Source organism: Rhinolophus hipposideros, assembly GCF_964194185.1.
Source record: "Rhinolophus hipposideros genome assembly, chromosome: 21".
Lineage (NCBI taxonomy): Eukaryota > Metazoa > Chordata > Mammalia > Chiroptera > Rhinolophidae > Rhinolophus > Rhinolophus hipposideros.
The window spans coordinates 38,218,927-38,289,828 of record NC_138067.1 but is presented as its reverse complement, the minus strand read 5'-3'; the positions used below and the strand labels follow the sequence as shown (position 1 = coordinate 38,289,828).

The window sequence follows — 70,902 nt, the reverse complement described above, 5'->3', positions numbered from 1 at the left end:
GCGGTTTTTGCAATTATTTTTAACCTTTGAAACCGCAATTACTTTTTTTTTAATTACTTTTGCACCAACCTAATAGTAAAAGGTTTCTCTTTGCCTTAAGCAAGCCCTGTCCATTGTTTCTATGCATCTCAGTTAACACACCTTTGAAATAAACATAACCACCCTTAAGAGAACACATGATCTTAACTATTCTATAATCGAATCCCTGCCTTGCTTTCTCCCACCTTCATGTAATCTTCCTTACATTCCCTCCTTAATTTCAAATGTATAAAAGAAGCTGCAAAACTGTTATTCTCTGGAGCATTTGAGATCTTGCTCCCCAGGATATGTTGTCAGTTTGGCTCAAATAAACTGTTATAAAAATTCCCTACAGGCTTGGTCATTTCTTACGTCAACAGTGCATATCCTATACCAGGCACAGCTATACTTGAACTCATTTATCTTTACTATGACCTTATGAGGTAGGTATTACTATTATCCCCATTCTACAGATGAGGAAACTGAGACCTCAAGAAGCCACTTCCAAATAGGCAGAACTGAGAATGAACCCCATGAGCCTTAAACTTGAACATGTGTACGAATTGCCTTGTGTGGATTTTTTTGTGTGTGTGCACCGTTCCCGGAAGTACTGCAATACCGGGTCGATGCGCGGAGTGGACGGAGCAAGCTCCTATTCCATCTCCCAGCTCCAAAAATCTATTTAATATATTGTCCTCGGATAGAGGACGTATCAGATATTAAACTGATAAGAACAGATACTACACTTGATCTTAGCCAAAAGGCAGAGAAGCGATGGGGGTGGGGTGGGATCTTGTTAAAATGCAGATTTCTGATTCAGTAGGTCGCAGATGAGATTCTGTATTTCTAACAGTCTCCCAAGGTGACGCCAATCATCTGTTATGCATGACACTTTGAGAAACACGAGTTTGAGCCATTCATTATATGTAACTGCCTCTTGGTCCAGAGCAGAGGTTCTCAAAGTGTGGGCCTTAGACCAGAAGCACCTGCTTCACCGGGGAACTTGTTAGAAATGCAAATTCTTTCAGCTGCCGAATCAGAAATTCTGGGCCGGGGCCAGCAATTCTGTTTCAGCAGGACCTCCAGCTGATTCTGATGTACACTAAAGTTTGAGAAGCACTGACAGAGTGTAATGAGACCAATCAAATCTCTGGGCCCACAGCCCAGACTTTGTTATCTTTAGGGTTCCCCTGGTGATTGTAAAGCAAGCAAAGACTGTCAGCCACTGGGTTGGCCAGAGGGACAATCCCAGTTTATGTAAGTAAAGCAAATATAACACCTGAGTTTGGAATTTGCCGCAGGCCTTGAGTAGGACTGGGGAAATCCACGTGGGTGGTGGCCAGGAGATGACAGGTGGGAGGCTGAATTTGAAAGAGAAACAGAAAGGAAGCGAGAGCAGGGAGCCTGGAATTCTGGAAAGAGACCCCTGGACTGGCAAATTCTTAGAACCCATGGATTAGTGGGAGACAAGGAAGTTGTCCTGAGTCACCCCCATTTTCCTGGTGAGGGGCACAAAATAAGGGGGCAGATGTTTTTGAAGAAATTGGGGCTTGGTGGAGGCCTTTCTTGGAATCTTAGGGGACACATGTAGTGTTTTGGGGGATGCCAGAACAAAGATGAGGATCTTGGATGAGTTGTCTCAAACACACCGCATAATAAATAGTGATGACAGTGGTACATGAAATGTGCTAAGTGCTTTATACCCGTGATTATGTAGAGCCCACATGATGACCCTATGAGGTAAGCATTGCTCTCCTCTTCCTGTTGGTGAAATTGAGGCTTTGTTGTACCCATCAAGTTATCCTTGATCTCTCTCTCTCTCTCTTTCTTTCTCCCTGTCTCTGACTCTGTCTCTCTCTCTCTCTCTGTCTTGCTCACACACCTACCCCATACTATTTTCAATTCATCAGCAAATTCACTCACTTCTCACTCTTTCCACACCCCCATCCTGGACCTATCTATGATCACCTCCTGCTTGGAAGACCACAACAGCCTCCACCCTGGTCACCCCTGTGGGGACAGAGCCCCAGAGAGCAGTTTCCAGGCTCTCGGCCTCACGTGGAGAGGTGCTGGCTCGGGAAGTAGCTGGCCATCAGCTGTAACCAGTGAGCCATTGGGCACTAATATAACTGCCATGGCTACGCTAGCAGAAAAATGGGGGTCGCAAGAAGATGGTGGCTGGCAAGAGCGGATTGCAGTTAGGACGGCGGGTTGTGGACAGTGTGGCTCCTGCTTCCTGTGTCTCCAACCCAGCTACCAGCAAGAATATAGTGGTGTGACTCCCCTACCTATGGCTCCGTGGGTGTTCCTTTTTGGCCTCACCATATCCTGAGTTCTTATGTGGGGAGCGGGAGCAGAGACCCCGCAGGCCGCCCTGCACGACACCCCCCTGCCCAGTCTGTTTCCCACGTACAGTCAGAGATTATGGCCGTCCTCTATTCAAATCCCTCTCTTGGTTCCCATTTCACTCAGAGTAAAATCCAACCTCCCTGCCGTGCCTTTCACAGCCCTTTGAGGTCTGGCCCCTCCAAGCATTCTAACCCCATGTCCCTCCTCACTCCCCCTCCTCTAACACATGACCTCATTGCTGCCTCTTGAACAAGCCCTTCCTGCCTGTATCTATCAGGGCTCTTAGTTGCACACAACAGAATCCACACTGGCTGGTTTGAGCAGTAAAGACATCCAATTAAAGCCATTTGGAAGCTCATAGATTATCAGAGAGGACAGAGAGACAGATTATAAAGCTAATAACCTGGAATAATCCCCAACCACACCACAAAGGCCTCTCTGGGGGAGAAACCCTGTACTGGCTGCTTAGAATCTCTGATGGTCAGGACCAGACTCCAGGAACCTCCTTCATATCCTCCCGCAAAGAACCTGGGGCTTCTGTTGCAGAGGACACCAGCTGACTGCTCTCCATTTTTGTGGCCATCTCCTCTTGTAGCTCACTTATTTATTTATTTTTTTAACAACAAAATCCAACATTTGTTGAGCCCTTATTATCTCCCAGCTACTGTTATTCACTTCATTTAATTCTCACAATCTCTCCATGAAGTAGGTATTATTTTTATCCCAATTTTATAGATGAGAAGACTGAGGATCGGCAAGGTGAATCAATCTACTGAAGGTCAAACGGTTTGTAAGTGGGAAAGCCAGGCTTCATACTCAAATGTGTCTTGTGTATTTTATATTCCTTATTCCTACTTAACATTATGTTATATATTTTGGGATAACAACTTTATTGAGATATAATTCACATACCATATAATTCACCCATTGAGAGTGTACAATTCAATTGGATTTTAATATAATCACAGAGTTGTGAAGCCACCACCACAGTCAATTGTAGGATATTTTTATTACCCGCAAAAGAAATCCTGTATAGTTTACCAGTCACCCCTCATTTCCTCCCACCCACCTCCCAGAAACCAGCCTAAGGCAATCGCTAATTTACTTTCTATCTCGATGGATTTACTTATTCTACATATTTCATACAAATTGAATCATCCAGTATGTGGTCTTTTGTGCTTAGCTTCTTTCCCTTCGTATGTTTCAAGGTTCATCCATGTTGTAGCATGGATGTACTTCACTCCTTTTTATGGCTGATAATCTTCCATTGTAATGGATGGCCCACATTTTGTTTATCCATTCATCAGTTGGTGGACTTTAAGGTTGTTTCCACTCATTGGCTATTATGAATAATGTTGCGATGAACATTTGTGTACAAGTTTTTATGTGGATATTTGTTTTTATTTCTCTTGGCTATTGTGGCTCGCTTTTCACCTCAGGGTAATATGGATGAATCTGATTGCTGGAGCCCAGAAGGAATCTTATGGGACCAGAGGATGTCAACTCCTTGAGGTCAGAGACTGATTCCCTGGGCATTCCGACCTCATTCTTTCCCCTCCCCAGCTTCCCTTGGGACCTACAAGACATGGGGCTTCAATAAATGGTTAAGGAATTTAATTGTCTCTTCTCTGTATGTTTTCCTCAGGTCACTTCCTCTATCTCTGTCTGCCTGTTTCAGTTATCTACTGATTCTGACAAATGACCCCAAAGCTTGGTAGATAAAAACAACAGTGATTTCTTATTTCTCAAGATTCTGAGTTGAATGGGTGGTTCTTCTCCTGGTTTTTCCTGTGCTCACTCAGGAGGCTGTAGTCAGCTGGTTTGCTGGATGGGTGCTTGGGGCAGCTGAGATGCTTGTATGGGTGGTTCTCTGTTTTTTCTGGTGGTCTTTCATCATTCAGTAGTCTCTGCTGGGCTTCCATGTATCGTGGTGAGAGCATTTCCAAGAGCCCAGGCACCAATACACAAGCACTAACCAAGCTTCTGCATTAATGTCCCATTGGCCAAAGCCAGTCACATGGCCAAGTCACAGTCAGTGTGGGAGAAGACCACACTGGGGCTTCTGGGAAAAGAGGTCGATCAGGGCCACCCAGGTAAGCCCACCACAATGCCCCTGGGTTCCCTCTTGTGTGTGAGGCAATGTAGTGTGCTGTAACAGAATGGGCTCAGGTGCCAGATGGTCTGGTTCATAGCCTAGCTCCACCATTTGTTAGCTGTGTGACTTGGACCAAGTGATTCAACTGCTCTGTGCTTCAGTGTCCTCACCTGTAAAATGGGTCGATATTCATCTATTTCAGAGGGTTGTTGTGAGGATTAGGTAAGTTAATGCATGCAACATACTTAGATCAATGCCTGGCATGTTGATAGCACTCAATAAACGGCCATTATCATCACTTTCCCCTACCACCTCTGGCTGGTTTGTCGGTGTTCCTGAGCGCTCTCCTGTCAGTTGTAAATGATATTTGACTATTAGAACAGAGACCACCTACAAGAGAGAGGTTTACTTCTTTCCCATGTAAGACAAATTCAGAGTTAGCACTTGTATTTCAGCCCCACGGGGTCACCAGGGAGCCAGGTTCCTTTTAGGCCTCTGCTCTGCCAATCACGGCACATGGATTCTATTCTCAAGATTCGCTGTGGCTGCTGAAGCCCATGCCATATTTAAAGCAGAAATTACATGGAAGAAGTCAAGGACATAAAGACACCTGCCAGATGCCCATTTCCTTTGAGAAACTTTCCTTTCCTGGAAGCCCTACCCGTTCACTTGAGGGTTTTGTTTTGTTTTGTTTCGTTTTGTTTTAATCTTAGCTATCCTAGCTACAAGAGAGACTGGTAAATATCTTTTAGCTGAGTGCATTGCCATCTGCAGTTAGGTCAGGGTTCTGTTACTAAAGAAGTGGAGAATGCATATAGGCCTATGCCACTAGCAGTCTTTATCACATACCAGTAGATGGATGGTGAGGGTTATGGTCAGGTTGAGGAGCATTTTCCACTAGAATGTCAGTTTTATGAGAACAAGGACTTTTGTGTTTTCTTCACCACCGCTTACTTACCCAGTGCCTGGAACAATGCCAGCACGCACTAGGCACTCACTAACTGTTGAATGAATTACTGAATGTACTTCTGGCTAATACTCCAAGGAACAGAAAAAAAAACATAATTTTCGGAACATGGTACAAGTTTTAAAATAAACGCTTGTTGATTTGCCCCCGATGTTTCATTTTGAAAATTTTCACTCTTACGAAAAAGTTATAATAGTAGTACAATGCATAGTCAAGTGCCCTTCACCTAGATTCACCACCAGTGTTAACATTTTGCCTCCTTCTCTTTCTCCCACTTCAAGGTAAGTTGCAGACATTACAATACCTCACACCTGAACATTTCCCCTGAATCTCCTCAAAACAAGGATATTCTCCTACATAAATCACAACACACCAAAAATTTAACATTATAGTAACACTATCAACACTGTATTGTCTAATATGCACTCCATGTTCAAATTTATCTAGTTATACCAATAATAGCTTTGTTCTTTAAAAAAAAAATAATAAAAAAAAAAAAAATATATATATATATATATATATATATATATATATATATATATATGTACATATATTTCCCCACAGCCTGAGTCTATGTGTCTATCTCTGTTCTCTTTTTTATTCCTATTGTCTTTTCCCTTTCCTGGTTTAGAATTCCTTGGAAAGACTGGCCAAAAGCCCCTATATCCTAGCATTTGGAGAAATCATTAAGCTCAAGTGGGCTGTGAAGCTTCAGGACCACAGATAGGTTTTGATGAGGATGATGATGGTAGATAACATATATAGAGCACTGATAATGTATCAAGAATTATTCTAAGTAATGCATATGTATGAAATAACTGCATTGTTTAGTAACCTTGTGAACCAGGTGCTATTTTTGTCCTCATCTCAGAGGAAAGTGAGTTAGAGAGGTAAGATGATTTGATCAAAGTCACATACCAAGTAAGTGGCAGCTCTGGGACCTGAACCAGTGAACTCACCCCGGGTTATCTATCTGACCCCTCTTGACTTTAACAAAGAGACTTTGCAAAGAGAAAGACTTTAGCTATCTTTTTTTTTTTAATTAATTAATTTATTTATTAGTTTCAGGTGTACAAAACAAGGTAATACTTAGACGTTCATCATTTATATCCCTCATACTGTGAACCCCCCTCCCAAGACTTTAGCTATCTTGCAAGAAGACGAATATTTATATTTGTCAGGGTTCATTTATAGGAGAATTAAACCATTCTAATTATTCTAAACAGAAAGGGGTTTAATAGTAAGAATCAGGCATTTACTCTGATGATTAATTTTATGTATCAACTTGGTTGGGCCACGGTGCCCAGATATTTGATCAAGCATTACTCTAGATGTCTCAGTGATGGTGGTTTTGGATGAGATTAACATTTAAATCAATGGGACTTTGAATAAAACAGATTGCTCTTCATGATGTGTGTGGGCCTCATTCAATCAGTTGAAGGCTTGAAAAGAACAAAAGACTGACCTCCGCGGAACAAAAGGAAATTCTGCCTTCAGACAGTCTTTGGACTTGAACTGCTTATGTCTTCCCAGAGTACCCAGCTTTCCAGTCCACTCTGCAGATTTTGGACTTGCCAGTGTTCATAATCATCATGTGAGACAATTCCTTTAAAGCTCTATCTATCTATCTGTCTATCTATCTATCTGTCTGTCTGTCTGTCTGTCTATCTATCTATCTCTATCTATCTTCGTAGCTTCATATCTTGATATCTACAGATCTCCTATTGGTTCTGTTTCTCTGCATAACCCTGACAATGCGCTGATAAAGTCACTGAAAGGTTCAGAGGAGAAAGCTGTTAGTTTGGCCTCCAGAAATGACTCTCAATCAGTGCTGCAGAATTCACCCACCAGGGGAGCTGCTCCTTCTGCCATAACCAGGAGGGGCGAATTCTGAAGACTCTTGTGGGATTGTTGAATTCAGGAGCAAATTGGGCGGACTGATTATTCTTCTGTAGTCTCAGCCCCAGGCTCATTTGTCTCTATTCTGCTCTGTGATTAGATGGCTGAAAACCTACAAAGTCCATTTTCCTAGACGCCTTTGCCATCTTCTGATGAAGTCCTGCCAATGAGAGGAGAAGAAGAGAGCAGGAACTTTCTTCTAGCTTCTAGCTCAGGTTGGCATCCTTCCAGCAGCAGTGTGTCACAGCTGGAAGTCACAGGAAACAGACTCTGAGATGAAGATTAGTATGTAGGCCTTTTATCAGGGAGGGCTCTTGGGATCGATACTCGGTGAAGGGAGGGGAATGAAGCAGGATTGTTTTCCCATAAGATTGAAAACAAAGCAAAGATGTCCACTTTCACCACTTCTATTCAACATTGTACTGAAGCTTGTAGTCAGTGCAGCAAGACAAGAAAAAGATACAAAAGGCATACATATTAAAAAGGAAGAAATAAGGCCTGCCTGGTTCCCAAGGGATGGTGGGCTGTGCCCCCTGCAACTAAGATTGAACAGGCACCTTGAGCTGAGCTGTGGCTGAGCTCCCGGATGGCTCAGTTGGTTGGAGCGCATCCTCTCAACCACAAGGTTGCCAGTTCGACTCCCACAAGGGATGGTGGGCTGCGCCCCCTGCAACTAGAAAATGGCAACTGGACCTGGAGCTGAGCTGTGCCCTTCACAACTAAGACTGAAAGGACAACAACTTGAAGCTGAACGGCACCCTCCACAACTAAGATTGAAAGGACAACAACTTGACTTGGAAAAAAGGCCTGCAAGTACACACTGTTCCCCAATAAAGTCCTGTTCACCTTCCCCTTTAAAAAAAATACATAACTTTCAAAAAAAAAAAGGAAGAAATAAAATATCTTTATTCACAGACAACATGATTGTCTACACTGAAAATCCTGAGCGATCTACAAAAACAGCTATCACAATGAATACATTTAATAAAGTCACAGGAAACAAGATCAATATTAAAAACCAATTGTATTTCTATAAGCTACCAATTAAACATTGAAAATTTATAAGTCCTACTTACAATAGCATCAAAATATGAAATATTTGGGAATAAATCTAACAAAATGTGTGTAAGATGTGTATGCTGAAAGCTAAGAAATAATAGCAAGAAATAAAAAAAGATCTAAAAATGGAGAGATACACATTTTTATGGATTGTAAGATGCAAAATTGTTAAGATATAAATTCTTACTGAATTGATCTAAGATTCAATGAAATCCTAATCAAAATCATAGGATGCTCTTTTGAATGGAAGAAACTGACAGATACCTAAATTTATATAGAAAGCAAAGAAAACAATTTTGAAAAAGAAAAAATTGGAAGATCTACACCATCTGATTTCTAGACTTCTGATAAAGCCAGAGATATTGAGAAAATAGTGTAGTATTGGTGAAAGACAGATATATAAATCAATGGAACGGAATAGAGTCTAGAACTGACTCACACATACATGGTCAATTGATTTTTACAAAAGGTGCGAAGGTAATTCAATGGAAAACAAAAGGTGCTGAAATAATTGAGCACCATGTACCAACAAACAAACCAAACTCCTCATGGCATACTTCACACCATCTACAAAAATTAACTCAAAATGAATCATGGTCTTAAATGTACATTTTAAAACTACGGAGCCTCTAGGAGAAAATCCTTGTGATCCAGGGTTAAGCAGAAATTTCTTAGGACACAAAAATACTATAGAAAAAGTGAACATCAGAATTTAAAACTTCTCTTAACAGACACTGTTAAGAAAATAAGACAAACCACAGACTAGGAAAAAATATTTGCAAAACATATATCTGATAAGGGACTTGAATCCAGAATATATAACGAACTCTAACAACTCGATAAAAAGTGTGATAGAATGTTTCTGCCCAAATGTCGATGTCCTAATTCCTGAAGAGGCTGAGGTAAGTTTGAACAAAACTAGGTTGACTGGAAGATGAAGCAAGGCCTGTGAATACAAAGACAGATGTGAGGGACAGAATCACATCACATGGCAAAAAAATTTTTGAGGGTATAATTAAGGCTCTGAGAATAAAATGGGGAGATTGTCCTGAGTTAAGTTCATGGGCCCAATCTAATCACACAAGCCCTTAAAAGCAGAGGACTTTCTATGGCTGGAGTCAGAGAGCTGTGAAAGAGGGAGAAGTTAGAGAGATTCAACGTGTGAGAGGGGTTCCACCCAGCGTTACAGGAAGGGGCCACATGGTAAGTGTGAGAAGGAATGTGGGCAGCTTCTAGGAGTAAAGACCCATTCCTTCCATATCTTGTCTAATGTAGATAATATTGCAAAGAATATAGGGATGCATGTATCTTTTCGAATTAGTGTTTTTCATTTCTTCAGATAAATACCAAGAAGTGGGATTGCTGAGTCATACAGTAGGCTATCGATAGACGAATGGATAAAGAAGAGGTGATACATATATTCAATGGAATACTACTCAGCCATAAAATAGAATGAAATCTTGCCATTTTCAACAACACGGCTGGCCCTAGAGGATATTATGCTAAGTGAAATAAGTCAGACGGAGAAAGACGGATACCTATATGATTTCACTTACAAGTGGAATCTAAAAAGCAAAATTAATGAATAAGCAAAACAAAACAGAAATAAACGCAGATACAGAGAACAAATTGATGGTTGCCAGATGGGAGGGGGGTTGGGACGGGGAGGGGAAAGGAGAGAGGGATTAAGAAGTACATACTGCCCATTATAAAAATACTCATGGAGATGTACAGTACAGCATAGGGAATATAGTCAATATTGCAGTAACTATATATAGTGCCAGATGGGTGCTAGACTTACCAGGGTGATCACTTCATAAAATGTATGAATGTCTAATCACTATATTGTACATATAAAAGTAATACAATATTGTATGTCAACTACAATTTTAAAATAAATTTTAAAAGATTCCAAACCATCCCTGTTGGACACCCAGCAAGAAACACGAATTTAGCCAACAATGTGGTGAGTTTAGAAACAGACTCTTCTTGGAGCTCCAGTAAGGAAGCCAATCCTCACAACACCCTAATCTGGGCTTTGTGAGACCCATTAGAACCCAGTCATATTTCTGATCTACAGAAATTGTAAACTAATAAATTCATGTTGTTTTAAACTGCTCAATTTATGGTAATTTATTATGGCAGCAAGAGAAAACTTATAAAATAAGAGAAAAAAGTCCACAGGTGGGCATTCACTCTGCCTGATGACCTCCATTTATGTCACTGTCAACTTGCAGAATAAGGATTGGCCCAGTCTGAGTCGTTTCTGGGACCAGGGTGGGCCAACCTGGAACATTCCTTTGCGGTCTGATCTGACTTCTGTCCCAATCATTCTCCCTTTTCCAGAATGTCCGATACATGGAGTCATACAGGATGTGGCCTTTTTCTGTCTTATTTCAGGAGAGGGTTAATAAGCAAGGAAGAGCAGGAGAGAATTACAAAGTAGCATGAGGAACTTTAGGGGCAATTAAATAATGTTTATTATCCTGATTGTGACAATGGTTTCACAGATGTATTCTTGTGTCAAAATTGATCAAATTGTAAACTTAAATATGTGCAGTTTATATATGTCAATTATACCTCAGTAAAGCTGTATGCATAAAATAGACACGGTTAAGACATGAAAAGACAAGCCATAGATGGGGAAAAAATATTTGCAAAACAGTGATTTGATAAAGCCTTATTTTTCCAGAATATGTTTTTAAAAACTTGCAACTCAACAAGACAAAAAACCAACAATGAACAAAAATTTTGAGCTGACACTTCACCAAAGAAGATACATAGATTACAAACAACAATATGAAGCCATGCTCATCATCAGTCAGGAGGGACATGCAAATTAAAATCAAAAGATACCATTACTTGCCCAGTTGAATGGTTATCATTAGAAAGATTGGAAATAAATGCTTTTTACTTTGAAGGCAACTGGACTGGGAACTCTGGGAGGGCAGAACCCAGGCTGTCTTTGTCATCACAGTGTCCCATTGCCACCCAGTTCAGGGCTTAGCACAGCGTAGGTACTCAGTAGATATTTATGGAATAAATGGATGAAATAATTTCAGAGGACATTTCTTGATGACAACCGGGGTCCCAGGCAGTTGGACCCGCTCTCCTGGGGAATACCCTGAGATAATGTCCCACCTCGGGGGTAATGGCCTCACAATAGTTGTTGGTTAATTCCTTCCTTCATTCATCATGTATTTCTGACACATACAGAGTCCAGGCCTTGGTCCTTGATGCTGGAATCCAATGGGACTCATTGTCTCGGCCCTCTCAGGGCTTAGAATTCACATGAACAAAGAGCCCATACACTCTGTAAGTGTCCTGGGCAAAGTCTGTAGGAAGAAAGGTAAACATGACTTACTGATGAGGCCCTGAAGGCTTCTCAGAGGAAGGGATGACCTAATTAGATCTTAAGGGATAAAGAGGGGTATCTGAAGCTCTGTGGAGACAAGAGGGGTCTGCCTCATCATCACTGTATCTTTAAGTGACCAGTGCAGGGACAAATGCAAACTTGTAAATATTTACATAAAAGAACTATGTTATTTTGACACGAAGCCCTTCTATTTCTGCACAGAAAACATACCTGTGTCCAGTCACCAGTATGCTTCGCCTGCAGGTAACTGGAAACCCGGTCTCACCTGGGATCTAGCATTAAGGAAAATGAATTTTGTCATAATTAAGGAGTCTTAAATGTAGGTGGCTCTGGAGGGAGGATAGAGCATTTTAGAGGGACAAAGAAGTATGGAGAGCTTAGATGGTTCCTATCACTCAAGTCTGCTAGTCTTAGAGGGTTTGCTTGTTCTCAGACCCTCATGGTTCCAAGATGGCTGCCGTAAGTCCAGGCATCAGATAGAGACACGGTGACATCCAGGGTAAGAAGGGGATCTCAGTCATCATCAAGAAGTATCCTCTGAAAATAGTTTGTCTATTCATTCAATAAACATCTACTGAATACCTGCTCTGTGCTAAGTCCTGAACGGGGTGGCAATGGGACACCGTGAGGACCAAGAGAGCCCAGGTCCTGCCATCACAGAGTTCCCAGTCTGGTTGCTCTCAAACTCCAGCACTTGCTCTTTTCAATCTTTTTAATTACAGCCATTCAACTGGATGAGTAATGGCGTCTTCTATTAACAAGCAGGAAACTTGTCTTGAATATGATGGGTTGGTGCTCAGCATCCATTTCAGCTTCACTTTTATCTGCCTTCATGCCTGCAGGGGCTGCAAAGCTAAAAGCTACATTTCTCGGTCTACCCTGCAGCTAGGGTCTGCCCTGCAGCTAGGGTCTGCCTTACATTTGGCAGCCTCTCACAAGATTTGCCTGGTGGATGTGGGGTCGAGGCCATGCTTCTGGCTCCATCACGGCGGAAGGGTCCACTTTTCTGTGGTGATCTGTCTGATCATAGCAGTTTCCTGACGGCAGTTGCCCCACAATGGCATCCAAGTCCTGATTGTGCTGCCTTTCTGATCATGGCGGTGGAAGCCAAGTCCTAACTAAGTAGCCAAGATCCTGCTCCTAGAAAGGAAGTGGGCCTTTAAAAAGCTCAGGTGTATGGTTTGGCTCTTGAAGTTGTGCCCGAATGGCCAGCACAGAGTCTATTTCTTCAACCTTCCTGACTCTTCTGTAAACCACTCAACACGCTTTAATGAATCCCTTTCTGCAAAAATTAACTAGGCTAGGTCCTGGTCTCTGTAATGAACTGTGTAAATTTGCTATAGCTACTATGACAAATTACCACAAACTCTGTGGCATAAAACAACAGAAATTTATCCTCTCACAGTCATGGAGGCCAGAAGTCTGCAATCGGTATCACTGGGCCAGAATCAGTGTCAGCAGGGCCACCGTCCAGAAGCTCTAGGGGAGCCGCTGCCTCCTGCCTCTTCCGGCTTCTGGTGGCTGTCGGCACTCCGCAGCTTGTGGCTGCAAACCTCCAATCCCTGCCTCCTCCTCTTCTGGGTATATAATCTCCCTCTGTGTCTCTCTTATATGGACACTTTGCCATAGCATTTAGAGCCCACCCTGATAATCCAGGAGAATCTCACCTCAAAATCCTTAATTTAATCACACCTACAAATACTTTTGTTTTGCAAATAAATTCACATTTACAGGTTCCAGGGATAAAGACATAGATATTTTTTGGAGAGCCATTTTTCAGCCTGCCACATAAAAGGACACAAAACTTCTCTTAGAGTACCCCCTCTCCCCAAGCCCGTGTCCCCTCGTCATTGGCCAGCGTGAGATCCCTGTGAAACATGTCCTCTTTTTCCCTTTGCGTTGCTCCACATCGGGGAATTGGGACTGTGTCCTTTGGGACTCCTTGCCTTCTATCTTCCACCTAGGTATAGCCAATGAGAGGTGTTAGCAGACAATTGGAGGGGGAAGACAGCAGTTGGGTATTGTCAAAGTAAAAAACGTCCAAACCTGTAGAGAACTTTTATGAGTTTGTTTGAGTCATCCTGACAACATTTGCCAGGGAGCAAGATCTCAAATGCTCCAGAAAATAACAGTTTTGCAGCTTCTTTTATGCATTTGAGATTAAGGCGGGAACATAAAGAAGATTACAGGAAGGTGAGAGAAAGCAAGGCAGGCATCGGATTACAGGATAGTTTAAAAGATTATGTGCTTTCTTAAGGGAGATTATGCCTTCCGGGGTATTACTTCTAACATCTTACTCAAAGGTGTGTTAACCTAGATGCACAAGAACAATGGACAGGGCTTGCTTCAAAACCTCCCACTGAAGAAGTTACATGCCTGGGGTGTGACTACCCCCCATGACATGCCTAGTTAGGAATTTTTCAGATCACCCTGTGAGATTACTTTTTATTGAACCCCGTTTTTCCCCAACCACTGTATTTACTGTCTACTTCCCTGCTGGACTGTAGGCTGGCAGCAGTGGTGTTCCAGACTCTGCCAGGGGACTGATAACCATTTCCTCCTGTGTCCCTTCCAGTTTAGGAATGGCAATAGCTTCTGGCTGTTAGCTGGGCCTGGGCTGCTTCCTTTTGCTGGTGTCCTATAACCATTTCCCACATCTGTACATTGCTACCTAAGTAAGTCCCTGGCCCCATTGGACAGTGACATTGGTCTCCTGCAGGAATCCTCGCTGATGCAATCACAGTCGTACCCACATTCCTCTCTAGCAGGAGGAAGGGGAACCCCAGGATTGGTTTAGGTCAATCAAGATTCACCAAAAATGACATGGGGCAGGGCCTCTGCCAAAAAGAATGGCCTGATAAATTTTTGTTTGGCTGGCAACGGCTGTTTCTCCTTCATCTATTTTACAGACAGGGCCCTAGGATAAAGCGTCCTCTCTTATTCAACAGTTCACACATTAGAGCTTTCTAAAATCATAATAAAGTGATTTAATATTGAGTTCTATTTTGTGCCAGGGACTGTGCCTTAGCACTTGACCTGATTTAACACATCTAATTTGCACAACCATCCATTGAGCAAGGATATTGTAACTATTTTGCTGACTAGAAACTAAAAGTTTAAGTAACTTGCTGCAGGTCACACAGTAATTAAGTGAGCAGAAGTTGCGATTCTAAGAGTTCTCTGACCTCAGAGCTCACATTTTTTAACCACAAAATCATATTGTCTCCTTTGCTGTACTTTAGATAGTTCTACCTATTGGGTGAGATGTTATTGTTTTGCATATGTTGTTTCTAACCCACAAATATATGAATACATATCACTCTTATCTCTGCCTCATTTGAGGTCGAACTCACAATCAGCTCACACCTTGACTCCCTCCCCCACTCTTGGGCACTCTAGTCAACTCTCTGCTTATGAGGCCTGAACTTTTAGAAACAGAGATTGGAGCAGTTGCTCCCTTGCTTAAAACCCTGCAAGGACTCCTCCCTCTGTCTTCTCCAGGAAAATCAAAATGCTTTAAAGATCTCACAGGCACTGTGGGACGGCCCCTGTCTAACCTAGCTCCCGGCCATCCCTCTGTGAGCTCGGGATGCAGCACGTTGGTCTTCTTTCCATTCCTCAGACTTCAATGTCTGGCTCCCTCTCCAGTCTGAAGCTCCCTGAGAACAGGGCCTATGGCTCTGTATCCCAAATACCTGGGCAATAACAAGCAAGCAGGTAATACCACCCATGTAAGATGGATGGATGGATGGATGGATGGATGGATGGATGGATGGATGGATGAATAAGTGAAACTTTCCAAGAGAGGTATCACTAAGTTATTTTCAGGTGAAGAAAATGGAAGGCCAGAAAAGGCAAGTATATTACTAAAAGTCACTTGGCAGATAAATGTTCCATTTGAGTATCAAATTAAGGTCTGAGTTCAAAGTCGGGCCTCCTCTAATCCATACAAAATGATTGTTCTTGCTACTAAGTGTGGCACTGTCACGTGGGGTGGCATGAGGGATCTCTAGTCTCGCTCCCCACATAAGAACACAGGATATAGTGAGGCCAAAAAGGAACACCAACAGAGCCATAGATAGGGGAGTCATACCACTATAGTCTCACTGGTGGTTGGTTTGGAGACACAGGAGGCAGGAGCCACACGATCTGCAGCCTGCTGTCCGCTTCTCTGCCAACCCTACTGATTAGCTGCAATCTGCCATGCTAACTGCAATCCGCGTTTCCTAGCTCAGCCACCATCTTCTTGCTAGCCCCCATTTTTTTCTGCTAGCGTAGCCACAGCAGTTATATTAGTGGCCAATGGCTCACTGGTTACAGCTGACGGCCAACTAGCCACAGCTGATGGCCATCCAATCACAGTTGATGGCCATCTACTACCTGAGCCAGCACCTTTCCATGTGAGGCCGAGAGCCTGGAAACTGCACTCCTGGCTCTGTCCCCACAGGCACCATTTAATAAATAAAAATAAATTAACACCAGGGAAAACAACACCACAGGTGCACTAGTGGTACAAGCACAAGGGACACATAAATAACAGAATCCCAAAGTATCACAATACAGTCATGGGCTGCATGATGTTTTGGTCAACAACACGCTGCATATAGAACGGTGGTCCCATAAGAATATAATGGAGCAGGAACATACCTATCGCTAGCGACACTGTCGCTGTTGTGACCTCCATGTGTGTAAACACCCCCACTGCGCTGCCAATCATGTGGAAGTATAGCACATTACAATTATATACTGTGCATAATCCTTGAAAATAAATGACTCTGTTACTGGTTTCTATATTCACTATACTATACTTTTAATCATTATTTTAGAGCGTACTCTTTCAGTCTCTCACACGTCTCATTTTTACACTGTCTCTTGATTGTATCATTTTCTCTTGTGCTCGATTTAATATCGTGTTATTTTATGAATTGAGTGTAGCCTAAGTATACAGTGTTATAAAGTCTATAACTGTATTTAGCAATGTCCTAGACCTTCACGTTCATTATTGACTCACCCTGCAGCCTCCATTTATAGTACGTGCCCTATACAGGTGTACCATTTTTCCGTTTATACTGTATTTTATGGTACCTTTTCTATGTTTAGATACACAAATACCTACTATTGTGTTATAATTGCCTACAGTATTCAGTATAGTAACGTGCTGTACAGGCTTGTCACCTAGGAGCAACAGGCTAGACCATACAGCCTAGGTAAGTAGTAGGCTAGACCACCTAGGTATGTGTGAGTTGACTGTGACATTCCCACAATGATAGAATCACCTAACAACACATTTCTCAGAACATATCACTATGGTTAAGGGGTGCAGGGTTGGAACTAGGAACTTTAACATCTATGATCCCAAATATCGCAGGAATGAGACCTGCTCAGGTGGGGAGATCCCAGAGTCAGAGATTCATAGAATCCTAAAGGAGGCGTTTGGAGTTCAAACCAGAGTCCAGCCCTGTGTAGGTCAGGGGAACCCAGACAATGCTGTAAATAAGACTGGTCCATTGTACATGGGGGTCAGAACCAAAGTGGACACAGGGATTAGACCTCTTCCAGACCAATTATATGGAAGATCTAATCTACACAAACATACACCCAGTCCCACAGCGCAGAGGGTCATTTCCTCATTGTTTATTTGCTCATTTTTTACAGGAAGTAGAAAAATAAACATTTCAATGGTCTGAATTTGAGAATTCACACATAAATAGAAAAACATAAATACATAAATAGTAATTGGGTGGCAATAAGTTAAGAAAAATACATAAATAATATCTGAAGTGCTGGGACACATTCCAGGTGTGTCTCAATGTCAGACACACAGGTCTCCACTGGCGACACATTTCAGGTCCAGGGTGAGGAGGCGGAAGAGGTTGAATGTGACAGAGGCTTCAAGGCAGACAAGAGACTCCTGTGGAGAGGAAGGGATGGGTCAGTGGTTGTCCTAGGCCTGGGCTCTGAAATGTCCCCAGACACTGGGCACTTCCATTCACTCACCATCTCCTCGGCCTTATGAATTCTGTGTAGCCACTGGCAGAGGAGGCCCTTGGCCCTGGGGCCTGTTGTGGCCTGAGCGGGGACCTGTGGGGAGAGGAAGCTGTGTGAGGCAGGGCCTGGGGAAGAGGGGGACATACGGGTGGTCAGAGCCCACAGACATGGCCTGGGTGCCGCGAGCACTCACACAGGCCTGGAGCTTGGAGTGCATGTAGCGCAGCGTGCGGAGAGGCTGGTCCAGGGTGTCCCCCAGGGTCGAGTTAGCCACCGTCCCCAACACCTTCAGCGTCAGGGCCAGCTCAGCCTCCAAGGCCACGGGGCGCTCCCACACCTGAAGAGGGGAGACAGAAGACAGGTGAGAGTTGGACATGAGAGCAAACAGGTAAAGAGGAACAGGTGAGGACGATAGACAAAGGGACAGGTGAAGGTGAAAGTCAGGGCACAGATGAGAGGGTACAGCCTATGTGGGCGGGAGAGGGAACGAGGTCAGGAGGACGGGAGGGGAGGGCAGAGACAGGGACAAGTGAGAAGGAGAAGGTGAGGGGGCCACCTAAGAAGCCAGAAGGGGGCCAGGTGAGGCAGGGCTGGGCCTGACTCTCCCAACTCACCTGCAGCCGCCTCAGGTCCCGGGCCTTGGGGAACGGGTGGGAGCTGCAGCTCCAGTTCTTCAGCAAGAGTGACTCTTCCTGGAGAGCAAGGGCAGAGGTCAGCCTACAGCCTGAGGGCTGGAGGTGAGAGCACTGCAGGGGGACTAGAGGATGGCTAACAACAGAAGGAGGGGAGGTTAACTTTGACAAAAATGGGAGAGGCACCTCCACTGCAAAGGCACATGGTCAGCCCACTGCAGGCAGAGCAGGACCTAGCCCACTGTGGGAAGGCTGGAGCTTAGACCAGGGGAAGGAAGGGTGCTGGTCCAGCTTCAGTGGAGCTTGCGTGGTAACCCACAGCAAGTGGGGCAGTGGGGAGACTCACCAAGGCGTCCTTGGCCCTCTTGAAGTCCTTCAGCTCTTGTGGAAACAGAGACTTGAACTGGGACATGTGGCAGCCCCTTGCACCTGGGAGGGTCCTGAGGGGCGTGGGGACAGGAACTGCCCCTGTGCTGGTCAGCACCGTGGTCAGCAGCATGAGCACCAGCCTGCAACCTGTGGCCATGTCTGTGTTATGGAAAGAGAGACAGATGAGGGGAGGGAGGGTGTGAGGGGCTGAGGATGGGGGCTGTGGGGAGTCAAGGATCACGAATGATAACGTGGGGCTCACCCAGCTTCATCCTGGTCTCAGGTCTCTGGTCTCTGTCAGCAGATGGGGATCCAAGTGTCCACTGAAAGGCTGTCACCTGGGTCTGTCACTCAGTCTTGTTTGGTGTCTGATTCAGTCTCCTCTTCTGGGTCTCAGCTCACTGCTCTGTCTGTCTTGAAGTTGCAGTAGGAATTGTGTTGTAATTCCTACCTGAGCTCCATGCTGCAGCTTTTAGCCTGTAGTGGGGGCAATTCCAGGCTGACGTGGGAAAACTGAAAACACACCGGCCACCAGGGGAGGCGCAAGACTGGGGAAGCCCGTGCAGGGCAGGGCCATGAGCCAGGTGAGCAGCCAGAGCGAAAGAGAAACTGAAGCGGATTCTTCTTCTCTAACAGGAGTTCCAGCATGAGTCCTCAGGAGAGGGGCAGCTTCCACCACGCAAAGAGGGGTCACGGCACCCTGATGGGGCTAGAGCCAGCACTGGGTGGGAAAGGGACAGAGGGACTTGCCTTTCTGCAGGATGTCCCATTGGGGGAAGGCACCCCTGGGGTGTGGCCACGAAGAACCTGGAACTTCCAAGAGGGAGGCTATTCAGGGGAGGGGAGAAGACCCAGGGAGAAGGCTGCTGGGGGCAGGAGAGCAAAGCAGCCAAGAATTAAGAGAGGAGACCAGCGCTTCCTCCCCTTCCCCACTCAGTACTGAGAGAGAAAGGTGGGAGAGAAGGGGAGCTTGACTAGCATCTTCTTGCATTGTCCAGGCACAGAGGGGCCCAGGAACAGGAGGCTCTGCTAGGGAATTATGGGTGTGGCCAAGGACTTCAAGGGAAACAGCTCAGGTTGTGACAAAGGCCTTCATTCATTCACCAAGTATTATTCAGCTTCCGCGTTGTGTCAGGCACTGCTCCAAGCGCCAGGAATGGAGCACTGGGGGGTGGAGGGGGGGACATGAAAGAATTCTCCGTGGAGACTTTCACTGGACAGGAGAAACAGAGAGTATGGGGGCGGGAATAGTTAAGCACGTGTTATGTATGACATCATGTAAAGGAAAATGAAAGAATGAAACAGGCATGAGAGCAGGGGGTTTGCACTAATGACGTGGCCTGAGACAATCCCATTGGAGCAAAAACCAAAAGAAAGTGAGGAAGGAAGTTATGTGAAGATCTGAGGGAAGCCTCTCAGGCAAAGGGAACAGTCAGTGCAAAAGGAAAACGAAGACCCCGCTTCCGTGGAGCACTTTATGTCTCACCCCATCACAGAGGCTTTGCCCCGAAGTAGTATTGGGTCCACTTTAACATCAGGGCATAAAGTGCTTTGTCTACATTTTACATACAGACTAAACTGCAGGGACTCAGAGAGGTGTAGACACCTACCCAAGGTCACACAGAAAACAAGTGGTGAGGGCAGGATTTTCATGGCGTGTTGTCTGAACCCACACAGAAACCACTGCACCCTCCAGCCTCTGTGCAGCTAGAGCTCCTGGACTGGCAGCTGACGATCTAGGACAGCAGGTGCCGAGCCCTTGCTGACTCCCACCCCGACCCCTTTTCCTTCATTCGTAATTGCAGGGAGACAGTGGACAGAAGTCCTCAGCTGGGAAAATCTTTGAGCTCTGGTACACAAAAATGTTTCAAAGCCAAGAGCAGAGATGTGCCCAAGTCACTTTCCAGGGCATTGGTCAGTGTCTGTCAATTGCAGGGGACCTTACCCCAGGGTAGGAGACACTGCATCAAGAGTGAATTCTGAAAATGGACATATGATCTCAAAATTCCTAAACTTCACACTTAGAAAGGAAGTTCAGCACGGGCTCTGGAGCTAAAGGGTCAGGTTGAAACCTGGCTCTGACCCTCAGTAGCTGGGTGACTTTAGCAACAGCGAGGCGTGCAGTTAGAACAGAGATCCCCAACCTACACTGTTGAACAAATAAAAAAGTGCAATGTTTCTGCTTTGTGTGTGTGGTGTTATTTAATAGAGACCATTAAGACCATCCTATGACCTCAGCTGCAAGTTTTATAAACACTATTTCAATGTACATGACTCATTTGCAAGGGAAGGATAATAACGCCATTGGCTAGAGGAGAAAACTGAGGCTAGAGAGAAGTAATTTCTGGGTTACACCATAAATCAGTGGCAGGGTCAGACTTGAAACTCAAGTCACCTCATATCCCTGGCTCAGCATTGTTACCTGAAAAGTGCCCCTCAAAATGATCACAGGGGAACAACCATCGTAGATGCAATAATATTTATTAATGGCAATAAATTAGCACCGGAAGAGCACATTACACATCACAAACACAAAAGACACATGGGTAACAGAATCCAAAAACTACATTCACTTGAGGACATTTGGTCCTTTCACTGCCAAATCCCTCAGGGATGAGGCCTCCCCAGTGGGGAGATCCAAGGGTCACAGATTCACAGAATCTCAAAGCGGGCGCCGAAGGTTCAAATCGGGGCGCCGACCTGTCATGGAAGAGGGGCTTCTGGTGACCAGAGAAGTAGAAACTAGTCCGTGGTGCGTGGGGGACTGAGTAAGCTGGAGCCAGGACTCAAGTCTTCCTGCCAGACACGGACCCTGGGAGACCTCGGGGAAATGCATCCCACGGAAATGTTCCTGCTCCCGGGGGACACGTTCCGGTCCTTGGAAAAGTGCCCGCGCCTTGTGCACCAGCGCACGCGGCGAGTCCGACCGGCGGCGGCACAGAGTCTCCCGAGGCCGAACGTCCACTGGCTGGACACCCGCCTGGACCGAAGGGCAACACAGGGCCACGGCTGCAGCCACCCGCCTGCAGAGCTGCGGGTCCCCGCGGAGCAGCTGCGGGGTCAGAGGCAAGGTCCCGGCTGCGCCACCAGCCTCAGGTCCCACGTGAGCAGGCGCACGAGGTTGAAGATGACGGTGGCTTCGTGGCACCGAGGCGAGTCCTGGAACCCGGGAAGGAGACGAGCGGGGCTGAGGCAGGAATTTCTTCCCGAGAAAGTCCCCTGGGTCCCTCAGCCCGAGCCTCCCCTCCAACCCTCGGCCCGAGCCTCGACTCCCGGCCCGCTCCACCTCACTCGGTCCCCGCTGGCTCTACCCCCTGTCCGGGCCGCTCCACTCACAGCTCTCCGCGTTTTGGGTCGCCTTCTGGGTGGCCGGAGGGACTTCCTCCAGGAGCCTGGCCGCACCAGCTGGAGCTGGAGGGGGGACAGGGGGTAAACGAAAGAGGCGGAGGCCCGAGTCTCCCACCCACCCACCCGGCCCGCGAGCCTCCCAGACGCAGACCAAACCCCGGATCTGGGGACACCGAGGGGACGCGAATCGTGCCTGGACGCTTTGGGGGCGCAGCGGGCCACGTCTAGGATCCTGCGGCCTCGCGGTGGGACGGAGCGCGCAGAGCGACCTCGGGGGTGGAGGGGCCGAACCGGGAGGTACTCACGCAGGCCGCCACGTCCCGCCCGGCGGCCGCCAGCAGCTCCAGGGTCGGGGGGACGCCGGGGAACAGCTCCGGGCTCGGCAGGCTCTTCAGCACCGCCTGGGCGTCCGCGAGGCCCCGTGCCACGAGGCGGAGCCGGGCGCACGACTGCGGGGACCCGGCCGAGTGAGACAGGGTCGCGCCCCGGGCCTGCGCCTTCCCGGGCCCCCCGCCCCCGCCACTCCCCAGCCGCCGGGCCGCGGGCCTCACCGACGGCCGCGGGGGATCCCTCCTTGGGCGGAAGGAGCAGTTGCGCGGCCTCCAGCTCAGCGTCTCTTCCTCCTGCCGGACAAGGGCTGGGGTGAGGCTGGACCTCCTCGCTGGGGTCGCCGAAGCGCTGGCCCGTCGGGGATTCCGGGACGTGGACCCGGACTGGCCGGTACGGTTGCGCGGGTTGTGCACCCAAGCACGGGGCTCCCCCAAGGCGTGAACGTGGACGGAAATGCAGCCCTTGCCGAGCGCTGCTCCCCAACGTGAGCGGTATCCCCAAGGAGGGACCGCCCTCTTGTGACTGGCACAAGGGCGAGTCTGTGCCGAGAGCTCCGGGGCCCGGAAGGTCTCGTGCTCAGGATTCTGGACCCTGACATCCGAGACGCGCCTGGCGGACGCTTGGATGCCGGGCCCCTCGGCACAGGGACCGGCGCCTCCTATCCCGCGGGCCCAGGGTTCTGGGAATGGGGGGAGGGTGCTCAGCATCACTCACGTAGCGGTCTCTCAGCGCCTTGACCGCTGCCAGCGCCCTGGGGTCCAGCGAACGGTAGTGCGAGAGGAGGCAGCGTCGGGGCGCAGCCACGTCTGGGCCCGCCGCCACGCCGACTGTCACCGAGAACCACAGCCCCAAGGCCACCGCGGTTGCGCCATTCGGCCCCATCTCTGCTCCTGCCTGAGGCGCGGGACGTCAGGGAGGCCGAGGGGGAGCCCCCTGCCTCCAGCCCCTGCCTCTGGTTGGGACTGACGCTCAGCGCTGGCGCTTAGCAGCCGCAGGGGAGAGGCGCGGTGGGCCCCGAGACCCCTCTACCCTCAGCCTTTCTCCCCTCACTCCTCACCTGCAATGTGCGCTGAGTGCCTCGTGCTGGAGCGGGGCCTGCCTTCCACTGTCCCCTGAGAGGCGTCCAGAGTTGTGTGGACCATCGGCAGCGGTGCCTGCACCCTCCATGGCGGCTTTTATGTGCGGGACGGAGAACTGGTGAGCGGCCGGGCTTCCCCGTGCAAGTTCAGGTTTCCGAACATCAGCTCTGGCCGCCGGCCTGGGAATGAGGACTTTACTGGCCCGAGGGACGGTGCCAGCCATGGCTCTGCCCCAACTCTCTATCCTGAGCCAGCTGTTTTGTCAGTTTTCCAACATCTGTTTGTCTTTCAGCCTTGTTGGTCTTTTTTTGCACTCTAGGAATGAACTGAGAACACACCATTTACTTCTCTTCGAAGATGCAAGCTTGGCTGAGGTCCCCACACGGGCCTGCCTGGGGAGTTCATAATGGGGGTTTCTAGGGCTCTCTTTTTCTTCACTCTCTTTCATTACATTACTGTCTGTCTCTCCCTGTCTTTCTATCATTCTCTGTATGAACATTTCCCCTTCTCTGCTCTCTGGTTATTCCTCACTTGAGTCTTTGACAAACTCTCTCTGGCTTTCTTAGTCTGTCATTAAATGATATTTATTCCTTTACCAATTACAGTCCTTACCGCTTAACCATGGGGACACATTATGAGATATGCATCATTAGGCAATGTGGTCATTGTGCGAACATCACAGAGTGTACTTCCACACACCTAGATGGGGCAGCCTGCCGCACACCTGGGCTGTATGGTCTGGCCTATCACTCCTGGGCTACAAGCCTGTACAGCACGTTACTGTACTGAAGACTGTAGGCAATTGTGACACAATGGTATTTGTGTATCTAAACATATCTAAATATAGAAAAGGTACAATAAAAATATGGTTTAAAAAGATTAAAAATGATACACTTGTATGGAGCACTTAGCATGAATGGAACTTGCAGCACTGGGAGTTGCTCTGGGTGAGTCAGTGAGTGGGGAATGAATTTCAGTGAAGGTCTAGGACGTTATTGTCCACTGCTGTAGACTATAAACATTGTATACTTAGGCTACACTAAGTTTATTCAAAAATATTTTTCTTTCTGCAGCAATAAATTAACCTTGGCTTACTGTAACTTTTTACTTTATAAACTTTTTAATTTGTATTTTTTTACTTTTTAATTTTTTTTAACTTTTCTACTCTTTCGGAAGAATACTTACCTTAAAACAGACATTGTACAGCTATACAAAAATATTTCTTTCTTTATATCCTTATTCTAAGCTTTTTCTATTTTATTTTTTTTTTTGTTTTGCTTTTTAAATTTTCTTGTTAAAAACTAAGACACAAACACACACTAGCCAAGGCCTACACAGGGTCAGGATCATCATCTATAGCACTGTCTTTCACAGCTTGTCCCACTGGAAGGTCTTCAGGGGCAATAACACGCGTGGAGCTGACATCTCCTCTGACAACAGTGCCTCCTCTGGAAAACCTCCTGAAGGACCAGCCTGCGGCTCTCCTGCCTGAAGAGGTGTCACTCTTTTCAGAAATATGTCCATGGTGGTGTGCTTGGTTTGCTTTTTCATCAGAGATTTGCTTGCAAGCAGTTAATGCACCATGAACGTTCTTCTCTACTATTGAAAACCTTTTGGTGTCGGGATTCATGTTTTCAGATTTTTTAAGGAGCTTGGTGAGGTCTGCAAAAGCTTCTGCTAAACCTTCACTGCGGATTTTCTTGGGGATTCTTCTTTTTCTTCTCCTGCAGTTTCCTTTTCTCTTGCTTCCTCTTTAGCCATGAGTTACTGTCCTAGTTCTGACAACTCATTAGTCGATTCCCCAGGAACCACCTCCAGGAGCTCCCCAGTGTCATCCTCACCCACCCCCAGGTTAAGGTTGTTTGTGGTCTCAACCACAGCCTTGTGGATTTCTGCAACCTCCTCAACCTTCAATAATCCTTTGAAGTCATAGATAAGTGTCTTCATAGATAAGTCATAGATAAGTGTCATAGAAGTCATAGATAAGTGTCTTGAATGTCTTCTTCCAGATGACACTCATACACTCCTTGGTGACATCACCTCAAGCCCAAGCAAGGTTCTTGATACTGTCATAGGTGTTGTAATTCTTCCAAAATTGCACCAGTGTCTTCCTCAGTTGCAGGAATACCCTGGGCAAAGGTCTTCTTCTGGTAACAGGCCTTAAAAACTGCTATAACTCCTTGATCTGTTGGTTGGACAAAAGTGGTGGTATTTGAAGGGAGAAACTTGACTTTGACATCAAGATACAGACCATCAATAAAAGGAGGCTGTCTGGGAGCATTACAAATAATAAGCAAAACATTGAAAGGTACCTTATTCTCCAAATAGTACTTCTCCATTTTGCTGACATAGCAATTTGGAAGGGCATCTTAAAGGAGGAGCTGGGTCATCTACGACTTCTTATTGCCCCTGTAGGACACTGGCAGTATGTGCTTATTGACAGGCCTGAAGGCCTGGGTTCTCCCTGTGCCAGGTCACAAAGCGTTTCAGTTTGCAGCTGCAACACTGGCCCCAAGCAAGACTGTTATCCTGTCTGTAAAAGCCTTGGAAACTGACATTGACTTGGCCTCCTTATGGATGAAAGTCCTTTCAGGCACCCCTTTCTAGAAGAGGAAGTTTTCGTCCATATTAAATATTTGCTCTGGCAAGTAATTTTCCTCCACAATCAGCTTATCTAGAGTTTCCAAAAATTCTTCAGCTGCCTTCACATCAGCACTCACAGATTCATCACTCGCTTTTACATTATATAATCAAAAATAATCTTAAACCATTTAAGCCACCCAGAGATAGCAGTAAATTTAACATTATAGTCAGGTCCAGCCTTTTCTTTCAACATCGCAAATAAAACTTCTACTTTGATTGTGATCGTCTGGTGCTGAAAAGAATTTGCCTATGTGTCTTGTCTTCAGTCCAGGTCATTAGAAGTTTCTCTATGTCTGATATAGACTCTTCTTGAATTTTTGTTAGTTTCATTGCTTTCAATGAAATAGATCCTTTAACAGTTTCCATCACTTCGTTCTTGTTCTTCAAGACTGTAGCTGTGGTGGAATGGGACATGCTGGACTAGTGAGCAATAACCATCACAGATTTTCCACATTTGTAGTCCTTAATCACTTTTTAAAACACACTTTTTGAAAAAAATTATTTAAGTGTGTTTTTCCAGGACCCTTCAGCTCCAAGTCAAGTGGTTGTTTCACTCTAGTTGTGGAAGGTGCAGCTCACACTGGCCCATGCGGGGATTGAACCGGCAACCCTGGTGTTACGAGCTCACACTCTAACCAACTGAGCTAACTGGCCACCTCCCCTTAATCACTTATTTGATTTCTAGGTCAGTCACTCTATGTGGCCTCTTATCAGCAGCACTAGCAGTGAATTTTGTATGCTTAGGGGTCACGATGAATAAAACAGCTGAGATTAAATCAGGAACAAGAGAAAAATTATGCAATCAAGAGACATGGTAAACACAAGATGTATGAATGAGGCTGCTGCTGGGGTAACATTCATACTGTTTTACATCACGCTTTTTCATATATAAGTAGAAAGAGTACACTCTTCAATTATGATACAAAGTATAGTATAGTAAATATATAAGCCAGTAACATAGTCAGTTATTACCTTTATCAAGTATTATAGACGGTACATAATTGTACGTGCTACACTTTTATACGACTGGCAGCTGACAGCACAGTAGGTTTTATTAACACCAGTGGCACCACATGTCGTGATGGCTACAACGCCACTATGTGATAGGAATTTTTCAGCTCCATTATTCTCTTATACAACAGTATACGTGATCCATGGTTTACTGAAATGTTATGTGGCCCATGACTGTATAAAAGTATTCTTAGTTTGCTGTTGAAAATTGGAATTACAGACATGTTTTCCTCAATCATTGTTAATAATTATAGCTAGGGCCGGCCCGGTGGCGCAGGCGGTTAGAGCTCCGTGCTCCTAACTCCGAAGGCTGCCGGTTCGATTCCCACATGGGCCAGTGGGCTCTCAACACACACATACACACACACACACACACACAAAGGCAAAAAAAAAAAAGTAAAAAAAATATAAAAAAAAATAAACCCTTTCTTAAAAAAAAAAATAATAATAATAATTATAGCTACTATGTACTGAACACTTCTCATACTCTAGGCCCAACTTGAAGCTCTTCTGTTATATTTACTGCTTTATTCTCCTCATCAACACTGTGACATAGGTCCTCTTATTGGCTGATATGTCATAGATGAGGAAACTGAGGCACAGAGAGGCTATGAGTCCTGCCCAAGCTCACAAACCTTGTAAATGTGGCTTTGGGTTTCGATCCTAGGTCTTCTGGGTTATTATCCATGATGTCTGCCATCTCTCGTCTATAAAGACTGATCTATCCACGTACAGAATAGCTTAGGTATGCTTTGGGCGAGTTCAGCCAAGCGTCCTATGTGAGACCACCGTTAATTAATTACAATTAAGTTCATTAACAAATATTGATTAATTACAGCCAAGTTGTGATGTTTCTAAGATGTGTGTCTTCCTCAACATTAATGTGAAAAAATTATTTTGTTTTTTGGTGTATAAATTAAAAGGCATAGAGATTTTTTTAAATTGGGGAACCCTGGGGAATAGTGTGTTTTCTCCAGGGCCCATCAGCTCCAAGTCAAGTCATTGTCTTTCAATCTAGTTGTGGAAGGCACAGCTCAGCTCCAAATCCAGTCACCATTTTCAATCTCGGTTGCAGGAGGCGCAGCCCACCATCCCACATGGGAATTGAACCAGCAACCCTGTTGTTAAGAGCTTGCATTCTAACCAACAGATCCATCCAACTGCTCTTGGCATAGAGGTTTTAAGAAACATCAAAATGGTTGAAACGTAAGAACTCTGAAAGATCCTGAGAGAAATTGTACTGAAACATCAGGAAAGATCCCCCCAAATGTCCATGCAACATATTTTCCAAGCTTCCATTGCTTCTCCCCCATCCTTCCCAGCAGTCCCCATTGTAGTTGTAGTTCCAAATAGTTTTGTGAAGGTGACTTGACCTCCCCCCACCACCATTCCTGGCTGTAGCCATTTACCTCAGTTTGTCTCCTTAATCACAGTGATTGGGTTTGGGGGTGGGCATATGAACTAAGCCAGTCTAATCAGAGTGAATCTCAATCCTGAAGATCTTGAGGAAAAGATGCTAGAAAAGAATGAAGTGTAAAGCCAGGAGACCTGCTAGCACCCATCTTGGAATTTTAAAGGTAAACAGCCTATCCACCAGTGGAAGAAAGACCTGAAAGATGAAAACAAAATGAAACAAAACAAAACTGGGAGGTTCTCAAACTTTACCTGAAGTCTCACCTTCACTCTGGCCTTCTCAGTTTTTATAAGTCCATAAATTCTCCATTGTTTAAGCCATCCTGAGTTGGGGTTTTGGTTATTTGCCACCCAAAGTGTCCAAACTGATATACACCATGGGGCTGAAATGAAACCACAAGTCTTCAAAGACCAAAGAACTAGAAGCAAAATTGGTAATGGCAGGAAGAGTGGTATGTTGTGGGATTGCACACAAGAAAGTACCAAAAGCAAATTCCTGACAATCAATAATTCAACTCTGAGCACCACAGTGCAGGTTATTAGTATGCGTTATGTACAATAAAAATATTACATTTAGTACTGCTTTGGCCTGAATGTGTGTTCCCTCAAAATTTATGTGTTGAAATCCTAACAGACATAGTAGGAGGGGTCACTAGAGGGTAGTAAAGTCAGGAGGTGGAGCCCTCAAGAATGGGAGGGCTTTCTTTTAAAAGTACAGCACAGAGCCCCCTAGAACCTTTCAATTGTGTGAGGACATAATGAGAAACTTCCCCCTGAAAAATGGCCCTCACCTGACTTGGCGCCTTGATCTTGGACTTGCCAGCCTCTAGAAGAGTGAGAAATAAGTTTCTGTTGTTTACAAGGCACCCAGTCTGTGGTATTTTGTTATAGCAGCCCGCCTAGACCTAGACACATATCCTTATAGAAAGGTTTCCTGGGAGCCCCTGCTAAGGATGCCTACCGTATTACAAAACCTGCTTCCAGATTTGAACAACAAAAGCTCTGGAGAACTTACTTGTAAGTACCACTCAAAAATGATCTAGAAACTGCATCATTCCTACCTTACCTGTAGGAATATGGAGGCACTCTGAAAAACAGTTAGACGGTTCCTTATAAAACTAAACATGCAACTGCTAGTCAACCCAGTAATTGCACTGCTGGACATTTGTTCCAGAGAAATGAAAACTTACATCTGCCTAATAACCTGAACACAAATGTTTACCGCAGTGTTGTCGTGCGGGGGACCCTGCTCGCTGCGCCATTTGTCATGCGGGGTCTCTGGTCCCGCTCCCCACATAAGAACGCAGGACACGGTGAGGCCAAAAAGGAACACCCACGGAGCCATAAGTAGGGGAGTCATATCACCATATTCTAACCGCCGGCATCCGCCTCTCTGCAATCCGCTCTTGCTAGCCTCCATCTTTTCTGCTAGCGTAGCCACAACCGTTATATTAGTGGCCAATGGCTTACGGGTTACAGCTGACAGCCAACTAGCCACAGCTGATGGCCATCTGATCACAGTTAATGGCCATTTACTACCCGAGCCAGCACCTTTCTATGTGAGGCCGAGAGCCTGGAAACTGCCTTTTTGGGGCTTTGTCCCCACAAGTGTTATTCGTAATAGCCTAAAGCTGGAAATGTCCTTAAGAAAGTGAATGTTAAACAAACTCCGATACTTCTATACCATGAAACAGGAATAAACAATTGACGCACGCAACAATTTCAATGCATATCCAGGGAATCATGCTGAGTGAAGAAAGCCCACCCCATAAGGCTACTACATACCACATGGTCCTTTAATATCATATTTTTGAAGTGATAAAATTTTAGAAGTGGAGAATACATGAGTGGTTACAAAGGGATAGGAACAAGGTGGATGGTGGAGGGAGGGAGATGGGTGTGGTTATTAAATGGACAACCCTAGGGGTCCTTGCTGTGATGGAACCATTCTGTCATGGCTGTGGTGACAGATACATAAACCTGCACATGTGATGAAATTGTGTAGAACTAACACACACACAATGAAAACAAGTAAAACTGGGGGCATCTGAATAAGATGGGTGGATTGCATCAATGTTAATATCCCATTTATGATCTTGTACTATAATTTTGTAAAATGTAATCACTGGGAGAAACTGGGTAAGCAGTGCACAGGATCCATCTGCAGTATTTCTTAGAGAGCAGCATGCAAATCTACAATTATCTCAATAAAAATTTCAATAAAAACAACTCAGAAAACGATGTGTGCAGAAAACAGGTGACCTACTGAAAAGTGGGTGGGGTTAAGAGAACCAACAAGGTAGTCATGCACCCAGAGGCTAACAGAATGGAGAACTATTACTGTTCTACTAGGTGAGCCCAGGCAGAGTGTGGCTAGAGATCCAGGAACACAGCCACTCTCAGACCTCAGCCCAGCAGGGAGAGAATCAGGAGAATGGAGAAGAAATATCCCAGCCTTGCTCTTCTCCCTCCCTTCAATCTCCTGCCAGCACCTCCCATTGGCTGAACCCAACCACAAACCAGAAGGCTGGGGAGCCTCACAGACGAAGTATCTGAGGGCCCAGTATGGGGCCACAAATCAATCTGGAGGGGTCACCAGCACAGTGGCAGAGTGGCAGAGGGCAAATCCAGTGTTTTATTCAGCCATTATCATCATGTCTAGTAGTCAGACCAACATACTCTAACTCCAAGAAAGCTCTCAAAAATTGTTCACTCTCCCAGGAATTAAGGAATCAATGAGCTAGCATTTCCCCCATATCCAATAAGTTTGTTGTTTTAATTTTTAATTACTCAGATAGAATTCTTTCTCCTTGTAAGAAATTAAAATATTGTTGATAAAATGATATACCCCAATGATCGCAGTAGGGCCAGGAAGAGGGGAAGAAGACTATTTATTCTCTGAGAGGTGAGAGTATTTATTTCCCAGGCTTCCTCCCTTCAATGCCACCACAACTGGTCTGTTTCCTTCACCTGTGCCTGTAACTGTCTCCTTCCCAGTACAGATAACCACTCCGTCCAGTCCCGTAACCCCTTCCTGGACTAGGGATGACAGACCATTCCCCAGGAAGGCCCCAAGATCTTGCACTACCTCCTGTCTTTTCCCTTCACTATCCAATCCCTTTGTAAATACTCCTGGTGTTAAATCCAACCCAAATTATCCTAAATTGATTGGGCCATCTGTTTTCATCTGTTTTCTGCTGGGACACTAACTGGTAGCCTATAAGTAAAGATGTGGGGGAATGCAAATGAGAGACAATGGTAAGACATAAAAAGCAGGCTACCAAACTCTGTATAGCCTGGTTCCATTTTGGGAGAAATTGATCATAAAAAGGGGCAGGGAGGGTGGGAGGAGAGGAGAAATAACTACTAATTGTTGAAAAGAATTACCTCCAGGAAGTGGGATTAAAGGCTTATTTTAATTTTCCAAGTTGTATGTTTTTGTATTGACTGAATTTTTACAATTAATGTGTTACTTTGGAAATCAGAAAACATAGGCACTAATAAATATATGTGAAATTTCTGCACATTGGAAAAATTGTTCCAGACCTGGGTGAAGAAAGAGAAGTGGGTAGTGAAGTTATAAGTGGGGTTTATTTTCTCCTTTACTCATTTCTGTCTTTGTCAAGCTTTAGCGATGAGCCTGAATTGTTAATATTATAAGAAAAAGAAGTCGATTTTATTTTTAAGCTAAAGCAGGAGATTGATTGAAGCAGACAAACAGAGACAGACAGAAAGACTGAGAGACCCTGGCCTGGATATTTGCTAGAAAAAAGTATTGAGAGACCCATGGAGTTAGACAAAGGCAGAGAGAGAAAGAGGAACAAGAGACAAGACAACACCACAGGCATATACAGAGGGAAGAAGGAGAAATGGAGTGAAATGAAGACAGAGATAGAGAGAGAAAAGGAGACTGAATCAGACAGTTAGGGGTAATGATGGCATAGAGAACAAGCTTTGAAGCTGTACGGTGTATAGGTAGAAATCCTCCCTATGACACTGTGAATCTTGGAGAAGTTCCTTCACCTTACAGTACCTCAGTTTTTCCATCTGTAAAATGAAGGCAATACAGGACATCCCTTATAGTGACCTTTTCTGAAAATTAAATGACACATATATGTATCTACTACTTAGAAAAGGGCCTAATGCACGGTAAGCATTATGTAAAATCTCGTTATTATATTACAACACAGAAAAAGATACAGAGGATGATGAAGAGAAAGAGAAGACACAGGGAAAGACAGAGACCACAAAGGGTGACAGAGAGTTGGGGCAGAGCCATGGCTGGCACCGTCCCTCGGGCGAGTAAAGTCCTCATTCCCAGGCCGGCGGCCAGCGCTGATGTTCCGAAACCTGAACTTGCACGGGGAAGCCCGGCCGCTCACCAGTTCTCCGTCCCGCACATAAAAGCCGCCATGGAGGGTGCAGGCACCGCTGCCGATGGTCCACACAACTCTGGACGCCTCTCAGGGGACAGTGGAAGGCAGGCCCCGCTCCAGCACGAGGCACTCAGCGCACATTGCAGGTGAGGAGTGAGGGGAGAAAGGCTGAGGGTAGAGGGGTCTCGGGGCCCACCGCGCCTCTCCCCTGCGGCTGCTAAGCGCCAGCGCTGAGCGTCAGTCCCAACCAGAGGCAGGGGCTGGAGGCAGGGGGCTCCCCCTCGGCCTCCCTGACGTCCCGCGCCTCAGGCAGGAGCAGAGATGGGGCCGAATGGCGCAACCGCGGTGGCCTTGGGGCTGTGGTTCTCGGTGACAGTCAGCGTGGCGGCGGGCCCAGACGTGGCTGCGCCCCGACGCTGCCTCCTCTCGCACTACCGTTCGCTGGACCCCAGGGCGCTGGCAGCGGTCAAGGCGCTGAGAGACCGCTACGTGAGTGATGCTGAGCACCCTCCCCCCATTCCCAGAACCCTGGGCCCGCGGGATAGGAGGCGCCGGTCCCTGTCCGGAGGAGCCCGGCATCCAAGCGTCCGCCAGGCGCGTCTCGGATGTCAGGGTCCAGAATCCTGAGCACGAGACCTTCCGGGCCCGGGAGCTCTCGGCACAGACTCGCCCTTGTGCCAGTCACAAGAGGGCGGTCCCTCCTTGGGGATACCGCTCACGTTGGGGAGCAGCGCTCGGCGAGGGCTGCATTTCAGTCCACGTTCACGCATTGGGGGAGCTCCGTGCTTGGGTGCACAACCCGCGCAACCGTACCGGCCAGTCCGGGTCCACGTCCCGGAATCCCCGACGGGCCAGCGCTTCGGCGACCCCAGCGAGGAGGTCCAGCCTCACCCCAGCCCTTGTCCGGCAGGAGGAAGAGACGCTGAGCTGGAGGCCGCGCAACTGCTCCTTCCGCCCAAGGAGGGATCCCCCGCGGCCGTCGGTGAGGCCCGCGGCCCGGCGGCTGGGGAGTGGCGGGGGCGGGGGGCCCGGGAAGGCGCAGGCCCGGGGCGCGACCCTGTCTCACTCGGCCGGGTCCCCGCAGTCGTGCGCCCGGCTCCGCCTCGTGGCACGGGGCCTCGCGGACGCCCAGGCGGTGCTGAAGAGCCTGCCGAGCCCGGAGCTGTTCCCCGGCGTCCCCCCGACCCTGGAGCTGCTGGCGGCCGCCGGGCGGGACGTGGCGGCCTGCGTGAGTACCTCCCGGTTCGGCCCCTCCACCCCCGAGGTCGCTCTGCGCGCTCCGTCCCACCGCGAGGCCGCAGGATCCTAGACGTGGCCCGCTGCGCCCCCAAAGCGTCCAGGCAGGATTCGCGTCCCCTCGGTGTCCCCAGATCCGGGGTTTGGTCTGCGTCTGGGAGGCTCGCGGGCCGGGTGGGTGGGTGGGAGACTCGGGCCTCCGCCTCTTTGGTTTACCCCCTGTCCCCCCTCCAGCTCCAGCTGGTGCGGCCAGGCTCCTGGAGGAAGTCCCTCCGGCCACCCAGAAGGCGACCCAAAACGCGGAGAGCTGTGAGTGGAGCGGCCCGGACAGCGGGTAGACGCCAGCGGGGACCGTGTGAGGTGGAGCGGGCCGGGAGTCGAGGCTCGGGCCGAGGGTTGGAGGGGAGGCTCGGGCTGAGGGACCCAGGGGACTTTCTCGGGAAGAAATTCCTGCCTCAGCCCCGCTCTCTCCTTCCCGGGTTCCAGGACTCGCCTCGGTGCCACGAAGCCACCGTCATCTTCAACCTCGTGCGCCTGCTCACGTGGGACCTGAGGCTGGTGGCGCAGCCGGGACCTTGCCTCTGACGCCGCAGCTGCTCCGCGGGGACCCGCAGCTCTGCAGGCGGGTGGCTGCAGCCGTGGCCCTGTGTTGCCCTTCGGTCCAGGCGGGTGTCCAGCCAGTGGGCGCTCGGCCTCGGGAGACTCTGTGCCGCCGCCGGTCGGACTCGCCGCGTGCGCTGGTGCACAAGGCGCGGGCACTTTTCCAAGGACCGGAACGTGTCCCCCGGGAGCAGGAACATTTCCGTGGGATGCATTTCCCCGAGGTCTCCCAGGGTCCGTGTCTGGCAGGAAGACTTGAGTCCTGGCTCCAGCTTACTCAGTCCCCCACGCACCACGGACTAGTTTCTACTTCTCTGGTCACCAGAAGCCCCTCTTCCATGACAGGTCGGCGCCCCGATTTGAACCTTCGGCGCCCGCTTTGAGATTCTGTGAATCTGTGACCCTTGGATCTCCCCACTGGGGAGGCCTCATCCCTGAGGGATTTGGCAGTGAAAGGACCAAATGTCCTCAAGTGAATGTAGTTTTTGGATTCTGTTACCCATGTGTCTTTTGTGTTTGTGATGTGTAATGTGCTCTTCCGGTGTTAATTTATTGCCATTAATAAATATTATTGCATCTACGATGGTTGTTCCCCTGTGATCATTTTGAGGGGCACTTTTCAGGTAACAATGCTGAGCCAGGGATATGAGGTGACTTGAGTTTCAAGTCTGACCCTGCCACTGATTTATGGTGTAACCCAGAAATTACTTCTCTCTAGCCTCAGTTTTCTCCTCTAGCCAATGGCGTTATTATCCTTCCCTTGCAAATGAGTCATGTACATTGAAATAGTGTTTATAAAACTTGCAGCTGAGGTCATAGGATGGTCTTAATGGTCTCTATTAAATAACACCACACACACAAAGCAGAAACATTGCACTTTTCTATTTGTCCAACAGTGTAGGTTGGGGATCTCTGTTCTAACTGCACGCCTCGCTGTTGCTAAAGTCACCCAGCTACTGAGGGTCAGAGCCAGGTTTCAACCCGACCCTTTAGCTCCAGAGCCCATGCTGAACTTCCTTTCTAAGTGTGAAGTTTAGGAATTTTGAGATCATATGTCCATTTTCAGAATTCACTCTTGATGCAGTGTCTCCTACCCTGGGGTAAGGTCCCCTGCAATTGACAGACACTGACCAATGCCCTGGAAAGTGACTTGGGCACATCCCTGCTCTTGGCTTTGAAACATTTTTGTGTACCAGAGCCAAAGATTTTCCCAGCTGAGGACTTCTGTCCACTGTCTCCCTGCAATTACGAATGAAGGAAAAGGGGTCGGGGTGGGAGTCAGCAAGGGCTCGGCACCTGCTGTCCTAGATGTCAGCTGCCAGTCCAGGAGCTCTAGCTGCACAGAGGCTGGAGGGTGCAGTGGTTACTGTGTGGGTTCAGACAACACGCCATGAAAATCCTGCCCTCACCACTTGTTTTCTGTGTGACCTTGGGTAGGTGTCTACACCTCTCTGAGTCCCTGCAGTTTAGTCTGTATGTAAAATGTAGACAAAGCACTTTATGCCCTGATGTTAAAGTGGACCCAATACTACTTCGGGGCAAAGCCACTGTGATGGGGTGAGACATAAAGTGCTCCACGGAAGCGGGGTCTTCGTTTTCCTTTTGCACTGACTGTTCCCTTTGCCTGAGAGGCTTCCCTCAGATCTTCACATAACTTCCTTCCTCACTGTCTTTAGGTCTTTGCTCCAATGGGATTGTCTCAGGCCACGTCATTAGTGCAAACCCCCTGCTCTCATGCCTGTTTCATTCTTTCATTCCTTTACATGATGTCATACACAGCACGTGCTTAACTACCCCCGCTCCCATACTCTCCGTTACTTCTGTCTAGTGAAAAGCTCCACGGAGAATTGTTTCATGTCCCCCTCCACCCCCTAGTGCTCGATTCCTGGCGCTTGGAGCAGTGCCTGACACAACGCGGAAGCTGAATAATACTTGGTGAATGAATGAAGGCCTTTGTCACAACCTGAGCTGGTTCCCTTGAAGTCCTTGGCCACACCCATAATTCCCTAGCAGAGCCTCCAGTTCCTGGGCCCCTCGGTGCCTGGACAATGAAAGAAGATGCTAGTCAAGCTCCCCTTCTCTCCCACCTTTCTCTCTCAGTACTGAGTGGGAAAGGGAGGAAGTGCTGGTCTCCTCTCTTAATTCTTGGCTGCTTTGCTCTCCTGCCCCCAGCAGCCTTCTCCCTGGGTCTTCTCCCCTCCCCTGAATAGCCTCCCTCTTGGCAGTTCCAGGTTCTTCGTGACCACACCCCAGGGGTGCCTTCCCCCCACCTTGCAATGGGACATCCTGCAAAAAGGCAAGTCCTTCTGTCCCCTCCCCACCCAGTGCTGGCTCTAGCCCTATCAGGGTGCCCTGACCCCTCTTTGCGTGGTGGAAGCTGCCCCTCTCGTGAGGACTCATGCTGGGAACTCCTGTTAGAGAAGAAGAATCCGCTTCAGTTTCTCTTTCGCTCTGGCTGCTCACCTGGCTCATGGCCCTGCCCTGCACGGGCTTCCCCAGTCTTGCGCCTCCCCTGGTGGCCGGTGTGTTTTCAGTTTTCCCACGTCAGCCTGGAATTGCCCCCACTACAGGCTAAAAGCTGCAGCATGGAGCTCAGGTAGGAATTACAACACAATTCCTACCGCAACTTCAAGACAGACAGAGCAGTGAGCTGAGACCCAGAAGAGGAGACTGAATCAGACACCAAACAAGACTGAGTGACAGACCCAGGTGACAGCCTTTCAGTGGACACTTGGATCCCCATCTGCTGACAGAGACCAGAGACCTGAGACCAGGATGAAGCTGGGTGAGCCCCAGGTTATCATCCGTGATCCTTGACTCCCCACAGCTCCCATCCTCAGCCCCTCACACCCTCCCTCCCCTCATCTGTCTCTCTTTCCATAACACAGACATGGCCACAGGTTGCAGGCTGGTGCTCATGCTGCTGACCACGGTGCTGACCAGCACAGGGGCAGTTCCTGTCCCCACGCCCCTCAGGACCCTCCCAGGTGCAAGGGGCTGCCACATGTCCCAGTTCAAGTCTCTGTCTCCACAAGAGCTGAAGGACTTCAAGAGGGCCAAGGACGCCTTGGTGAGTCTCCCCACTGCCCCACTTGCTGTGGGTTACCATGCAAGCTCCACTGAAGCTGGACCAGCACCCTTCCTTCCACTGGGCTGAGCTCCAGCCTTCCCACAGTGGGCTAGGTCCTGCTCTGCCTGCAGTGGGCTGACCATGTGCCTTTGCAGTGGAGGTGCCTCTCCCATTTTTGTCAAAGTTAACCTCCCCTCCTTCTGTTGTTAGCCATCCTCTAGTCCCCCTGCAGTGCTCTCACCTCCAGCCCTCAGGCTGTAGGCTGACCTCTGCCCTTGCTCTCCAGGAAGAGTCACTCTTGCTGAAGAACTGGAGCTGCAGCTCCCACCCGTTCCCCAAGGCCAGGGACCTCAGGCGGCTGCAGGTGAGTTGGGAGAGTCAGGCCCAGCCCTGCCCTCACATGGCCCCCTTCTGGCTTCTTAGGTGGCCCCTTCACCTTCTCCTTCTCACTCGTCCCTGTCTCTTTGCCCTCCCCTCCTGTCCTCCTGACCTCCCCCGCCCACATAGGCTGTACCCTCTCATCTGTGCCCTGACTTTCACCTTCACCTGTCCCTTTGTCTATCGTCCTCACCTGTTCCTCTTTACCTGTTTGCTCTCATGTCCAACTCTCACCTGTCTTCTGTCTCCCCTCCTCAGGTGTGGGAGCGCCCCGTGGCCTTGGAGGCTGAGCTGGCCCTGACGCTGAAGGTGTTGGGGACGGTGGCTAACTCGACCCTGGGGGACACCCTGGACCAGCCTCTCCACACGCTGCGCTACATGCACTCCAAGCTCCAGGCCTGTGTGAGTGCTCGCGGCACCCAGGCCATGTCTGTGGGCTCTGACCACCCCTATGTCCCCCTCTGTCCCAGGCCCTGCCTCACACAGCTTCCTCTCCCCACAGGTCCCCGCTCAGGCCACAACAGGCCCCAGGGCCAAGGGCCTCCTCCACCAGTGGCTACACAGGATTCATAAGGCCGAGGAGATGGTGAGTGAATGGCTGTGCCCAGTGTCTGGGGACATTTCAGAGCCCAGGCGAGGGACAACCACTGACCCATCCCTTCCTCTCCACAGGAGTCTCTTGTCTGCCTTGAAGCCTCTGTCACATTCAACCTCTTCCGCCTCCTCACCCTGGACCTGAAATGTGTCGCCAGTGGAGACCTGTGTGTCTGACCCGTGACACCCCCGCTACATGTTCTATCAGTGTAGATATTATTTACGTATCAGCCACTTTTCTTAATTTATTGCCACCCAATATCTATTTGTATATTTATATGTATTCATTTGTGTGAATTCTCAAACTCACACCCAGTAAAATGTTTATTTTTCTACTTTTTGTAATAATTGTACAAATAAAGAATAAGAAAGATGCTTTCTGTACTATGTATGGGACTGTGTGTGTATTTGTACGGATTACTTTTCTTTTGCTGCCATAAAAAATTATCACACCTTTCGTGTTAAAACATCACAAATTTATTTATCAGAGTTCTGTAGGTCAAAGATCTAGGGGGCTCAGTTAGTTTCTCTGCTGTGGTTCTCACAGGGCTGAAATCCAATGTGGCCAGCAGGATTCTCATTAAAAGACCCTGGGAAGAGTCCACCTCCAAGCTTGGTCAAGCTGTTAGCAGAATTCCATTCCTTTCCGTCATCACACTGAGGTCCTCATTTCCCTGCTGACAGTAAGGATCCTTTTTTTTAGCTCTTGCCAGCCTCTCTCTCATTCTTGTGCATGGACCCTACATCTCAGAGCCAGCAACGGTGTGTCAAACCCTTCCCATACCTAGAATCCCTATGACTTTTTCTTCTACCACATTTCTCTTTTGCCTCCAGCCCGAGAAAGTTCTCTGCTTTCAAGGACTCGTGTGTTTAGATTGGGCCCACTCAGATAATCCAGGATAATCTCCCTATTATAACATCCATAAATCTTACTTCCATCGGCAAAGTCCCTTTGCCACGTAAAGTAAGGTAGGCCAAGGCGCCAGGGATGACGGTGGACATCTTTGGCTTCAGTATTCATCGTCCCACAGTATGCGTGTGATTGTGTATGTGTGCGATCCCTCTGAGAGTGTGTGAGTGAATCACGTCGATGCATTCTGTTATAAGCAAAGTAATATGAACTAAAAATGCCTTTATAATGTGAACATTTATCATTGTACATGCTGAGAAGTCTAGAACAGCAGGGTCCATATAAAGCTGTATTGTCCAGTATGGTCCGCAGGCCACATGTAGCTACTAAGTACTTGAAATGTAGCTAGGACAAGGTGAGCTGTGTTCCACATGCTAAATATACCCCAGAATTTGAAGAATTTTTATTAAAAACCTTTTTTTTTCAGATGGTGCCTGTCAAGTTTATCCCTGGAAAGTTACTATTTTTTTCTTGGTAATACATATGCAAAGAGACTTTGAGACTTTGTAAATACCTCTCAAACTTTGGCCCATTCACTTTAGCATCCACAGATGATATTTACCTAATTGTTACTGTATGTCAGTTACCAAATAATTTCATCATTCTTTTTACATCTATTCACATTTATTCAGAGCTTTTCTGCCCTCCCTCATTTATGTATTTACCAATGGATTTATATCAGCATAGATTCCTGAATTCTTATTTTATTTAGTGTATTATAATTCCTTACTATCATTTATTTTGATGCTCAAATTGTCCCAGATTAAGCCAATGGGAACTTTTACAAGATTGTCTGATGCCCTTCTGATGTGTCCCTGTCATTCTTAGAGCACCTCCTTGCTTTCTGGAATAAGATGTTCCAGGCTCGTCTTGTACTTTCCCTGCCACAGCTCTGTAACCAGCCATTTCTCCAAGGAGATCTGCTTCCTTTCAGTGGATAACAGTATTTAAAAACCAAGATCTGGGTGGTAGGTGGGCTGATTGCTACAAGGCTATCATTGGTTCTACACCCTCTCCATGGACAAAGTTAGGAAATGGATGGATGGATGTACAAAACCTTTTTTTACTGTTAAAAAAGTAAAATCTCATTAATAATTTTTATATTGATTCTATGTTAACATGATATAGTAATATATGATAACATTTTGGATATATTGGGTCAAATAAAGTTTATATAAAAATAATTTCAGGGCCTGCCCGGTGGCTCAGGCTGTTAGAGCTCCATGTTCCTAACTCCGAAGCCTGACGGTTGGATTCCTACATGGGCCAGTGAGCTCTCAACCACAGGGTTACCAGCTCAATTCCTCGACTCCCGCAAGGGATGGTGGGCTGCACCCCCTGCAACTAGCAATGGCAACTGGACCTGGAGCTGAGCTGCACCCTCCACAACTAAGACTGAAAGGACAACAACTTGACTTGGAGAAAAAAAGGCCTGGAAGTACACACTGTTCCCCAGTAAAGTCCTGTTACTGTTCCCCAATAAAGTCCGGTTCCCCTTCCCCAATAAAATCTTTAAAAATAATAATAACAATTTCATATATTTCTTTTTACTTGTTAAATGTGGCTACTAGAAATTTTAAAATTACATCTGTGGCTCACGTAAGATTTAGACTGAACAGTGCTGGTTTAGAGAGCATAATGTCATAGTGGATCCAAGCTCTTTCCATCTGGCTGATCCTCCATTCTCAGTGCATTAGTACCATCTCCCCTCATGATCATAATGTGACTGCCACAGCTCCAGCCATCACACAATCACATAACTGTCTACAAAGCAGGAGTTGCAGAGGTTCCAGCTAGCTGTCTCTATATTTATTCTCCTCTTCTTCTCTTACTTAGAGAATCCCTGAATTGTATGTGGATTCAAGAATGCTCTACTAAAGACAATATTTTCCAACTATTCCTGCACCTATAGCACTAAGTTCTGGACAATGTGTATGAGTGAAAGTGAACTGAGCACCTTATGAGTTCCTTTAAAGGACATAGAAAATGCTCTCCTTATCTCCTTTCTCCTTTCTTGCTGAATGGCAGAAATTAGAACAACCATCTTACGTTGCCTTCAATTTTCTAGGATATTTTCATTGGGTATAGAATTCTGTGTTGATAGTTTTCTTTTTTTCTTTCAGTACATTAAATATTCAGTAGGTAATTTAGATATAGACTTAGTTCCTCTCCCTGTGGGGCTCCCTCCATATTGGGGTTTCTCCTCTCAATTTCCGACTTCTCCGGCAGCCCAAATTCTGGCATCTGACACCTCAAGTCAATGACTGGTTTTCTGCTTGAGTTCAATTTGTCCCTTGCCACGTGGACAGGGGTGTGTCTCCAGAGGAAAAGCCATATAAACTTAGATCTCACACAGTGTGTTCTGTTCTTTAAAAGGTCAAATCCACTCCAGTTTCTTCCTGTTTCTGGTTACTCTCCAGGGCCTTCATAATAGTACTTAAAAAAAATATTTTGTCCAGAGTTGGTAATTGTCCATAGGTAGGTTAGGCTCTACCCTCTCACCTGTCTCTGTCTTACTTTTCTCATATGGCCTCTCTCTCTTCCACTCCATTGACCAACACCCTCACTCCCTTCTACCCTCATTCTAGGGAGAGATTGGACAGGAGTTGGCAGTGTTCCAGGTTGTGGAGAAAGCACTGGACTCCAGTGTTACGGCTGCTGTCCACCTATTCATTCATTTCTTTTTTCATTAAAACTGGTCAACAAACGATGCCACAGTGGGTCACTTAAGTGTTAAACATATTCTTCCGTCCCCACTGTGCAGCCCCTATATCTTCCTGACAACCAGCGTCAATTACCCCTGCCAACATGACCCCTTTCCTTGTTCCTTGGTCTTTTGGCAGAAGAGCATATTGAGTGGGTGATAATCAGAGACTAATGGGATTCTTTCTGTGTTCCAGGTGGAATGGACCACTCTGGGGAACCAGTGCCCCTAAATATGCAGAGCTTAAACTTTTTCTGGCAGGAAGCACCAATTTCTTAGGTGGGTCAGTGGAAATGATGGTAAGCAATATCATTTTGGCATTCATCCCTTGGTTCACAGACTCATTTTTGTAACTGTTGGGGACTCAGCATCCTAGAGTGATGGTTGATTTCAGGTGTATACTGCATGCCCTGCAAAGTGCTCTGGCCTTGCAGAGTTCTGATTCCAAGCGGTGGCCTACACTGCATCATTAAGAGGCCATTTCACTGCTCTATTAGGCGAGAAGCTTCTGCGGAGTGGGGTTTGTAATGGAACCAGAGGATCCTGTGTTTGTATGCCCACTGCTTCATCTCCTTTACTATGAAGTCCCTTGATCTGTGGGGATGTTTTGCAGAATCCTTTGTTGGTGGATGAGAGTTCTGAAATTCCTCAATAGTTCTGGCCGAGGTCTTAAGGTCAGTAAAGGCAAAGCCATGGCTGGTTTATCCCAGTCAAGATAAGTCCCTGCCCAATCCAGAGTGGGAGGGACCCAGTGTACTCAACTTGCCACCAAACAGCAGGTTTGTCTTCTCAAAAATCTTCATGCTGGGTTTCCCCTGACATATGTCCACCCATATACCTCTACCTCAAATGTTCTCATCTGATCTTTTTCAGGCTGCTGACTAAGCACCTTTTACTGCTGCTCATAAGTTCTGGTATAGCTACGTCGGGCTACTTCTCCTTCCACACAGTAGATGATCAGCTCTGCCCATTGGGATGATTTCCTCTCACTGTCACCTTTCAGGGTCACCCTTGAATTGAGCTGTAGTGAAACAAAACTCTTTTTTTCTTCTTATACCCACATATTTAACCCACCCACCCATGGACCAAGCTTAGCCTCTTTGTTTCATCATCAGCCAGTCATAAAGGACCCCCTGCCATAGGTGTGATCAGAGGAATAGGCACTGGTGCAACAGTGGCGATGATGTGGACGCGTGGACCACCTGTTCATGAAGCTGACGTGTCCTCTGGCCCTGCCTGCTGGATCCTGCATGCACCATTCCATCGTCTAATGAATTGCTGCTTGGCTCTCTGACTTTATGAATTGGTGGGTCGTGTAGCTCATAACTGGTCACTTGATGTCTTGCGATCCTGTGCTTCCTCTCTACCATGATGCAGAAACACGCCAGGTACTGCTTTATGAATGGTGTATGCTTTTCTGTAGAATGCCGTGACCTTGAACCCTGATGGGCTGCATTGCGATTCTTCTATTGAGGTTTGTGTAAACTCCACAAGGGGTCTTTCCTCCTCAGCCTGGACCTACTGCAGAGTGCTTTTCTGTTCTGTACCCCATTCAAAGCTGACACCTTTCCATGTTTCTGGCTTGAAGCGTTATTCCCAAGTATGGAATATGCTGTCTGCTGAACCCAGAGATACCTCACAAGCCTTATGCTTTTTTCTTCGTAGTGTGAGGTGTGAGTTGCAATACATGTATTTTGGAGGGGGTGTCCTGACATACCTCAGACCACTGGATGCCTAAAACCTTCACCCATGGGGTAGGTGCCCAAGTCTTTAAAAAGTTTCTCTCCCGCCCTCTGGAGCATGTCTTTCAATGTACTCCTCACTTCTTCCTCATACAACCTGATTAGCTTGTTGCCTCCAAGCAGTGGGCCAATATAAAGATCTGTGGAAGGGCTTTGCAGTTAATGTTATGACAGAGGGCAGGACTGCTAACATATCCCTGTAGTCATCTTCTAGATGTGCATTTCAGCCATCCTGAGTAAATGTGAACTGCTTCTGATCCTCCTTTCTTGTGGGGACAGAAAGACTGCATTCTCCTGATCAATGGCCACATACGACATAGTGAGGCTGCGTGAATCCTCTCTGGCAAAGATACCACATTCAGCATGGCAGATGCAATTTGGGCTACTACTTGTTAAATTTGCACGTCCACTGTCATCTACCATGATCCATATGGTTTTTGAAGGGACCGGGTGAATTAAGTGGGGACATGACAGGGACCACAATCCCTGCATCTTTCATGTCTTTGAGGATCACACTAATCTCTCCCATGGCCTTTGGGAAGTGATGATTTTTAAAAACCATGATGGCCAGAATGGGAAGGGGCCAGTGTCAGACGTTTCTTTTTGGCCTTTCCCCATTATAACAGCTCTGCAAGCCAGACCTGGGTCAGGACTCCATTTATCACCTGCCTCCACATGCCCCCCAACTTGAACAGAAAGGCCAGGAAGGTACTCTGGGCTCTGAACATCAATATTAATCCAGACCCTGTGTTCAACAGTTATCCAAAGGTCTACGTTTTCACCTTTCACCAGTGTGCTGTTCATTATCCGAGGAAATTGCCATTACCAGCAGCTTCCCAGTACGTGTTTAATAAGTGGCTCTCGGAAAAGAAAAGCTCTAATTTGTGGCATTTTCCAGCTTCTATGGTGGAAGTACCACCACCATAGGTTGATATCAAGCTGCCAAAATGCTGTCTCAGAGCACGGGCAGTAGGACATTATTGTTTAGTATTTCTATACAGATATAATAGACAAAATGTTTTCCTTTCCTAGTACTATCATAACAAAGTACCACAAACTGGGTGACTGAAAACAATCAGTTTGTCTCACAGGTCTGGAGGCCAGAAGTCCAAAAGCAAGGTGTCATCAGCAGGTCCGTGCAGGTTTCCCTGTGAAACCTGTAGGGAGATCCTTCCTTGCCTTTTCCAGCTTCCGGTGTTGGCCGGCAATCTGCAGCACCACTCCATTCTCTGCCTCACTTGTCACTGTCACATGGCCGGCTTCTCCTGTGTGTCTCTACTTCTGCGTCTTCTTCCTTTTTTACAAGCATGCCAGTCTATTGGATTAGGGCCCACTCTAATGACTTCATCTTAACTAATCACATCTGCCATGACCCTTGTCATGTTGGGCGTCAGGCGGGGCCTCAGTTCCCGCTCCCCACATAAGAACGCAGGACATGGTGAGGCCTAAAAGGAACACCCATGGAGCCATAGATAGGGGAGTCATACCACTATAGTCTCACTGGTGGCCGGGTTGAAGACACAGGAAGCAGTATCCATGCAATCTGCAACCTGCCGTCCACTTCTCTGCCAACCCACCTCACTTGCTAGCTGCAATCCACCGTGCTAACTGCAAACTGCTCTTGCTAGCTCAGCCACCATCTTCTTGCTAGCCCCCATTTGCTGCTAGCGTAGCCATGGCAGTTATATTAGTGGCCAATGGCTTACTGATTCCAGCTGACGGCCAACTAGCCACAGCTGATGGCCATCCAATCACAGTTGATGGCCATTTACTACCTGAGTGAGCACTTTTCCATGTGAGGCCGAGAGCCTGGAAACTGCACTCCTGGCTCTGTCCCCACACCCTATTTCCAAATAAGGTCACGGTCTGAGTACTGGGGGTTAGGACTTCAACATGTCTTTCTTTTTGGGGGGGGACACACTTTAACCCATAACACATAAATAATCTCAAGAGTATAGATACTAGGAAAATGTGGTAAAATATCCAGAAAGTGATTTGTGAGTATTTACTTTTGTTTAATACAATTTTAAACTATGAGTTTCTATAATTTAATTTTTTAAATTTTTTATTGGGGAATATCGGGGAACAGTGTGTTTCTCTAGGGCCCATCAGCTCTAAGTCGTGGTCCTTCAATCTGGTTGTGGAGGGCGCAGCTCAGCTCCAAGTCCAGTCGACATTTTCAATCTTTAGTTGCAGGGGGCACAGCCCACCATCCCATGTGGAAATTGAACTGGCAACCTTGTTGTTAAGAGCCCACGCTCTACCCAACTGAGCCATCCGGCCGCCCCAATAATTAAATTTTTCATGGCTTTAACGATTGACTAAGAAAATTCCCAACAATTTAACCATCAGCTCTTGTGTGTTGGTACAAGCCAGCTCCAACACACCATGGGTCCCGGGCCCCCCCCCCCCTTCCCGGGAAGGACTGGGGAAATCACTAATGAACGCACTTGCTGTGGTATTGCAGAAGCATTCCCCACAGGGGGCCTGGCCTCCCCCTGCAGTCTGGGATCAGAACAGCGACTCAGGTCTGGAAACCGGCAAGGGATCATGGTTTTTCATTAGGGCCGCTGCCCTTAGGCTCTGGGTTATTCACATCGAGGAGAATGTGATGTGAAGATGAGCAGGGAGAGATTTGGAGACAGAGTGATGTGGCCACAAACCATGGAATGCCAGCAGCCAGCAGAGGCTGGAAGAGACAAAGAGCGGATTCCCCAGAAGGAGTGGGGCCCTGCTGACACCTTGATTTTAGCCCACTGGTTCTGATTTCGGACTTCTGGCCTTCCGAATTGTGAGAGAATACGTTTCTGTTGTTAAAGATACGCAGTTGATAGTATTTGCTAAAGCAGCCACCGGAAACTACTCCAGTTATCTTATAAGCACTTGTGTCATTTGAGGTCTTTGATGGTCTTCAAGCTTCTCTCTGCATCTGTTCAGATATTCCCATCGAAAGTCTCCCAGTCTCACACGGGCACAGGGGACTTGCAGACGTGGGTATTCAACCTTCCCTAAAGCTCTGCACCCTTAGGAAGATCTCCTGAGTCTTGCCTTATCTGCCACCAAGGGGGATCCTTGGTCTTTAAGTTCTGCTTTGAATTGGTGATTAACGACCTACGACTGTCGTTATCTCTTGTCCATGAATCAGTGGTCTCAGCAGCAGCCGCCCAATTCCAGGTCATTATTTCCATTTCCGTCGTGTCACTCCAGTGCTGTGGATATTGCTCTGGTCCAGGCCTCCTCTTTCACTGGTATCTCATCGCCATTCGCAATAGGTACAAATGTTAACCATTGCACTGCTAAGTATGGCAGTGCTCCACCTGCCACCAGGGTGGCGTCCCCACTGCCAGCCAACCAGCAAGTGAGTCCATTCCAAAAGCCCATTGCAGAGTCCGCTTGCTAGGACCACCTGTGATACAAATGGCCTTAGGTTAGATTTGCCGGAAACACTGAGACAGAATTGCGGGCAGAATGCTTACTGGGGAGGGGTCTCAGGAAAAGCACCTGTAAGTACATGAGGAAGGCAGGATTGGGGAGGGGGGCAATGCAGTTGCAACAGAGATCTTAATCCATCCTACAGAGCGCACTGCACCTGGGAGGGCCCTGCAGAGAGACCCAGGCTGTGATGTCTCTATGTTAGCCAACCATTGGCCAACGGCAGTGTCCTGGGAGGGGGACTAATTTTGAAGCAAGACAGTACCCTGTGGCCGACAGCACTTCCCCCACGAGGGGTGTAGCCTGGAGCCATCAGCAGCCAGCTTTCCCAACAGCTGGGGCATGAGTGTGGGTCCTGAGCACACGTGTGGGTCTGGGTGGAGCGTCACCGAACCCACTACACAGCTTAAGCTTTAGGGTCTCGCCTTCGCATGGCCCTTCCCAGGTCTGGGATGGAGCCCTGTCAATGTCTTCACATGGCCATATATTTTTGTAAAATAAGCAAAGTAAAGTATTTTTTTGCATTCTGTTTCTTAAAAGGAGCCCCTAAATGGTGTAAGCTTAAAGCCCTACTAATCCTGAATCTGCCCCTAAAAGTGCGAACAACTCAAACCAGTCAATCCATGCTGAGTTAGGTTCTCATAGAGGCTGAATGGATGTAACAAAGAGAACGTCAAAATCGATGGATTGAAAAACAGAAGTGGAACTCTCTGCCTCTTCACAGTCCTAAGGGGAGGGGTCCAGTTGGCAGGACGGCTCTACGCAGTCAGCCCGGAACCTGGTTTGGTGCCCCACAGTCCCCTAAGGCAGGCATTCTTCACCACCTTCATGCATTGGATTTCATGGCAATCTAGCAAAGCTTCTCCGAATCAAAGGAAATACACAGGACAAAGGAATCCAATTTCTATTGGAAGGCAGTTATCAAAATATTTTTTTAAAGTGTGACAACAGTAATTTTTGTGCTTCTTCATTAATGCATTAAATAAAAAGTCACTCATAGCAGCTTTGATAGCTCCTGTAACTTCAAAGTGGAGATGAGCATACATGATATTTCAAGATGCCTGCTAGAAAATAATGTGATATGAAAATATCTGTGATTTCTTTCGGTGACAAAGTCACAAGTTCTGCTAACACTATTGGGGGTTGTTGCCTACATTTGTAGCAGATGTGTGGTAGACTGAATATTGGTCCCCCCAGAAGTGTTCCCAATCCCTGGAAGCTGTGAATAGGTCCCCACATGTGGTAGAAGAGACTTTGGACATGACTGAGGGTCTCAGGATAGGAAAGTTATGCTGGGTTGTCCAGGTGGGCCCAATGTAAACACCAGGGTCCTTATGAGAGGGAGGTGAGAGCGTCAGTGCCAGTAGCCCTGCTCTTACAGGTTCCTAGGCCCAGCCTGTACGGGAGGTGTGACACCAGAAGCAAGAGATTGGAGCCATGTGAGGAAGGAAACATGAGCCAAGGGGTGCAGTTGACTTCTAGGAGCTGAAAAAGTCAAGGAAATGGATTCTCCTCAGAAGTTTCCAGTAGGAAACAGCCCTGCTTGATTTTAGACTTCTCACCTCCAGCACTGCAGGAGTGTAAGTTTGTGGAGTGTTTTTGTTTTGTTCTTTTGGTTAGGTAATTTTTTATTTTCAATTATGAAAAATATTTATAAAATTGATCATCTTGGCCATTTTTTGTATGTGTGATTTCTTCCCCTCCTTTCTTTAGCCTCCCCGCCCCCACTCCGGTTCAAGCCGCTGTTTCTCAGTCAAGTTGTGTAGGACACAGGTCCCTGGCCCATGCTGGTGTTATGAGCCTTGTGCTCCCCCTGGCTGAGGCAGTCGCCTGTCGTCGCCAGTCATTGATCGGCCGCAACACTGCAACTCGGTAACTGTTAATTCCCCATCCTCCCTTTCCCCAGCCCCTAGCAATCACCATTCTACTTTCTGTCTCTATGAATTTGCCTACTCTAGGATCTCTTATAAGTGGGATTATGCAGAATTTGTCCTTTTGTGATGGACTTATTTCACTTAGCATAATGTCCTAAATTTCACTTACGTTGTAGCATGTATCAGAATTTTCTTCCTTTTTAAAGGGTGAATAATATTCCATTGTACATATATACCACATTTTGTTTATCCAGTCATCATGTGATGGAAAATTTGTGTTAAGTCACTACGTTTGTGGTAATTTGTTAGAGCAGCCATAAGAAGCTCATACAGGAAGGAAATGTCAAATTTCAGATAGAGGTTAGTGAAAATAAAGATGTTTTTTCTGCACGGTGAAATCTGGTTCTCAGACAGATCCAAGTTCCAGCTGGTGGGAAGGGGAAAGAGAGCAGGACAACCTGCTCCACGTTGGAAGACCTAGATACTGGTGAGGAAGTAGTCACATGGCCACACTCGGTGTAGAACATGCAGGAAATGTCACCTTAGGTTTGGGGGCCCATACCAGCCTCCATCTCTAGTTCTGAGGAAAGAAGAGTGAGAGGATTTTAGTGGACAAGGCAAAGGCAGTCCTGAGGTCCCCTCAGGGGACTCTGGGGGGGAGGAGTCAGGTGACAGAGAGCACAGACAAGTTTCCTCAATAAACCCAACAACTCTGAGGCAGGAGGTGCTGGGGTTAGGCCTGGGTGTCTCCCCTTGGGACCCATCTGCTGTGTAAACTTGGCCAGTCTCTTAACCTCTCTGAGCATCAGCTTTTTCATTTTCAAGGTGGGAGAAAGCAAAGTACCTACCACAGGTGTTTTGAGAATTCACTGCTCTTGTGTGTGGAAAGCTTCCAGGACAGGGAAGCGGCAGTGAGAGAACCTCTTCATTGTACTCACTTTGCATTGGCTGTTCCCACTGCCTGGAATGCTGTTCCCGCAGATGTCCTCATAGTTCCTTCCCTCCCTCCTTCAGGTCTTTAATCTGCTGTCACCTTCTCAACTGTCATGCAACCCCTACTCTGCACACCTGACTCCATCTCCAGCTTAATCTTTCTCCAGAGCACTTCTCGATAGCTGACATTATATGTATTTAGATTGTTATTTTGTTCTTGTCTGACCCCACTGGAATGTCAGCTCCATGAAGGTCAGGGAGGTTTGTGGGTTTTGTTTACTGCTGGATCCTCGATGCTGAGAACAGTGCTGGCCTATAGTAGCTGCTCAATAAATACATCCTGGAATCAATGACTGACTGAATAAATGAATAAAAGGATGGGTTGGTCATGACCAACTGGTTCTTTGAAGACCTCAGTCTTACCTATAATCCTGAGCAGATTCTTTCATTTCCCATCTCATACTGGTGGCAGGTGGGGAGAGGTGGGACCTCTCCTGTGCTTTATACTCTGTGGTGGTGGGTGGTGGCCTTGCTGATTTTCTCTTCTCACCCCACAGTGGCTCTCTCCCTGGGTTGTCTCCCCTGCTCTAAGCGGCTTCCCCCTAGGAGCCTGCAGCCCCTTTGTGGAAATACTTCCTGGGTCTCCTATCACCATCCCCTTCCATATTTGAGCAACTTGCTGAGAGATGAGCCCCTGCCCCACTCCCATCCCATCTGGGCACCTACAACCCTGCTCTGTGGGGCTGGATCTGTCCAGTCTTGAGGATTGCTCCATGCAGGAAGTCACCTTTCCTTGTCAGTTTCCCTTTCCCAGGCTTCCCTGGCCCCGCCCTGCTCCTGGCTTCCCAGCCCCAGGCCACCCCTGGTGCAGTGCCAACTTCAGCCTGAATCTTCTGCCTGTCCAGGCTAAATGTTTCAACGTGGAGCTGAGACAAGAATTAAATCCCAGACACAGTCAGGGACAGAGCAGTGGGGAGGCTGAGGCCAGACAAGACTGAGCCTGCGTGGTAGATTTGTGGGCAGATGTGCGTCCTCCTTTTGGAGACAGGAATAAAGCCTGGCGAGGGGCCTTGACAGGGTGAAGGGTACCTTCGTGAGTCTCCCCAATGTCCCTCCCTTGGGCTGTAGGCTGACCTCTGCCCTTGCTCTCCAGGAAGAGTCGCTCCTGCTAAAGAACTGGAGCTGCACCTCCCACCCATTCCTCAGGACCCAGGACCTGAGGCAGCTGCAGGTGAGTTGGGAGAGTCAGGCCCAGCCCTGCCTCACCTGGCCCCCTTCTGGCTTCTTAGGTGGCCCCCTCACCTTCTCCTTCTCACTTGTCCCTGTCTCTGCCCTCCCCTCCCGTCCTCCTGACCTCGTTCCCTCTCCCGCCCACATAGGCTGTACCCTCTCATCTGTGCCCTGACTTTCACCTTCACCTGTCCCTTTGTCTATCGTCCTCACCTGTTCCTCTTTACCTGTTTGCTCTCATGTCCAACTCTCACCTGTCTTCTGTCTCCCCTCTTCAGGTGTGGGAGCGCCCCGTGGCCTTGGAGGCTGAGCTGGCCCTGACGCTGAAGGTGTTGGGGACGGTGGCTAACTCGACCCTGGGGGACATCCTGGACCAGCCTCTCCACACGCTGCGCTACATGCACTCCAAGCTCCAGGCCTGTGTGAGTGCTCGCGGCACCCAGGCCATGTCTGTGGGCTCTGACCACCCGTATGTCCCCCTCTGTCCCAGGCCCTGCCTCACATACCACCCTTCTCTGCCCACAGATCCCAGCTCAGCCCATAGCAAGCCCCGGGCCCCAGGGCCATCTCTGCCACTGGCTGCCCTGGTTTCATGAGATGTGTAAGAAGGTATGTGACCAGGGAAGGAAACTGATGTCTGGGGCCAGCTATAGGAACCTAGATATGAGCCACCCCTTCCTCCCCACAGGCACCCCAAGGTTGCCTGATGCCTCGGTCACATTCAACCTCTTCTGCCTCTGCCCCAGGGACTTGATATGTATCAACAGTGGAGACCTGTGTGTCTGACCCCTGAAACCCACCTGCAAACTGTCTCAGCGCCTTAAATATTATTTATGCACCAGTTACCTCCCCTAGATTATTGCTTCCAGATTCCTACTTGTTTATGAATCCCACAAAAGTGTTTATTCTTGCACTTTTCATACAATGTGTGAAAATAAACAATTTATGACATTGACCTTGTTTATATGTGACTGTATAAATGACTGCATATGTGACTGTGGCCCTCTGAGTGTGTGTGTATGAGTGGGGGAGGGGGGTTAGAGGAAGAGGTAGGGATGGGGAGAAGGAGGGCAGGAAAGAGAGAGGAGGGGTAAAGAGAGAGGAGACATGAAAGGGGAGAGAGGGGGGTGGAAGCGAGACAGGGAGAGAATATGAAAAAAGGAATAAATGAGTGAAAGGATCACTGAGGATGCTTTCAGCTACAGGTAAATGGAAGACTTCATTGTAAATGACTTAAACATCACAAGCAGTTGTTACACCACGTAATAAGATGACTAGAGGAGGCTGTGGCCAGGTGAGGTCAGTGGGACAATGGCTTTGTCATGAACCTGAGGTCTGTATCTGTAGTTCTAAGGATATGTATCAAACGTGTGTTTGTGGTTCATTCATCTAAACCTCCTGTGCTTGTAAACCTGGAGTGTGTCAGGGTGGAAATCTGCTGGGAGGAATGAATGGTCACGAAAAGAGTTGTTACCAAAAGTCATTTAAGTTTCATTGCGGGCATTGTTCTTTGTAGACAATTATGTGATCTATAGTTTCATTTCTTTCCCCCCCCCAATCTATATGCCTTTTATTTCCTTTTCTTGCCTTATTGCACTAGATAGAACTACAATACTATGTTGAATAAAAATGGTGAGAGAGGACATCTTTGCCTTCTTCCTGATTGTTGGAGGAAAACATTCATTTTCACCATTTAGTGTATTGCTGATTGCAGGGTTTTTGTAGATACTTTCTATCAATTTGATGAACTTCCCTTCCATTCCTATTTTTCTAAGTTTTTTTTTTAAATCATGAATTGGTATTGAAGTTTGTCAAATGCTTTTTCTGCATTGATTAATATAATCGTGTGATTTTTCTCCTTTAGCCTGTTTTGGTGGATTATACTGATTATGTTTCAAATACTGAACAAGGCTTGCATCTTTGGAATGAACCCCAGTGGGTCACGGTGTATAATTCTTTGGATCTATTGCTGAATCTATGTGTCAATATTTTGTTAAGGAGTTTTGTGTCTGTATTCATTACTTATTTTTGTGTGAGATAATCAATGTACCTCAATTTTTAAGCTAGTTGAGTTAGGGCTTTCTGTTACTTGCAGCCAAAAACATGCTTAATGATACACATGGAAAGGAAAGGTAAGTTTCCCTCAAAGTTGAAGAATTCTGGCTGTATGTATTGTTCTGCCTCCACCCTTCTCTGCACTGTCATTGGTATGAAGCCGCAAAGCATCCTTGTATTCAGTATCCACAGAGGGAGATGGGAAGATGAGTAATCTGGTGTTGCAATCCAGGGAACAGGCTCTTCTGCCTACCCCCATCTATGTGACATCACTATTTCTTCAAACCTCGGTTTCTTGAAAGTTTCGCTTCAAGTCTTTCAAATCTCTGTTTCTTCGTATCCACTGGTCCGTCATGTCCCTTCTCTCTTCAGAGAGATGACTTTGCCTTTTGCCTCAGAAGCTGCCAGGTGGAAATTCCTCATCATCTAGACCACTCTCCTACCTGCCCCCACCCTCCCCTTCTCTCCCGTCACCATGGATGAGCTGTCTTTTTTCCTAACTTGGGCCACTGCCTGATCACAACCCCTCTTATGTTATTCTGCTATAAATTAACCCTCTCTTCCCCTCTATTTTTAAAAATTTCCTTTCTACAAATCAGCAGTCTCCACTTTTAAAAGTCCCTTTCTTAATGTATATTCTTATCTCCAACTACTTCTCCATTTGTCTTTTCCCACCCCCCGGCTCCACTTCCTCACCTACTCCAGTCTCCACAGTCCTGACAGTTAGCTTCTGCCCCCCCAGAGCTCCACGCAGCACCAACAATCCTTTCGTAGCTAAATCCCGTGATTGTTTCTCCGGTTCTCACTCCAGGAGACCTCTCAGAAGCATCTAACACATTGCTCACCAACTCCTTCTTGTAACTGTCTCTCACTTTGACTTATGTGATATCACACTCTTCTTGTCTTTCTTTGGCTTCTGGCTGATGCTTCTCAAGTCACATTTTCTGGTTTTCTTTCTTCTTCCCACTTCTCAAATACTGGAGCTTCTCGGGGTTCGGCCCTGGACTCTCATCTCTCTTCCCTCTTTATACTCTCTCTGGGTTTATCTCAGACATCCCTGTGGATAACCTGATGCATGAGACCCACCGCCTTCTCACTGATTACCCTTGTACTAGTCCACTTAGGCTGGACTCTGCTATAGTAACAAAGGAGCCTCAGATTTCACTGGCTTATAACAACAAAGGTTTATTTCTCACTCATGCAATGGTTATCTTGGGTAGGCGGAGTCTCAGCTCTCATGGAATACAAGATAAAGGTGCAGACCTAGGATATTTCTGGCCTTACAGTAGAGAGATAAGAGCACATGGTGGACAATGCATTGGCTCTTAGAGCTTCTGCCCAGAAATGATACACACCACTTCGCTTCTACCCCCATTTCATTGGCCCAAACAAGTGACATAGTGAAGCCTGAGGTCAATGGGGCAGAGATTTATAATTTCTTCCAAGGAATGGATTCCTTACTTTGGAAGAGGAGAAGATATTTTGAATGATAAGGAAACATCCCAAATTCATATCTCCAACTCTGATCTCAAGAACAAGGACAAATTTGCTTTATTCTTGTACACAAAAACCAACTCAAGAGCAGATTCAGACTGGACCCCCTGGTAACCCAAATAGCAACAGAGACTCTGGTCCTAATAGTTTCTTTGCCATCTTCTGAATAACGATCCACAGAAAAGGACTGGCTAATGAAACCCCTCCTAAGAAGAGCTAGTCTACAGCGTGGAGAAGGCACCATCAGGGGCTCTCCATGGTTCTGAACACCACTGTCTGCTTAGAGCACGGTAGTTTCTTTCATCCCTGGGACCCTGTTAACATCTTCAACACTTAAGATTGTTTTTATTTTTTGTTAATGAAATATTGTCACAGCACATATGGTTGTAGAAGAAACAGAACTATCCTACTGTGTATGAAATGCAAATACGTGTATCCGAGATTTCTTTTTTCCTTAAGTAATGGAAAACCCCAATTCAACTTGCTTAAACAATCAAGAATTTGTACTCTCATATAACAAGAAGTGAGGGTAAGCTAGATCAGGATCTGGCCAATTCAGGGCATCACAATAACGTTATCAATAACTCAGATTCTTCCCATCTTTCAGCCTGGCCATTCTCAGCATTTCAGCCTCATCCTCAAGTTAGGTCTCCTAATGGTCACAAGGTGGCTACCACAGTTCCAGACATTACATCCTCTTGGTAATGTCCAGAGGAAGAAAAGGGACAGAATCTTGCCATGGGTCCTTTTTTTCACCAAGGAAAACCTTTCCCAGGAACCCCCGGGCCGACTTCCCTTCAAGCCCGATTAACATGCCATTAAAAATTACAACCTGCCTAGTGCTCCTCATATCCAATACCCTGCTCCACTTTTTCCCCAGAGCACATATCACCTTCTAACATACCATAAATTTGCTTATTTATGTTGTTGTTTGTTACTGGTCTCTCTCGCTGCTAGAATATTAAGCTCCACCAGGGCTGGGATGTTTTATTTACCTGTTGTCCCAACCCCCAAAACGGTGCCCGGCACATAGTAGGTGCATATTCAATATTTATTGAAAGAATGACTGTCACATTGGCCAGAACATGCCTCAGTCTAGATAATTTGCTGGCAAGGGACATGAGACAACTATGATTTGCTCAGAGCAAAGATACTTTGCTCACTTCATGGAGTGAGGCTGAGGAGCACTTCCCCTGAAGGCTCAGGCCACAGCAAAGAGGACAGATTTAAAAAACAAAACAAAAAACTGAAGTGCTTTCAGACTTCCATAATTCGTTATAATCCTCCAAAACCTATTTCATGTTATCTCCTCGCTCCTTAAACCTCCAACTCCCCCTTCCTCATCTTCATGGATGGCTTTGCTTCTTCCACCGAAAACATGGAAGCCATAGAAGTCCCATGTGCTCCCATTACTATATCTGCTCACCCACCAGCATCCGGGCCTACGTACTCTGCTGTCCTCCTTTCTAAGTCCAACTTCTTTACTTGGGTCCTGGATCCTACCTCTTTCTCACTCAAGAGCACCCTCCACAATCCTCACCCTTATCCTGCATCATCACTTTTCCTCTGTGTAATTTCTATTAAAGAAATTTTATCTTAATTCCACATTCCCTCTAACTACTACCCCATTTCTCTGACTCCCTGTATTAGTCAGGGTTCTCCAGAGAAACAGAACCAACAGGAGATATATCTACTCGTATATTATATAACTCAATCACATTTGCAAAGTCCCTTTCACCAAATAAGGTCACATTTACAGGTCCCAGGATTAGGACCTAGATATCTCTGAAGGCCATTATCAGCCTCCTACAACCTTCTCTCTATTATGCCCAGGTTGTGGAAAGGCTGGATTTCCTCCCCCCGTTTCCCCCCAGATATCTGTGTCTTTTCTCTCTGTCACCCCTCAACCTGCCTCTCACCCAAGCTTTGTGACAATACCCAAGTACGTGTTCTTCCTTCAGTAACAGGAAACTGGACTTTTCATCAGGCATTTGGTTAACCTGAGTCAAGACTCAGCTTCTCGTGCGCCCACCTGTATCTAAGTTCGATATACAAAGCAGTATCATGTGACACTTCTGGGAAGGGCTTTTAAAGGGTAAGAAAATCCCTTCTTCTTCTCCCCACCCCCTCCCATTCTTCACCTGTTGTCTAGGACGTGGATATGAAAGGTGGAGCTCAAGCAATCATCCTGGACCATGAAGAGGAAGACACATATTGATGAAGGAGCAGCAATATAAAAGAAGCGTGGGCCCTGACACTGGAGCCAGGCAACCACCTGGAGCTTGGCCATCCACTTCTCTTCATATAAGAGAGACGAATATTCTTCATTTATGGTAAACCTCAACGCTAACTTGTGGTAGACAGACTAATGACACCCTCCCCCCCAAATACGTCCATGTCCTAATCCCCAGTCCCCATGAGTATGTTGTTACAGGCAAGGGGGAGTTAAGGTTGCAGTTGGAAGAACAGCTGCTAATCAGGTGACCTCAAATAAGGAAGTTATCTTGGGTTATCTGGGTGAGTCCAATGTAATCACAAAGATCCCGTAAAGTGGAAGAGGGAGCAGAAGAGGAGGTCAGAAGCAGAGAGAGGTTTGAAGATACTACGTCACTGGCTTTGAAGAAGGAAGGATCCATGAATCAAGGAATGCAAAACGCCTCTGGAAATCAGAAAATTCAAGAAAAACGGATTGTCCCCTAGAGCCTCCAGAAGGAATGCAGCCCTGTCGAGGGACTCCTTAGTGCTAGCCAAAGGAAACCCATTTTGGAATTCTGACCTCCAGACCTATCAGATTGTAACTCTCATGGTAGCAATAGAAAACCAATGCATAATCGATCCAGGCTTCTTCCCCCAATTCTTTCTGTGTCTTTAAGGCACTTGATTAATAATAATAATCAAAACCAACACCAACACTAACAGAAAATGATGTTAGTTAACATACTGAGCACTTTCTGTGTGCCTAACATAATCTCAGCATGCTACAAGTATTATCTATGGAAGCCACACAACACTCCTACAAAGAAAGTAGAAAACCTTACAGACAAATGTGGGAAAAGACAAAAGGCTGAAAGTTAGCAAGCTAAACACCACCTCAAATGTTAGGACAAGAACAACACAATAAATTCAAAGAAAGTGAAACGGAAAAAAGAATAAAAACCAAATGCACAATAGAAACTAACACTATTTATTAATATTAATGAAATAAGATCAAACTAAAGAGAAAAATATACAATAGAGAGGATGTGCAAAGCTAAATATCGGTTATCGTGGGTAATTTGAAAAGACTAATAAAACTGTTGCAAGTATATCTTAAAACTGGTAAAGAAAAAAAAGAGAACGTATCAATGACCAATATAAGCGATAAGGAAACAAACTTCCTTTATAAGCCTCAAAGCTAGAGACTACAATATTTTGCATGTATTATCCTCACTTCACACAGGAGGGAGCTGAAGTTCACAGAGGTTGAGTAACGTGCACAAGTTCATGGAGCATATAAATGACAGAGTTGGGATTTGAACACCGGGTCCAGCACTCCGGAGCCTACTTGATGAATCTCTGTGCTGTGGCGCCACCTCGCGAGCACTTCCAGCCTCCCCTAAACCATCCTGCTACCAGAGAAATCACGTCCCCTCTCCGGGTTTAGCTTAGGGTTCCCACCGCCTACCCGCAGGGACACTTGAGGCAAAGATGTTCCAGCCCCTAAGAGCTTCAGACTTTGCTTCCCCCACAGGCTTTCTTCTGAACTTTGATTTGCGTTTCTCTTCCAGTCTCAGCCACTATCCTGCGTTCCCTCCCCACCCCCACCCCTCGCCCGGCCTCGCTCACCTCTGAATTCCTGCCACACCCTCTTGGTGGCAGGTTCCGGATTTGGAGCTGTATTCTTATTGTATCTGTCTCAACTGGGGTGCAGTCTGTGGAGAGCCGCTTACTCAACGCCCCCCAGCAGCCCTGTATCACCTGGGAACTTGTAGGAAATGCAGAAGCTGCAACCTACCCCAGACCTGCTGAATTGGAATCTGTATTTTAACAAGACCCTCCCCCACCACCGTCCCCCACCCCCCCATGTGATCTGCAGCACACTGAAGGTTGAGTACCTCTCGCCTAGACCACAAGGGGGCCCTGGGACCCAGGGAAACGGGAACAAGGTTCCTCAACTGGGGTAGGGGTATCTGAGAAAATGGTCTTCAGCCCTGTCCTCAAGTTAGATGATGACTGACCTATTGTCTGTGTGGGAGACTTCCAGTTCATTCCCAGCATTTGGGTTCCAGGCACTGTCTTATGAGGCTCCACCTGGGACCCCTAGAGAGGTCCTTCTTTCTTTTGCTTGTGGAATTTTTTTTTCAATCAGGAAAATTACATGAAATAAACTTTATAGGAGCTGAGCAAATTGAAGTATCAATGCAGAAAATTCTAGATGTAATAAACAGCTAGTGACATACGAAGCCTCAGAAGACCAGTGGGTCGCAAACTGCAGCGCATGTCAGAATCACCAGGAGGGCGTGTGAAAATCCAGATTGTTGGGTCTCCACCACTAGAAGTTTTGATTCAGTAGGACTGGGGTGGGTCTGAGAATTTACATTTCTAACAAGTTCCCAGGAGATGCTGATGCTGTTGGTCCAGGACCACACTTTCAGAACCCCTGTTTCCAAACCACACAGTTATGGCTACTTCGGAGGGTCATATTAGCCCTTAAGAAATAATCCCATTCAGTGACATCATCACAGAAGTGAAATTAATGAGTTCTGATGATCCAGTGTGAACTTACGTACTGATCTGAATATTTTCCTGTATTTATGCAACACACGTAGCATTTTTCATTTAAATTGTGTGCCACCTGTAATGTTGTTTACGTTGAAGTACTACCCTGATTAAGACTAATACTTTCTCTTTTCTTCTAGTGGCAATTCCACGTGTATACCAATCTCCTTTTTGATGGTCTGGTGAAAAATATCGAATCAAGGTTGTGAGATCTGAAAAGAGGATTTTTTTTTCTTATTATACGAATCAGAATATATCAGTGGATTAAAAAAACAAAAATCTGTTATTCTTCCCACTGCATTCCCAGAGTCCTCTGAAATACCTCTGTTATAACTTCTTCTCACACTGTTCAAATTATTGATTTACTGTCTGACTTTCTCAAGGACTCATGGGTTCCTCAAGGGCAGGACATTCTTCCATTTGGAAAAAAAAAGTATAATAAAGAGATATTTATTTTTCTACTGTTTGTCCAGTTTGTGTGAATAACCAGTGAGAAAATTGTTTCTGGATGAAGATTCCATGTGTGTGCTCATGCAGGCATGTCATTATTTTTGAGATTGAAGTTTTGTGGGGTGTAGGGTGGGTGTGATTGAGGGCTAGGGGCTTCTTGGTGGGGTACACTATCTGGGACTGTGTTTCTCTGGGACTGTGTAGGGAGCATGTGTCTACATTCGATGGGTACCGTTCTCTAGAATTCACCAGTGAGATTCAGTGACCTTCAGTGTCTGTGTGTGTGAACGGGGATCCCTCCCCCCTGCCCATGTGTGTGTCCCTGGATTGGGGATGCTGTGATCTCTGTGGGTTCTCTCTGACAGTGGCCATGTGCTGTGGCCCAGTGGGTCCTGTGTTCCTGTCCCTGGGTCTGCCTTCCTCTTAAGGTCTCCTTGCTATCCCACGTTGCCATCCATGTTTGAAGCTCAGGGCCCTTCTGGGTGGGTGGGGCTCTACATGACTGTGTCCAAGCATGCTACACTTACCTGTCTCCATCAGAACCCAGGCCCTTGCAGAGCTGGGTGGGTGAGGACTCTGTGTCACTGAGGTCAAGGAGGCCCCCTGGGAAATTAGCGGCTGGAGATTAGATTTCATGGAGTCATGGGAAAGGAGGGAGAAAGATCCAGGTATGGTCTGGGGCAGGGCCAGGCCAGGGTCCCAGGGTCTCAGAATCATTATAAGAATAGTCATAATAACTCCTTTTTATTGAGCACTTAACCATATGCCAGGCACTGTACTTCGTGCCTTATACAGGTTCTGACAATTAAGTTCGTGAACTTGTTGCACGGATGTTGCTAACCTTTTTGATACCAGAGGGATTGTTCATTATGAATTTGTACCAATTGGACAGTTAACCAAGTTTACTATTTGGAAGTGCTGAAAAGGCTGCGTGAAAAAGTTAGGCGACCTGAACTTTTCGCCAACAATTCATGGCTGTTGTATCACGACAATGCACCAGCTCACACAGCACTGTCTGTGAGGGAGTTTTTAGTCAGTAAACAAATAACTGTATTGGAACACCCTCCCTACTCACCTGATCTGGCCCCCAATGACTTCTTTCTTTACCCAAAGATAAAGGAAATATTGAAAGGAAGACATTTTGATCACATTCAGGACATCAAGGGTAAAATATGACAACAGCTCTGACGGCCATTCCAGAAAAAGTTCCAAAATTGTTTTGAAGGGTGGACTAGGCACTGACATCGGTACATAGCTTCCCAAGGGGAGTACGTCAAAGGTGACCGTAATGATATTCAGCAATGAGGTATGTAGCACTTTTTCTAGGACTAGTTTATGAACTTAATTGTTACACCTTGTATTTATATTTATGCTGTTGTTTTATCCAATATGACATATTAAGTATATTATATTTATAAATAACAATTATGTGAGTTGTTTATGTTTATGAATACTTTATATTAGTTATAAATTACTTTATAATATAAATTGATCTTATATTATCATTTTCTATTTATATTATCATATTCTATTATCCCATTGAAGATAGGAAGAAACTTGAAGCTCAGAGAAGTGAATTAATTTGCCCAAGGTCACACAGTAAGCAAGGTCACTCAGGAAGGTGATCGAGTCAGAATTTGAACCCACTTCTGTGTTTCCAGCTTTTGGCTCTTTCCAGCCATTGCCATTACCCTGGTCAAGATAGAAGACAAAAGCTGAGGGGACAGTAGGGAGTAGGGTTAGCTGAATGACCTTGGATGATAGCAAATTGTTATTGATGTTGTGTTGTGCTGGTTTACGTTTATTGAGCCCTTATTGTGTGCCAGGCACACAATGATGGCAAATGCTCCTATGGCACTTAGTGAGGGCCCTATTGCAAGTGCTGCTATGTGGATTAGTCCATTCACTCCCTCTGGGGTGGGTACCACTGTTGTCTCCATGAGGCCCAGAGGTGGAAGTATGTGCGAAAGTTCATGGAGGAGCTAGGATTTGGTCCCAGACAGCCTGGCTGCATAGACTGTTCCCTTAACCCTCAAACTTTCTATTATCGCTTATAATCTTCACAATAATCCTATAGTATAGGAGAAAATATTACCAATTTCACCGATGAAAAAACTGAGGCCCAGACTTTGACTCACCTGCAGAGCCAGAAACTTGAACTACTGTCTGTCTGAGCAGCTCATCCACACTCTTGACCCCGTTCTTGTCTGTCAGGAGTCCAGGAACTCCAAAGAGCCTCTGAAGGGCTTTGGCCAGCTCCCAGGTACCCAGGTCCCTGTCCCGCCCTGAGATCCCAGCCTCCCTCCCCTTCCTGTGTTGCTCCCTAATTTTTCCTTTAGCTTGTGTTATTTCTGCTTATTGATTGGTAAATGTTCATTGCATGTTACAAGAACTGTCTATTTCCTCCCAGATTAGGTTTGGGTTTGTTTTTTGCTAAGCAAAGTTTTTATACATTTCAATAGATACTCTTTATTTTATAGATTCAAGATTTCTAGCCTTTTGGAAAATCTCCTGGCTCCTAGATAGTGGTAGTGAGGGGTAACAGTCTCCTCTTCCCTCTCTCTCCCCCTCCTAGGCTTAATTTTCTTGGAGTGGGGGGGGGAGGGTTGTTTGATATCTCCTTGTTAATTTGTAACCACTCTTTATATATTATAGCTATGTCCCCCAAGCCTTTTGTACATTGCCTTACAGTGTTTTTTTTGTGTTATACAAGTAGGTCTATCTCATATTTCACAGATTATGGGTTTCCAACAGTGATTAGGAAGATTTCCTGCTCCTGAGGGGAGAAGGGGAGAGGGAAGCTCCTCCCTATTTTTTCTGCCTCACCCTTCCCCTCAGGGCCCCTCTCATCTCCAGCTTCTTTCCCAAGGTCTTGGGACCTGCTCTGCCTGGAGGCCCAGCTCCCCCTCCGTCTTTCCCCTCCCTCAGCTTTTCCTTCTGTGGAGGGAGGATTGTTCCATTTCTTGTCAATTTGTTGAGTTCTTCCTACCTATACCTATTAACCCTGCTACCCTCTGCGTTGCAAGTGATTAGCCCTTAATCACTGTGTTGCAAGAGATTAAGTCCTGTTTATTGACTTCCTTTATAAGGTTGTTTGCCACATAAAATCTTAACCTGCTAAAGTTTACACAAATATGTCCACCTTGTATTTATTGGTTGTGGGTTTCCTATCTGGGTTATCAAGGTCTCCTGGCACCTGGGGGAGGGGCAGCCCTCCCCCAGTCCTTATCTGGCAGCTTCTCCCTTCCCACGGGTCAGGCGCATAAAAGCGTGCAGGGGCTTGGTCCTGCAAGTGTCGCCATGTCTCCGCTCTACTCACTGCTGCTGGTCCTGCCCCTGGCCCTGGTGGCCATCCCTGGCATCCAGGGAGCCTGTCCAACTGCTGCCGAACTCAAGAACCCCAACGGGACGCGGACGTGCGCCAAGCTCTACGACAAAAGTGACCCCTACTACGAGAACTGCTGCGGGGGCGCCGAGCTGTCTATTGAACCGGGCGCTGACCTGCCCTTCCTGCCCTACAGCTGGACGAACGTCGTCTCCTCGCTTGTGGTGGGCCAGCGCTGCGAGCTCACCGTGTGGTCCCGCCGCGGCAAGGGCGGCAAGTCGCGCAGGTTCTCCGCAGGCGCCTACCCGCGTCTGGAAGAGTACCGCCGGGGCATCTTTGGCCACTGGTCCAACGCCATCTCCTCCATCTACTGCAGGTGCCCCCTTGCCCATGCCCCAGGGTGCACATCCGTGTTCAGAGCTCTAAACCCAGCACCCAGGCCCCAGCCCCACCCGCCCCTCGGTGCTTGTCCAGACCTCTGAGCCCCTGACTCAAATGAGGAGTCCCTAGAATCAGTCCTGGAGGTCCCCTTTCTCACCCGCACCCCCTCCCGCCATTCCATACCCCTTGGATCTCTCAGACCCCTTGGGATTCCCAGACTCCGAAGCTGACCCAATCCCCGACCCTCCATTCTGAGAGCACCCCCTTCCAACTTTCCTGAATCCCCACCTGCCTACCCACCCACAGCTGCACTCTTCAGGGAGGGCCAACTAACTTTGGAGTTGCCAAGCCTAGCTTAGGGATTGGGAGCCATCAACCCACCCCCACCTTGGACTCCCCAGAACCAAAGCCAGTTCTCTCCCTCCCAAAATCATCAGATTCCAAAGCTCCCAGACCCAGTTCTAGGAACACCCTATCTAGCCCTCATCCTCTCCACCCACCTAGAGACCCTCTAGATGAACCTCTCCTCTGCCTTGGAGACGAGTCCCAGAGCCCCTGCTAAAGTTCTAGAGCACCCAAACCCAACTTTAAAGGCCCCTGAGCCCACGCTGCCATCATGTGTCCAAGCTTATAGACCCTAGGACCCTAGATCTATCCATAGCACCCTCCCAAACCACCCCACCAGCCCTTCTCCCCCAAGAGCTCCCAACCCTAAACTCCCAGGCTAGGACACCTTGCTCCTGAAGTTGGGGTCCAGCCCCAGCCCCCACCTTATCTCTATTTTCTAGAACCCCCACACCCTGGGTCTCTGAGCCCCTGGCACTCTCTCCCTGGTGATAGTTTTTTATTCTGTTGCAGATGCTACTGATGCCTCCCAGGTTCCTCATCTCCAGCCCCCCCAGAGTGCTGAGACCCCCACCTGGCTTTGGGTCAGGGGCCTGCTGAAGGCCCCAAGTCCCAAAAGGAGAGAGCTTTCTGCCTGTGCCCCACCCTGCTTTCCCTGTAATACAGTCCTTGTGAACTTGTCCCTGTCTGCCATCTGACTGTGCTTGGGACCCAAGTCCACACAGGATAGGGGCAGGATGGGGAAGACAGCAGGGTAGTCAGATGTGGAGCAGCCCATACGGGGGACAATGCTGTGGATGGGGACACTCCTAGATAGATTCTGGCATGGATTTACATGTTCACAAAGACACATCCATAAGACGGGTAGCGTGCAATGGTACCGCTGGCTGATTGTTAAACACTGATATGCTTCCCACGCTTTTTCGTAGATAGCCCTTCCGTGAGTGCCCCCCAGCTGTTCTGGCCTGCCAGGTAACTCCAGACTCAGGATTCATCTGTGGGACAGCAGGAGGCCTTCAAGGAGCTGCCCCAGGCTAGGGCCGGGGTCTGATGTGGGATCTGGCCAGAGCCCAGGACTTATGGGTTGTTAAATACTTTCAACCCTTCCCTCCCCAACACATGGAGGACACTTTAGTTCGAATTTGCATATTTCTTCAAATTTGAATTTGCAATTTGTTCCCAGCTCCCCTCTCCCCAGAGATGAGGGCCCTTGAAGGAAAGCTGGGTTTGGGGACCCTAGCGGAGTTAGAAAAGAAATGAGGGTTTGGGGAGAAGGAGAGGTATGGGGACAACTCTGGGGGGAATGACAAAGTGGAGTTGGAGGGAGGAGGGGAATTCAGGGAGATTCTGAGAATTAAGAATTATGGGAAATGCGGTAGGTGGAGATGCTAAGAAGCCATAAATTGGGGCTATGTGAAGAGATCAGAGGTCAAAGGAGGTGCACAAGGTAGAGGGGTTATGAGGTGCTAGACGATCAGGATTAGAGGATGTGTGAGTGGGATATGGACTCCATGAAGTCCTAAGGAGGAAAGATCGGGGAAACACACAGCATCCTTGGGCACATTCATTCAGTCAACAAGAATTTATTGAGTACCTACTGCCAAGCACTGACTCAGGAAGAAGTGGCCCCTGCCTTTCTGGAGCCCAGAGAGTTCAGGTGAGATGCCACAGAGTCAGACATTCAAGAATGTATGAATATGTCAAATGAGAAGCCAAGGACCAGGCAGGATCAAGGGGACCTAGGTGGTGGTAAGTGATTAGGGAGAAGTTGAGGTGCCATGTAGGTATTAAGGGAACAGGGTGTACTGAGCATCAGGGAAGTGCTAAGAGAACGTGGCAGTGCTAAAGGGTCAAGGAGGTGCTAAGGGTTAAGGACTTCTAAGGGTTAGGTTGGTGCTAAGGGTCAGGGAGGTGCTAGGGGTCAGGGAGGTGCTAAGGGTCAGGGAGGTGCTAAGGGTCAGAGAGGTGCTAGGGGTCAGGGAGGTGCTAAGGGTCAGGGAGGTGCTAAGTGTCAGGTTGGTGCTAAGGGTCAGGGAGGTGCTAGGGGTCAGGGAGGTGCTAAGGGTCAGGGAAGTGCTAAGGATTAGGTTGATGCTAAGGGTCAGGGAGGTGCTAAGGAGTCAGGGAAGTGCTAAGGGTCAGGGAGGTGCTAGGAGTCAGGGAGGTGCTAAGGGGTCAGGGAGGTGCTAAGGAATCAGGGGATGCTAAGGGTCAGGGAGGTGCTAAGGAGTCAGGGAAGTGCTAAGGGACCAGGAAGTGCTGAGCGCTAAGAGGGGTGTCAAGGGGGTAGATAGATGAGACAAGGGTCAGAAGGGGCCTGGAGCCAGCCAGTCACTCCCTGAATTGCACAGACACGGAGGAGTCAGTCACCCTTGTCCGCCGTAGCCCACCAGGCTCCCTCCGGTTCTTCGTCTTGTGTAGGAAGTGGACAAAGCGCACACCAGGGCCATACTGGCGGAACACGTGGGACACCTGTGGTTGTACCCGGGATTAGAAAGAAGTCCTTATTAGGAAACTACACCTATTGTGGCATAACGCCTCTGACCCAGTCCTGCTCTCCTCCCCTTTCCCTCTGTGAGGTCTTGGGATGTGAACACAAGTCTGGGGGTGGTGGCTGGGGAAGGGAGTGTCACCTGGATCCAGCAGCCAGGGGAACCTCTCCTTGAGGTCCGGGGGGCCACATGGTGCTGTGCAATGACTGTGTGGCGATCAGCTGCCAGCAGCCAGACGTGCAGCTCATAGACACACACGTCCAGCCGGCTGTCCTCGTACCTGGGGGTGGGGTCCAGGCCTTCAGTTGCCACCATAGCCCAAACATCCTCACCCCAACCTCTAAGCCTAATTGCAATTCAACACACACTCACTGGCACCCACTCCGTGCACTTGGGCTGGGTGGTGCTGGTAACACAGCAGTGATCAAGATAGCCCATGCCCTGCCTTCATGGGATTCATAGTCCCGGGGGGAGGCAGACATGTCTGTCAGCAGGCAGTGACCATCAGGAATGGTCAGGGTCAGGATGGGGGAAGTCCGGGGCACTGTGGCATAACGCCTCTGACCCAGCTCGGGGGTGTTCAGGGAAGGCTTCCTGGTGGAGCCGTGTGTAACTGATTCCTAAAGGATAAGGAGGAATTGGTCTCGAGAACAGAGGGCAGCAAGCATGTGAGAAGGAAGGAATAGCCTTGGGCCTGGCACGTCTCCAAAACTGAAGGTGTCAGAGAGAAGAGGCCAGAGAGGAGGGCAGGGCTGGAGGGTCCTTGTGGGGAGCTCAGACCAGAGGGGAGCACAGGGCGGATCTGGGGCTTTGGGGACCTGGTAGGGCAGAGGCACGTACCAGTCCATGACCGTGATGTCTGGCTGCTCATCATCAAGCAGCTCCTCCCACAGGCCCTCGGCCAGCAGATTCACACACTGCTGCTTCACTGTCCAGCTGTGAGAGAGAGCACAGGGGAGGTGGGCTCTGGGACCTGCTACCGTTCTTGGGCATCTCCCAGGTTGGCCTGACCCCAGGGAGCAGGAAACCCTGAATATGGTATCCTCATATGAGGGTACCTATGTATGGGTGCTGAGTGTTCACTAGGCACCTTATAGTCTTGGTTCCCACTATTCCCTGGGAGGGAGACGCATTCTGAACCCTGTGTTTCACATGGGGAAACCAAGGCTCAAGAAGGGAAGCAATTTACTCAAGGTCAAGCAGCAAAAAGTGGCAGAGCTGGCATCCCATCCCGGGACACGCATGACTCCAAGCCCCTGAGCTAGCTCACTCACCGTGTAGAAGCGGGGCTCGGTTTCATCTAGACAGATGGAGGCCTTGGGGAATGTCTCCCTCCCAGGGAAAGAAATTGAAAAGAGGAACAAATAACAGCTGCTCTTTAGTGAACACCTACTATGTGCAAGCCAGACTCGGCCAGACCCTGTTCTATGTGGTTTATGAGCATTCTTTCTGATGACTAACCCTGTTTACAGAGCAGGAAACTGAGGCCCAGAGAGGCACAGTTTCCTTAGGTCCCACAGCAATGAAGTCAGGAGGAGGGAATCAAACGCAGGCCACCGTGGTCCTAGCCACTCACCTGAAGTTATGCAGGAGCTTCTCAGTCTTAATGTACCACCCGTGGAAGTTGCCTGTCACATGGAGGGGCAAAGAGTTAGAACGTGCACATTCTCCAGCACCACCCGCTCCTGCCAGGCCCAGCCACCACGCACTCACCCAGAGTGTCCAGGGGCTGCTGTGTGGGACCCGTACGCGGTGCTGGCTCATAAATGTTGATGCCTGAAATGGCCAGTTCATGGAGCCTCAGACGGGCTGAAGCTGCCCCTCTCCTCATCCTCCCCGCTCCCTACCCCCAGGGCTCCTCTGGAGGGGCAGGAATCTGCGCCCCACCTGCCAGGCCAGACCCACCTAGCAGGGAGGAATGAGTCAGGGCCCAAGGACAGAGAAAGTCCTGGGGGAAAGGGACCGTGCCGGAGTGGGACGGGGAGACAGAAACGGGGATAGAGAGGAGCCAAGAGACTTAGAATATAGGCAAAGGGAGAGGGAGGGAGGGAGGGAGGGACCCCGGGTGGGACACAGAGACACAGGGACAGACAGAGACAGAGAGGCAGCCTGGGACCAAAAGAGAGACGCAAGGAGACCGAGAGGCACAAATGACAGAAAAAGAGACAGAGAGAAACAAAGAGACAGAGACGGAAACAGATAGAAAGACAAGGAAACGGACGGTCTGGGTGAGGGAGCGTGAGGGAGGGCAGAGCCGGGGTGGCCGCACCTTCGGGGTTGGGCGAGCGGAGCAAGTTGCGGTAGAGCGGCCGCCGCAGGAAGAGTAGCTTCCAGGTGAGACCCGGTGGCAGCTCCAGGCTCCCGCCCGGCGGCTTCCACTCCTCCATCAGCAGCTGCCGCGCGTGGGCCTCGGATGGCTGCTCCAGCGTGGGGAGCCCAGGGTTCTCCGGGCTCGAAGGCGATGGTGGCGACGGCGGTGGGGGCGGCGACGGCGGCTCGTGGGGGCTCGCGGGCTCTTCGGTCTCCATCCCGCCGCCGAGCGCGCGTCGGTCCCTCACCTCCTCCATCCGTCGGGTGTGGGCGACTGTCCCAGCTCCTTCGCTGGGCTCGTGTTAACTGGGGGCGGGAGGGGGCGGGGCGCTCCAGCTGTCGTTTGAGACGGGTGTGTTGAGGGAAGGCTCTGCCCCCCAGGCCCTCCTCCGTCAGACCTAGATGTCCAGGTCCTCTCCTTTAGGACCCAGGAGTCCAGGCCACCAGCCCCTCCCTTAGACCCAGGAGCCCAGAGCCCCAACCCTTCCTCAGTGTCCCAAGCCTCCTGCCCCAATTTCCCCAGGGCGAGCTGAGATCCCAAGCACTGGCCTGGGAGAGGGGTGTGACAAATAAGTTAATGCCAGGGCTCCCTGCTCTCTAATGAGGTTCATCCACCTCTTTAAGATCTGGCCTGGCAAGACTAAAAGGTTAATTAATGAAGATCCCTCCCTCAGCAAAGGGGGTGGGGGGTAGAGGGGAGAGATCCTGCCTCTGCTACTTCCTCCTCTGCCCTCACCTGGGACACACCCTTGGGACCCTGACATTTCCTGTTCTAGAAACCAATGTGAGGGGGTGGGGGGCAGAGAGAGACCCAGGGCCAGAGATTGGGAGTCACAGAGATAGGGGACCCCTGGGAGACACTAAGATAGCAGCTGGGCAGGAAGCAGCAACCCCACCTGGATATCAGGGGTGTCTGTACCCCTTCCTGAGGCTGAGGCAGATGGCACAGGCAGCCAAAGCCTCCTCCGTCAGAGGTCACAGGGAGTTTGGAGTGAGGGATGATGGGGCGATGGTGGGGACAGGAGGTCTGGGTGCGGAGGAAGTGGGGTGGCGGAGAAACCTGTAGAGCCAGATGGCCACGCCACATCCCACAACCGGCCCAGGTGAGCACAGGCGCAGAGTTCCACGCGGATTACAGCTACCACAGTGAGTGCTTTCTGCTTGCTAGGAGCTGGTCTAAGTGCTTACAAGTTCATTTCATCCTCTAAGATGATAAGGAGGGAGGTGCTGCTAATTCTAGGAAAGGTAACAGTAAACGGTGAACAGCTGTGTGCTGCCAGATGCCCTCCAGCCCCGTCTCACCTGCACACCAAACCTGCGTGGAGTACTGCTGTTATCCCCATTTCACAGATGAAAAAAGAGGCCACCCTCACAGGCCCAGTCCCTTACTGCCCCCAGATAACCCCATGGGCTTCCACAAGCACTTCCTGCCCCAGATTCTCGGAGAGACACATGCGGCAGACTCTCGGAGTTGAGCTCACACCCCAGTGATGATGCTCATGTAATTGAGGGCTGCCTGTGTGCCAGGCATTGTCCTAAGTTCTTTAGGGGGGTAGTTAATTCAATCAACACAACCTCCCTAGGAAGAGATACTATTGCTATACCCATTTTGCAGATGAGAAAACTGAGGTGCAGAG

General features: G+C 47.8%; 4 protein-coding genes and 1 pseudogene across 5 annotated transcripts; 3 read left to right on the top strand and 2 right to left on the bottom strand.

The window, feature by feature from the left end:
* Positions 1–17,575: 17,575 nt before the first annotated feature.
* LOC308489883 (interferon lambda-3-like) lies at positions 17,576–19,024 on the bottom strand (the record flags this gene model as incomplete). The annotated part of the gene is made up of 6 exons (XM_081031506.1): positions 17,576–17,674; positions 17,761–17,844; positions 17,945–18,088; positions 18,366–18,443; positions 18,730–18,911; positions 19,015–19,024. 6 exons carry the CDS (start codon positions 19,022–19,024, stop codon positions 17,576–17,578), a joined length of 597 nt encoding a protein of 198 aa, XP_080887632.1.
* An 18,539-nt stretch (positions 19,025–37,563) lies between these two features.
* LOC308489882 (interferon lambda-3-like) lies at positions 37,564–39,007 on the top strand (the record flags this gene model as incomplete). The annotated part of the gene is made up of 6 exons (XM_081031505.1): positions 37,564–37,573; positions 37,677–37,858; positions 38,145–38,222; positions 38,495–38,638; positions 38,739–38,822; positions 38,909–39,007. 6 exons carry the CDS (start codon positions 37,564–37,566, stop codon positions 39,005–39,007), a joined length of 597 nt encoding a protein of 198 aa, XP_080887631.1.
* Positions 39,008–39,818: 811 nt separating this feature from the next.
* LOC308489881 (interferon lambda-3-like) lies at positions 39,819–52,441 on the top strand (annotated as a pseudogene). The gene is made up of 5 exons: positions 39,819–39,860; positions 51,579–51,656; positions 51,934–52,077; positions 52,181–52,264; positions 52,344–52,441. The product of its transcript is annotated as an interferon lambda-3-like (transcript).
* An 11,271-nt stretch (positions 52,442–63,712) lies between these two features.
* On the top strand, positions 63,713–64,986 carry SYCN (syncollin; the record flags this gene model as incomplete). The annotated part of the gene is made up of 2 exons (XM_081031504.1): positions 63,713–64,113; positions 64,977–64,986. 2 exons carry the CDS (start codon positions 63,713–63,715, stop codon positions 64,984–64,986), a joined length of 411 nt encoding a protein of 136 aa, XP_080887630.1.
* A 1,417-nt stretch (positions 64,987–66,403) lies between these two features.
* NCCRP1 (NCCRP1, F-box associated domain containing) lies at positions 66,404–69,561 on the bottom strand. The gene is made up of 6 exons (XM_081032130.1): positions 69,225–69,561; positions 68,669–68,731; positions 68,532–68,583; positions 67,796–67,891; positions 67,097–67,235; positions 66,404–66,935 (listed from the first exon to the last, which is right to left on the bottom strand). The coding sequence occupies exons 1-6, from the start codon at positions 69,520–69,522 to the stop codon at positions 66,795–66,797; spliced, it is 789 nt and encodes a 262-aa protein (XP_080888256.1). The 5' UTR covers positions 69,523–69,561; the 3' UTR covers positions 66,404–66,794.
* Between the last annotated feature and the right edge of the window lie 1,341 nt (positions 69,562–70,902).

Bases quoted from the DNA above. Each gene is read 5' to 3' on its own strand.
- NCCRP1 (XM_081032130.1), bottom strand. From the start codon at position 69,522: ATGGAGGAGGTGAGGGACCGACGCGCGCTCGGCGGCGGGATGGAGACC. The intron at 68,584-68,668 runs GTGAGTGCGTGG...TCCATGTGACAG, and splicing joins GCAGCCCCTGGACACTCTGG to GCAACTTCCACGGGTGGTAC. The intron at 67,236-67,795 runs GTACGTGCCTCT...CCCCACCCCCAG, and splicing joins GACATCACGGTCATGGACTG to GTACGAGGACAGCCGGCTGG.